The sequence below is a fragment of the Oncorhynchus tshawytscha genome, linkage group LG14, assembly GCF_018296145.1.
Source record: "Oncorhynchus tshawytscha isolate Ot180627B linkage group LG14, Otsh_v2.0, whole genome shotgun sequence".
Classification (NCBI taxonomy): Eukaryota; Metazoa; Chordata; class Actinopteri; order Salmoniformes; family Salmonidae; genus Oncorhynchus; species Oncorhynchus tshawytscha.
In genome coordinates this window covers 5375012-5445247 of record NC_056442.1, presented here as the reverse complement: position 1 = coordinate 5445247, position 70236 = coordinate 5375012, and the positions used below count along the sequence as shown (strand labels likewise).

The 70236-nt window shown below is 42.6% G+C and overlaps 5 protein-coding genes across 13 annotated transcripts in view; 2 read left to right on the top strand and 3 right to left on the bottom strand.

Moving 5' to 3' along the window:
• Window positions 1-3224, top strand: part of LOC112266417 (sentrin-specific protease 2) — a 6316-nt gene extending 3092 nt beyond the window's left edge. For 3 of the 4 annotated variants that reach the window (XM_024443859.2, XM_024443858.2, XM_024443862.2), the window contains 5 exons: window positions 30-236; window positions 1181-1260; window positions 1387-1471; window positions 1640-1735; window positions 1833-3224. In XM_024443859.2, the coding sequence (XP_024299627.1) occupies window positions 30-236; window positions 1181-1260; window positions 1387-1471; window positions 1640-1735; window positions 1833-1895 (531 nt within the window). In that variant the 3' untranslated portion in view covers window positions 1896-3224. The remainder of the gene's footprint in view (window positions 1-29; window positions 237-1180; window positions 1261-1386; window positions 1472-1639; window positions 1736-1832) is intronic. The other variant, XM_024443861.2, reaches the window with a different exon arrangement.
• A 197-nt stretch (window positions 3225-3421) lies between these two features.
• On the top strand, window positions 3422-9249 carry LOC112266415. 4 transcript variants are annotated; one of them, XM_024443857.1, is made up of 9 exons: window positions 3422-3809; window positions 3960-4808; window positions 4962-5161; window positions 5418-5703; window positions 5846-5964; window positions 6116-6163; window positions 6255-6344; window positions 6464-6905; window positions 6984-9249. In XM_024443857.1, the coding sequence occupies exons 2-9, from the start codon at window positions 3981-3983 to the stop codon at window positions 8568-8570; spliced, it is 3600 nt and encodes a 1199-aa protein (XP_024299625.1). In that variant the 5' UTR covers window positions 3422-3809; window positions 3960-3980; the 3' UTR covers window positions 8571-9249. The 4 variants fall into 4 exon arrangements, with proteins under 4 accessions (XP_024299625.1, XP_024299624.1, XP_024299623.1 ...); XM_024443856.1 differs by having other exon boundaries at window positions 6464-6957; window positions 7036-9249; XM_024443855.1 differs by having other exon boundaries at window positions 6494-9249.
• A 17879-nt stretch (window positions 9250-27128) lies between these two features.
• On the bottom strand, window positions 27129-34783 carry LOC112266414 (transformer-2 protein homolog alpha). 3 transcript variants are annotated; one of them, XM_024443851.2, is made up of 8 exons: window positions 34604-34783; window positions 29444-29589; window positions 28976-29135; window positions 28696-28884; window positions 28448-28563; window positions 28160-28345; window positions 27993-28066; window positions 27129-27882 (listed from the first exon to the last, which is right to left on the bottom strand). In XM_024443851.2, exons 1-8 carry the CDS (start codon window positions 34634-34636, stop codon window positions 27872-27874), a joined length of 915 nt encoding a protein of 304 aa, XP_024299619.2. In that variant the 5' UTR covers window positions 34637-34783; the 3' UTR covers window positions 27129-27871. The 3 variants fall into 3 exon arrangements, with proteins under 3 accessions (XP_024299619.2, XP_024299620.2, XP_042152858.1); XM_024443852.2 differs by having other exon boundaries at window positions 29444-30536; window positions 34604-34756; XM_042296924.1 differs by lacking the exon at window positions 34604-34783 and adding an exon at window positions 30226-31255.
• A 7782-nt stretch (window positions 34784-42565) lies between these two features.
• LOC112266413 (transcription factor Sp3) lies at window positions 42566-50378 on the bottom strand. Its single transcript, XM_024443850.2, has 9 exons — window positions 50199-50378; window positions 49841-49938; window positions 48112-48345; window positions 46310-46876; window positions 45885-46079; window positions 45586-45787; window positions 45282-45471; window positions 44862-45058; window positions 42566-44749 (listed from the first exon to the last, which is right to left on the bottom strand). Exons 2-9 carry the CDS (start codon window positions 49907-49909, stop codon window positions 44493-44495), a joined length of 1911 nt encoding a protein of 636 aa, XP_024299618.2. The 5' UTR covers window positions 49910-49938; window positions 50199-50378; the 3' UTR covers window positions 42566-44492.
• A 1841-nt stretch (window positions 50379-52219) lies between these two features.
• Window positions 52220-62435, bottom strand: LOC112266412 (obg-like ATPase 1). The gene is made up of 11 exons (XM_024443849.2): window positions 62144-62435; window positions 61523-61620; window positions 56340-56483; window positions 56094-56221; window positions 55679-55854; window positions 55349-55429; window positions 55140-55237; window positions 54729-54869; window positions 54538-54634; window positions 54325-54447; window positions 52220-53063 (listed from the first exon to the last, which is right to left on the bottom strand). The coding sequence occupies exons 2-11, from the start codon at window positions 61618-61620 to the stop codon at window positions 52956-52958; spliced, it is 1194 nt and encodes a 397-aa protein (XP_024299617.1). The 5' UTR covers window positions 62144-62435; the 3' UTR covers window positions 52220-52955.
• Window positions 62436-70236: the final 7801 nt, after the last annotated feature.

The window sequence follows — 70236 nt, the reverse complement described above, 5'->3', positions numbered from 1 at the left end:
AAAAAAAACTCTCCCTCTCTGTCTCTCAGGTGATTAACTTCTACCTGTCCCTAGTAATGATTCATAGCAGTAGTGTGGGGCAAGGGCTGAAGGTCTACTCCTTCAGTACTTTCTTCTTCCCCAAACTTCATGGAGGGGGGCACTCCGCCGTGAAGCGATGGACCAAAGCTGTGGACCTCTTCCAGTATGACATCATCCTGGTTCCGCTGCACCTGGGAGTCCACTGGTCACTGGCTGTAAATCACCCCAGATTGACGGGGATTCATTCACTTTAGAACAGTGGTCACCAACCGGTTAATCACGGCTGACTGGTCGATTTCCTAGTCAATCACCAAACATTTCTGCACTTGATTCGGCAGCCCTATACTGGGAAGGCTGTGTTCCCATTTTTAACCATTTCATTTGTTTGAAGGGAGATGTCCGCCTACCCGGCAGTCCCATTGAGAAAATCAAGTGCACCTATAGGCAATGTTCCCTCTAAGCTGCACGCTGAAATATCAGCATGCACAGAGAAGCACGAGATTGAACATCACTCAACTTTCTAGAGTTTACACTATCAACGTTTCCCTTTACTGTGGGAATTGTGATTGAATCAATGCAATACTAGCCACTTTCAATGCAACATACTGAAATAAAACTAACTATTCAAGTGATTTTTGTTGTAGGCAGAAAGCGTCGTAGTAGGATTCTATTGCATTGACACGCACGACTCAGCCCATACTCTACAGACTGGTGCGGCATAACCAATCAGCAATGCAGTAGGCCTATATGCAAATAGACCATTGCCGTATATGGATCTGTGCCATTCACTTTGAACTGGACTGTGTTTACAGCATGAGAGGTCATGAGTAGATGTGATTGTTTTGAAACAAAGATAATTGAAAAATCATCTGAAGAACATTGGCAGAGCAATTCAAGCATAGCCAATATAGCCTACTATAGCACAACCCTCATTGCTACATAATTGTTTTTAAATGGTTAATGTTGCATAGGCTGACGTTTTTTTAAAGTCCTGTTAAAAAATTTAAAAAATCTGAGTGGTTGATCTTGGCTTGCATTTTGAGTCAAAGTGATCATTACTCAAAGGTTGGTGACCACTGCTTTAGAAATTCCACTGGTACTTCTCTGTGGTCATTTGTAGATACCTGTGGACTTTGTTTATTTCTTTCTCCTTCTCTAGGTGATAAACTTTAACTCCAGGACCGTGAGGTCCTATGACTCTATGGGACAGAGACATGACGACATCTGCAGCCTCTTACTGTGAGTCCCCAGTCCCCTTCCAGTAATCATTTGGTTTGACAAAAGTACCTGTAATCTGATGACCATCTTTTTTGTCATTTCATTCTGTAATCCTGTAATGTATTTGGTTCGTCCAACCCTGTCCAGGCTGTACCTGAGAGAGGAGCACAAGGCCAGGAAGAACCAAGATCTGGACGCGTGCAAGTGGACAGTGGGCAGCTTGAGGGCCAGCGTAAATTACCCAGACAGAAATTCATATCTAATTATCTTTGTTGTTCTTATTTTGTCTTGAATGTATACACAGAGTGTGTCTAGGGCTGTCAGAAATAGTATCCGTTCTCTAGTGATTTACTTTTCACCAGGATCCCGTGTGTGTGTGTGTGTGTGTGTGTGTGTGTAGGAGATCCCTCAACAGAAGAATGGCAGTGATTGTGGAGTGTTTGCCTGTAAATATGCTGACTATATCGCCCAGGGGCGGCCTCTCAACTTCCGACAGGTACATACGCCATCACAGGCTATCATACTCACTCGGTGTACACTCATACAATCTCTTTTTCACTCACGCACTGATGTCTCTCACTCGCTCTTCTCAGTGTCACATGCCCCTGTTCAGGAAGCTGATGATCTGGGAGATTCTCAACCAGAGGCTTCTGTAAGACTACATAAAAAGACATTTCAGCTGCAGAACATCCATTACAACAGAAATGCTAACAAACGACATCAGGCATGACTACTACACAGGCTCCAAACTACAACATGAAGCACAAAAGCAATAAATGAAAAAGACTTAAAGGACCAAAGCTATGGACCACAGAAGGACCTCTTACCCTCTATCAGTGGGTAGAAGTGCAGTCCTGGTAGTGAAGACAGGGTGGGTGCTCTCTGAAGAATAGAGGTTACAAAGGAATGGTTTGGAATTGATTGTGTGTTCAGATACATCCTGAAGTGCCTTGGACTCCAGAGAGGGTCTCTGTCATACTTCTAGAAAACACTAAATGGGGAAGCAGCATCTACAACAGCAGGGATTTTCAAGTGTGTAACTATCTTAAACTTGGAACAAGCTTTCTGTGTGAAACCAGAGTGTTTTGTGTGTATATGTATGTATGTGTGTGTGTGTGTCTATATTAGGTACTTTTATTTTTATGACTAGTAGAAAGTGGAGTGACAACTGAGGCATATGTTATGAGTGTTATTGAATGTCTTAATTTATGGTTGAATCGTCATTGAAGGCAGACACAAGAAGGCTGCATGTGTGCGTTTATTTATGTAAATAGATATTTTTTGACAAATGTTTTGGTGTGCGTAGCTGAGTTTAGCTGCTTTCATTTTGTCTGGACTGGAAGAGAGACCGGAGTGTGAGGTGTGCCATCTCTAGCAGAGCAGGACCCCATCTTAATCCCTCACCACCACTAACAGATGGGGACAAATCATTTAAATCCTAAATGTGTAACAATAGTTTATTTATTTGATGCGGAAGGCCTTTCTTTTATGGCATGTATATAATTTAATCCAGCAGTAACAGCATCTGTGTAGATGTTTTTGCCATGAACTTTATAGCAGTTCTATTGGATTGTATGAGTTTTCATTAAAGGCATGTAGAGAAGAATTTCTAATGAGTCTGTACTGCTTTAGCTTGGGTTGGCCTCCGAAATTGCTCCCTATGACTCAAAGTGGTGCATTATATAGGGTTCCATTTCCAATAGGCCCTTGCCCTTGAATCTGTATGTGCTTTAGCTTACTCCCCTGTGGTGTTCAGTGTGATGGTAACCCTGTAGCTAACATGTATGGGACGGCAAAAGAAGTTGGCTAAAGCGCGTACAGATCTGGGACCAGGCTAGTACTGATTATGCACTGGTCATTACACTGCGTATTACATTGTGTATTTCTGCTGCTATTATTCATGCGTGCATAGAGCCATGCTGACAACCTCAGTCATATTTTTGTATGTAATAAAGATCAGAAGGAAATAAATGGATCTGCTTGTGTTATTGACTAATCACTGTCGTCATTTGTGAGTGTGAGTGGCATTTCTGTCTTAGTGTGTGGATATCCTTTGTTTATGGAAGATGTATACAAGAGCTATGTTTCATTATACTCCAAACCTACAGGTGGCAGTATTGTGACTTTTGGCGTCTAGTCAACCATTTTTTTGTAGGAGGGAGAAGCCCAGCGCATGCGTGACTGCACAAAAATTGGACCATCGAAACAGAACGACTTCTACGCAATATTACTTTCAAGAGTTATCTTACTTAAAGTAGTTTGAAATGTAATGTATTTGCCTTAATCTATCTTACAAAGGGCCGTCATTTTATGTGACCGTATTTGTGTGATCTCCAGTGCAAATTCGTTCTGTGGTAGTTTGTTTGCAATATTTGGCATGTAGCTGGCGGGAAGTGAAAATGTTATATTTATCCCTTTACGATATTTTCATCAATTAGCCAATGGAAGGTGTCTTTTTAACCAGGGCGTGCCCCGCTTAATGTTTTTGAAAATCACGGTCGATTAATGTGAGAAAAGTACTTGCACCGGGGCTTTTTCTGGATGGTAGCGTCCCACTGGAAGGATCCGCTGTGAGTCTGCTTTGTTTCTAAAACCATAAATACATTTTATCTGCCCCCCCACAGGAGAATTGTTTAACAATTGCAATGTGAGATTTATTCATATGTTATCATTATTCGATTAACAGCCATCAGCCCTTTTTTGTCCCTTTTCTTTTAAAGCTCTCTGACATTTCCACCACAATGTCTCAGTCAGAGACGTGTTGCATTTGTGGGGTGAGGTTTGTGAGGGGGCCCAAGGGTTACAACAGGAGGAAAGTCACCACGCTGACCAGCCCCAAGACCTTCCAGCTAGTCTTTGACATCACTCCTGATGACTCATCCTTCCTCTGCTGGGTCTGTCTGGGTGTGCTCAGAAGGAAAACCAAGCAGGATGGGAAGCTTTGGACTTGGTCAGATTTGCCAACAAAAGTTGGTAGACATCGAAAGCCCCGTGCCGAAATACCAAGCTCATCCACAACATTATCCAATCAAACTCCAATTATAACCAACCCATCCTCGTTATCCATAGAGGAGTGTATTGCTTCTCTAAAAAACAAACGGAGGCCAGTTCGTCAGTGGGATGGGGAGAAATGGACCACCTTGACTTCTCGTACCCCAGAATCCCATTCAACGGCCATCAGACGACCTCAAACGCCCATAGCCCCAACCACACACTCCTCTTCAACACCATCAAATCAAGTAAATTCCTCCACATTATCAAGTCAAACTTCAAATCAGATCAGTTCTCTGTTCTCCTTTGGCGAGAGGACAACAAAAAGACGTCCGAAGGCACCCCAACCTACAACACACTCCACACTCCTGTCTCCGTTCCCCGTTGACGAAGGTATAAGGCCCAAGAAGAAGAAGCTCCCTTTCTCCAAGACTAAGCAGAGCTATGGGTTTGGCCCTCATGCCAAGGCTCTGCATTACATGCACAGCCACCAGCACCTGAAGGCCTTCAGGTCCCTGATGAAGACCAAAGCTAGAGAAGCCATGATCATTTTCCTCGCCGAGGTCATCGCCCAGGAGGTAATTGTTGTTTTAACATAACATAATTCATTTAAAGAATGGATTTGTTTATAGGCTACCGGCAGTTTATGGCTCATCAGGTGTCAGTGTGTCGTTGTTGAAGATGTGTTTGGCAAAGAAATGTATGATTGATCCATTTGTCTGATTTACCAGAGTAAGGTATTGATGAAGGACCAACGTGGGCCATTGCGTCAGCCGCTGACTGAGGCGAGTGTGAGTGGATTTTCCTGGGACACGGTTCTAGCGTGGGGGGAAGAAAAGGCCCCTATGACCCTGGCCTGTCTTAGGGCCATGTTCCCCAAACCCAACACCATCAGGACACAGGTTATGATGGGAGCAAGGGAAACTAAACGGTGAGAGATCAGAGCTAATCAATTAATAATAATTGATTGTAGGCACTTTTCCAGATGATCAACGCGTTTTATGTTGTATGGGGGTCACAACAGTTTTATTTAAAAAAAATGTACATTTAAAATTCTGTTTTGTACTTGAAAACATGGTTTCCCAGGGCTGAATTATGTGACTGCTGTTCATTATTAATGACTTACTCTCTGTGTGCATGAAAGCATAAATTGGTTGTAACATGTTCTCCATTGATCTCTTTTGAAGCCCGAGGACAGAAGAGGCGGCAGGTGATATGGTCAGCCAGAGGGCGGGGCTTATCCTGGCCATCGTCCTCTACACCTCCATGCAGAAGTGCAACTTCATCCAGGCCTCTCTGGGGGTCGAGTTCTGGAAACAGGGCTGTCCTCTCAGCGTGTTGAAAGCCCTCAGTGCCCTAGGGGTGTGTCCCAGTGCTGCCTCTACCAGGAGACACGCAGAGAGGCTAACAACCGGCTTTGATCCACCTCAGCAGGACCGGACAGAGGGGGGGGTGGTGGTGGAGGAACCTGGGGTAAATTCTATTCCCTCAGCAGAAAAAATATTCTGTTTGTTTACTTTTGTATGTCTCTTGGTGTCTGTATTAAATGATTTTTGAAAATAATTTCCCCTTGGTTTGTTCTGATGTGGCTCTTATTCATTTGTGGTCCCTGCAGGACTCCTTTTGTAGATCTGAGGATGAGAGTTGGACTCTGAGTTGTTCTGAAGAGTATCCCAGTTCCTCTCCGACCCACTCTCTGAACCCGTTCTCAGACCAATCCCACTCCAGAGACGGGTAAGAACCATTTCCTGGAGAGAGGGGTTAGCAGTCCGTAGCTACTCTTTTGGTAACCACAAAGTCTGTCCATAAAACTACCTCGCACAGAAAGGTGGGATTAACTGGAGCTAATTATGAGATTCTCCTTTATTTATGTATGTGCCCTCAGGTCCTCGTCCGATCGGAGTTCCAGACCTGACTCCAGATCTCGCTTCAGGTGAGAGTCTGTGTTTTTGATGTGTTTGTGTTTGATGATGATCCCTCTCTCCTTGTGCCCCCTGACTTTTCTCCTCTCGTGTCCACTGCAGGAGCGACGACTACCAAGGCCCTACTCAGAGGCATGACTCCCGGGAGTACCAGAATCTGATCAAAGAACATGGTTACCACAAAGTCCAGAAGTAAGTTATAGAGATGTGATCCTCTACGGAGCTGTAGTAACTGAATTTTGGTTGAGGACCTGCGTATACAGGTTTTCACTTCAACCATTTGCTCTTATCTCAAGGCTATAACCTACTAGTGTCTTCCTGTCCCTCTCATGCCTTCACAGACCTACATTGAGTCGATGGACGAAGAACAGTGAGGACAAAAGGGAGGCAAAGGAAAAACCTGTTCAAAACCCCAAGAGAAGGAAGATGACAAAAAAGAAACCTGCTCAATCGCCTCCAGTAGTAAACGCAACTGGCGCGCACCGTTCAGACATGGAGACTTCTCATATAAGTAAGGTAAACATGGAAGTCGTTCAAACATCTCAAGTAGACAACACACACGTGGAACCCATTCAAACGTCTCAAGTAGACAACACACACGTGGAACCCGTTCAAACATCTCAAGTAGACAGCAGACACGTGGAACCCGTTCAAACGTCTCAAGTAGACAACACACCCATGGAACCCGTTCAATTGAGCGATACAAACAAGAAACCTGCTCCTATAAGTGAGACAAATGTACAACTTGCTCAAATGTCTGTAATGAGCGAGACAAACATGGAACAAATTAAAATGCCCAAAAGAGGCAGGCCAAGAAAGGAACTTGCTCAAATGTCTGTAATGAGCGAGACAAACATGGAACAAATTAAAATGCCCAAAAGAGGCAGGCCAAGGAAGGAACTTGCTCAAGTAAGTAAAACAAACATAGAACACATTCAAACTCCACAAATAACCGACACACACTTGGAACCTGCTCACAAGCTCAGAAGTCCAAGGAAGAAACCTGTCCAAACGCCCCAGGTAACTGACACACAAAACAAACCCATTCAAGTAAGCAATCCAGACATTAAACTTGCTGAGACAAACAAAGAATCAGTTGTACAGGCCAAGAATGGGAGGCCAAAGAAGGGATTCGTTCAAATTCCACTATTAACCGACACTTGCATGATACCCTTTCCGGTAAGCGAGGTAAACGCGGACACCACTTTAATGCCCAGTAGCGTGAGATCAAGGAAGAGACCCAGACAAGTTCCCCAAGTATCCGGCACAAACCAAGAACTAACTCAAATGCCCAGAATAACCCAAACCAACAAGGAACCCTCCGAAATGCTTCAGAAAATGGACACACGCATTGCACCTGCTGTAACATCTAAAAGAGGGCGGACAAGGAAGGGACCAATTGAAATGTCCCAAGAAACCAACTTACACACAGAAGCCGGTCTAATGCCTCAAGCTGGTGAAATGAATCAGCAACGTGTCGAAGGACGGGAAACAAATAAAGAACCCGCGGAACCCCAACAACTCACTGGAAAGGCTAAAGTAAATCAGAGCAATAAAGTACCTGCAAAGACACCTGAAGAACTAGATCAAATAGAATTAATTTCAAAGCGCAAAAGAGGCAGGCCAAGGAAAGAACTTGCTCAAGTGATCAACACAAGCAAGGAAACCCCTTCAATGCATAAAATCAGCAAAACAGGCAAAGAATCTGCTCTTACCCGGGAAATAAAAATTATTGTCAATAGGATGGAAAGCTGTAGTGCAGCTGAAATGCCCCAAATACGTGAGATGAACAATGAACCTGTTCAAGTAAGTGCGGAAAACTTTGAACCTGTTCAAAGACTGAGTGGGGGGTCAATGGAGGGACTCGTTCAAATGCCCCAATTAAGCTGCACGGACATGGAACCTGGTAAGTTAGGCAGGACCATCATGGAAACCACTTCAACGGCAGAGAGGACTGACAAAGAACCTGTTCGAAGGCCTCAAGCAAATGAAACAAAAGCAGAACTTGCTCAAACATCTCAGATAATGGAAACGATAAAGGAACACATTCAAGTAACCAACACAGACAAGGAAACCGCTTCCGTGCCCAAAAGAAGCTGCACAGACAAGGAACTTGCTAAAAGGTACAAAATGAGTGACTTTCAGACCCGGGTAATAAGAATAGTTGACACTAGGATGAGGGCAAAAGAATCGGTTTCAATGCTTCAAGTACACGACACAAACCAGGACCCTGAACCTGCTGCAACACCTGAAATAGGTGACACAAACAAACAACCCACGCGAGTGATCAGAATAGTTGTTAACAGGAGGATACCGGCAGACATATGTAGTCACACCCGGAAAAGCCTGGAGTGTCTGGCTGAGGTAGCGGCCAAATGTGCTCCATTAGATGTTAAATCTGCCGAAGAGGATGGATAGGTAGGTAGACGCATGTTACTTATCAAAATAACAAACTTCACAACATGACGTCTCAGGAAGAATTTTCTTTTTTGTGAAAGGGTATAACCCTAACTTAATGGGTGGGGAATAGTCTGCCTCGTCTTCTGTATTCGTTTTACTGTAATTGTACATACCAGGCCTTTGTCTTAGCAATTGTCTTCTCCACCTTGTTCATTTGATATGTACATAATCCCAGCAACCTTCTTGTGTTTTTTGTCATTGTGTCCACTGTGGATTTAGTGTATTTGTTAGTCTTATTCCATTTTGTATTTAGTTGTTCTGGTTGTACTTCTGTGGTTGTTGACAATGTAATATGTACAATGTAATAAAAATGTATGTGTTTTGTACAAAGGTTATTCCTGCAGTCATAGTATCCATGCTAATTTCAGGGTATTTGTTTTCATTACACTTACAAATTTAATTTGACTAAAAGCAAAGACTGAACCAAAACAGATTTGCCCACTAATCTTTAAACTAGAAAATAAATTGTTAGAAAACAACCACAGCGTTTATTTTGACTCAAGGCTTTTCCTTTCATACTGTTTTTGATGTATACATTCTTGCAATAATATTGCGTGGTAATACTTGTGATAATTGTGTGTATATTGCTGTTGTCTTATGTAAAAATGAAGCTCACAGAATAAACAGTACAATTGTATACATGGATACCAATGCTTCATAATAAAACATATTTGAAACTAGAAAAACAACCACAGTGAGATTCAACCCTCAGGCATCAACAACATTAGAACCAGTAGCCTGGTCCATATCCCTGGAGCTAGTCCAAGGTGCCATCAAGGGTAGGGACAACCTTGTTTTTTTCACATATTTAAAGCTATTCAATCGGTTAGTCATTTCAAATTTTTGTAGATTAGAAATGTGATAAGTGAAGTGTATATTGGGTAAGATTGGAAAACAACAGTTGAAATCGAGAAGGTAAATGTTGACCTTTTGGTTGCACACATCCAGATGATGCTGCGTACCATTTTGGGCAATGACACTGTAGGTGTGATCTAGGTGTAAAAGCCTTTTCTAATATTTGACTCTCCCCTTCAATAACACCTACAGCATCATCAAGCAATCAAATGTATTTATAAAGCCCCTTTTTACATCAGCCATTGTCACAAAGTGCTATACAGAAACCCAGCCTAAAACCCAAAACAGCAAGCACCATAGCTAGGAAAAACTCCCTAGAAAGGCAGGAACCTAGAAAGGAACCAGGCTCTGAGGGGTGGCCAGTCCTCTTCTGCCTGTGCTGGGTGGAGATTATCACAGCACATGGCCAAGATGTTCAAATGTTCATAGCTGAACAGTAGGGTCAAATAATGTGTTTGTAGAGGGTGCAACTGGTCAGCACCTTGGGAGTAAATGTCAGTTGGCTTTTCATAGCCGATCATTCAGAGTTTGAGACAGCAGTTGCGGTAGAGAGAGAGAGTCGAAAACAGCAGGTCCATGACGAGGTAGCACGTCCGGTGAACAGGTCAGGGTTCCATAGCCGCAGGCAGAACAGTTGAAACTGGAGCAGCAGCACGACCAGGTGGACTGGGGACAGCAAGGAGTCATCAGGCTAGGTAGTCCTGAGGAATGGTCCTAGGGTTCAGATCCACAGAGAGAAAGAATTAGAGGGAGCATACTTAAATTCGCATGGGACACTGGATAAGACAGGGGAAATACTCCAGGTATAACAGACTGACCCTAGCCCCCCGACACAAACTATTGCAGCATAATTACTGGAGGCTGAGACAGGAGAGGTCGGGAGACACTGAGGCCCCGTCCGACGATACCTCTGGACCCGGCCAATCAGGCAGGATATAACCCCACCCACTTTGCCAAGGCACAGCCCCCACACCACTTACTACCCTGAGACAAGGCTGAGTATAGCTTACAAAGATCTCCCCCACAGCACGAACCCGAGGGTGGCGTCAACCTAGACAGGAAGATCATGTCAGTGACTCAACCCATTCAAGTGACGCACACCTCTTAGGGACGGCATCGAAGAGTACCAGTAAGCCAGTGACTCAGCCCCTATAATAGGGTTAGATGCCGAGAATTCCAGTGGAGAGAGGGGAACCGGCTAGGCAGAGACAGCAAGGACGGATCGTTGCTCCAGTACCTTTCCGTTCATCTACACACCCCTGGGTCAGACTACACTCAATCATAGGATCTACTGAAGAGATGAGTCTTCAATAAAGACTTATAGGTTGAGACCGAGTCTGCGTCTCTCACGTGGATAGGCAGACCATTCCATAAAAATTGAGCTCTATAGGAGAAAGCCCTGCCTCCAGCTGTTTGTTTAGAAATTCTGTGTCTTGTGACCATAGCTTACGTGTAGGTATGTACGGCAAGACCAAATCGGAAAGATGGGTAGGAGCAAGCCCATGTAATGCTTTGTAGGTTAGCAGTAAAACCTTGAAATCAGCCCTTGCCTTAACAGGAAGCCAGTGTAGTGAGGCTAGCACTGGAGTAATATGATCACATTTTTTTGGTTCTAGTCAAGATTCTAGCAGCTGTGTTTAGCACTAACTGAAGTTTATTTAGTGCTTTATCCGGGTAGCCGGAAAGTAGAGCATTGCAATAGTCTAATCTAGAAGTGACAAAAGCATGGATTCGTTTTTCTGTATTATTTTTGGACAGAACGTTTCTGGGTTTTTGCAATGCTGTCCTTGAAACAGTCTTGATATGTTCGTCAAAAGAGAGATCAGGGTCCACGCCAAGGTCCTTCACAGTTTTATTTGAGATGATTGTACAACCATGAAGATCAATTGTCAGATCCAACAGAAGATCTCTTTGTTTCTTGGGACCTAGAACTAACATCTCTGTTTTGTCTGAGTTTAAAAGTAAAACATTTGTATCCACTTCCTTATGTCTGAAACACAGGCTTCCAAGGAGGGCAATTTTGGGGCTTCACCATGTTTCATCAAAATGTACAGCTGTGTATCGTCCACATACCAGTGAAAGTTAACATTACGTTTCTGAATGACATCACCAAGAGGTAAAATATATAGTGAAAACTATAGTGGCCCTAAAACGGAACCTTGCGGAGCACCGAAATTTACAGTTGTTTTTTCATCGGACAAACCATACACAGAGACAAACTGATATCTTCCCGACAGATAAGATCTAAACCAGGCCAGAACTAGTCTGTGTAGACCAATTTGGGTTTCCCAATCTCTCCAAAAGAATGTGGTGATCGATGGTATCAAAAGCAGCACTAAGGTCTAGGAGCACGAGGACAGATGCAGAGCCTTGGTTTGACGCCAATTAAAGGTCATTTACCACCTTCACGAGTGCAGTCTCAGTGCTATGATGGGGTCTAAAACCAGACTGAAGCGTTTCGTATACATTGTTTGTCTTCAGGAAGGCAGTGAGTTGCTGCGCAACAACTTTTTCAAAACATTTTGAGAGGAATGGGAGATTCGATATCGGCCGATAGTTGAAAAAAATACTGCCACTTTTGGTGAATTTGGTACACATCCGGTGGATAGGGAGCTGTTTATTTTGTTCAAGATAGGAGGGCCAAGCACAGGAAGCAGCTCTTTCAGTAGTTTAGTTGGAATAGGGTCCAGTATGCAGCTTGAAGGTTTAGAGGCCATGACTATTTTCATCAATGTGTCAAGAGATATAGTATTAAAAACATTCAGTGTCTCCCTTGATCCTAGGTCCTGGCAGTGTTGTGCAGACTCAGGACAACTGAGCTTTGGAGAAATACGCAGATTTAAAGAGTCCGTAATTTGCTTTCTAATGATCATGATCTTTTCGTCAAAGAAGTTCATGAATTAATTTATCACTGCTGAAGTGAAAGCCATCCGCCATCCTCTCTTGGGGAATGCTGCTTTTTAGTTAGCTTTGCGATAGTATCAAAATACATTTTGTTTTTGTTTGTTTTTATTCTCCCCAATTAAGTTGGAAAAATAGGATGATCGAGTAGCAGTGAGGGCTCTTCGGTACTGTCTTTCCAAGTTAGTCGGAAGACTTCCAGTTTTGGGGTGGCGCCATTTCCGTTCCAATTTTCTGGAAGCGTGCTTCAGGGCTCTGGTATTTTCTTTATACCAGGGAGCTAGTTTCTTATGAAAAATGTTTTTTGTTTTTAGGGGTGCGACTGCATCTAGGGCAGTGGTTCCCAAACTTTGTCACGACTTCCGCCGAAGTTGGCTCACCGTCCTACTAGCCGCTACCGATCCCTTTTTCGTTTGTCTGTTGGTTTTGTCTTACTAGTTTCACCTGTGTGTATTTTAGTTTAATTAGCTTCCCTATATATAGTAGGTTGTCCCACCCTTTTTTTGTGCGGGATTGTTTTTGTTACTCTGTTGGAGTGTGGTTTTCATGTGTGTATTCTCCGGACTGTTTTGTCCTGTGTTTGGGCTGGTCTATTCTATGCGCCCTGTGTGTTGGCGTGACCGTTTGTTTGCCGGAGAATAAATTCACGATATACTGAACCCTGCTCTCTGCGCCTGATTCCAACCCACCACTCCTAGTATCCCGTGACAAACTTTTTGTAGTCTCGTAACCCTTTAAACATTCAACCTCCAGCTGCGTACCCCCTCTAGCACCAGGGTTAGCAAACTCTCAAATGTTGTTTTTTGTAAGAGAAGAGAAGAGCTCTAACTTCCTAATCATAGCCTCAATTTTGCCCCACACTTTATATATATCAAATCAAATTGTATTAGTCACATGCACCGAATACAACAGTGAAATGCTTACTTACGAGCCCCTAACCAACAGTGCAGTTTCAAAAAATACAGATAAGAATAAGAGATAAAAGTAAGAAGTAATTAAAGAGCAGCAGTAAAAAATAAAATATATACAGGGGGGTGCCGGTACAGAGTCAATGTGCGGGGGCACCGGTTAGTTGAGGTAGTATGTACATGTAGGTAGAGTTAATTAAAGTGTCTATACATAGATGACAACAGAGAGTGGCGGTGGGGAAATACGAATAGTCTGGGTAGCCATTTGACTAGATGTTCAGGAGTCTTATGACTTTGGGGTAGAAGCTGTTTAGAAGCCTCTTGGACCTAGTCTTGGCGCTCCGGTACCGCTTGCCGTGTGGTAGCAGAGAGAACAGACTATGACTAGGGTGGCTGGAGTCCTTGGCAATTATTAGGGCCTTCCTCTGATACCGCCTGGTATAGAGGTCCTGGATGACAGGAAGCTTGGCCCCAGTGATGTACTGGGCCGTTCGCACTACCCTCTGTAGTGCCTTGTGGTCGGAGGCTGAGCAGTTGCCATACCAGTGAGTGATGCAGCCAGTCAGGATGCTTTCGATTGTGCAGCTGTAGAACCTTTTGAGGATCTGAGGACCCATGCCAAACCTTTTCAGTCTCCCGAGGGGGAATATGTTTTGTCGTGCCCGCTTCACGACTGTCATGGTGTGCTTGGACCATGTTAGTTTGTTGGTAATGTGGACACCAAGGAACTTGAAGCTCTCAACCTGCTCCACTGCAGCCCCGTTGATGAGAATGTGGGTGTGCTTGGTCCTTTTTTTCCTGTAGTCCACAATCATCTCCTTTGTCTTGATCACGTTGAGGGAGAGGTTGTTGTCCTGGCACCACCTGGCCAGGTCTCTGACCTCCTCCCTATAGGCTGTCTCATTGTTGTCGGTGATCAGGCATACCACTGTTGTGTCATCAGCAAATTTAATGATGGTGTTGGAGTCGTGCCTGGCCGTGCAGTCATGAGTGAACAGGGGGGCCCCTGTGTTGAGGATCAGCATTGCGGATGTGTTGTTACCTACCCTTACCACCTGGGGGCGGCCTGTCAGGAAGTCCAGGATCCAGTTGCAGAGGGAGGTGTTTAGTCCCAGGGTCCTTGGTGTGGAACACTGAGCTGTAGTCAATGAATAGCATTCTCCAGTAGGTGTTAATTTTGTCTAGGTGGGAAAGGGCAGTGTGGAGTGCAATAGAGACTGCATCATCTGTGGATCTGTTGGGGTTGTATGCAAATTGGAGTGGGTCTAGGGTTTCTGGGATAATGGTGTTGATGTGAGCCATGACCAGCCTGTCAAAGCACTTCATGGCTACAGACGTGAGTGCTACGGGTCGGTAGTCATTTAGGCAGGTTACCTTAGTGTTCTTGGCCACAGGCACTATGGTGGTCTGCTTAAAACATGTTGGTATTACAGACTCGGACAGGGAGAGGTTGAAAATGTCAGTGAAGACACTTGCTAGTTGGTCAGCGCATGCTCGCAGTACATGTCCTGGTAATCCGTCTGGCCCTGCGGCCTTGTGAATGTTGACCGTCTAAAGGTCTTACTCACATCGGCTGCGGAGAGCGTGATCACGCAGTCTTCCGGTACAGCTGGTGCGCTCATGCATGTTTCAGTGTTATTTGCCTCGAAGCGAGCATGGAAGTAGTTTAGCTCGTCCGGTAGGCTTGTGTCACTGGGCAGCTCTCGGCTGTGCTTCCCTTTGTAGTCTGTAATGGTTTGCAGGCCCTGCCACATCCGACGAGCGTCAGAGCTGTTGTAGAGTGACTCGATCTTAGTCCTGTATTGACGCTTTGCCTGTTTGATGGTTCGTCGGAGGGCATAGCGGGATTTCTTATAAGCTTCCGGGTTAGAGTCCTGCTCCTTGAAAGCGGCAGCTCTATCCTTTAGCTCAGTGCGGATTCTGCCTGTAATCCATGGCTTCTGGTTGGGGTATGTACATGCGGTCACTTTGGGGACAACATCATTGATGCACTTACAGCCAATGACAGATGTGGTGTACATGTTATTCTATAAAATCCTTTCTCTGTAATCAATATTACATGATTGAGCTAATCATGTAAATGTAATTAACTAGAAAGTCTGGGCACCACGAAAGAGTGTTTATAGAGCTGTTATCTTCCGAATAAACTCTGAAAGACCTAGTAATATTTTACATCAATAGCAGTCAATATCAATCGTCACCCTATTTCAGTCTCATCACGAACCCTGGCTAACAAGTTGAATCAGCAATACAAAATTGTTTTTAATTATTTATTTACTAAATACCTAACTAATCACACAGAATTACATGTACACAGAATGCAAATTATGTCATACAGAAAAAGTCCCTGGTAGACTGAGCCGACATGACGGCTGGTTACACAAAGGGAGGGGGTTGGGTTTGAGTGAAAGAGCGGGAAGACTGAGGAACAAAGCGAGAAGCTGTGCTATCGTAAATACATTATCTTATGCATTCTAAATTACCGCCCATTTGGAAAAGGAAAATGCAATAAATATTTACTCTGAGCTGCGCTTCTGTAGGTTGGTCGTAGATGCTGGCGGTGTTGGCCAACAGAGATCTTCCTGTCCTCGGAAGAATGTCTCAGGTGGTAACATGGATAGGCTGATGTAACTTTGTTGTGTGTTAGACTGGATACGTCGTCCGTCCTTTCCTAGCCCACGTTTACAGCTGCTGTTGCTAACTCAATGGCTAGGATGTCTCACTTCTTTAGTGAATAAGAGTTCAAAGTTCATACCATTCACAACCAAAGATCACGCTAAGATTGGCTTAGTTCTGTAGTTGACATGTTAGTCCTATCGTCCTCGGAACAGAAGGTTACATTTTCATCAAGGGCTTATATAGTGGAGGGAAAGAAGGGTGTGTTTCATAGTTTATAACCCATGTCTCTTCACAGGGGCGGGCCACTGATTGAGCAGAGCTCTAACCTTATGAAAACCCAATTCTCTCATTTGGAAGCTAAAATTACATTTAATCTTTTCACAAATAGTTTCATATTCAAACATTTACATTGCACAACAATTCCATGTGAATCTGATTACTAGAATGTGTAGACTTTCCCAGATACAGTTTATGTTGTCCTGTCATCAGTCATAATGTCTCAGATGACAACCGAAACTGACATCATATTCATTAAGTACCAACGCATATTTTCAACTGGTTCTATTACCGAAATATGGTTCCTTTCCCCCCACCGGTGGATGTTCCCAGACTCTTTATGTTTAACAAAGGCTATTCAAGAGTCCTTCAGTAGAGTCTAGAGAGAGAGGGGAGAAAGGTATTTATGAGGTGGTCATAAACCTTACCCACAGGCCAACATCATGACAGTCCCCCCCCATGTTGGGTTCAATCTTGCGATTAACCTGCTTGTTGCAAACCAACATAAAAAGTACTGTGGGTTGTCCTGGTTGTGGACCATCAGTAATGTGGAAGTTGGACGTGAATGAATTTGCAAAAGCAAATTGAATTAATTAATCAATGCCAATGATTAATCCTACCTGGGTAGGCTATCTGGGTATTAAACTTGAATGGTCACTGATTTGCACACGCTGGGGGGGGGGTTAGGGTTGCATTAACCTTACCCACAGGCCAACGTCATGACACTGTGCTAGCAAAAACAGTCATGTAGCTTAGCATCTTCTTCATCTGACCACTTTTTTATTGATCTAGTCACTGGTGCTTCTTGCTTTCATTTTTGCTTGTAAGCAGGAATCAGGAGGATGGAATTATGGTCAGATTGTCAAATGGTGAGCGAGGGAGAGCTTTGTATGCATCAGTTTTTAATGTCCCGTTGGTAGTTTAATCTTCCCAATAACTTGTCCCTTTTATTATCCAAAGATTGCATGTTTGCTAGCAGAATTGAGGGGAGTGGGGGTTTATTCAATCGCCTCCGACTTCTCAGAAAGCAGCCCGCCCTCCGGCCTCTTTTTTTCCGCCTCCTCTTCATGCAGATCACTGGGGTCGGGGCCTGTTCCCACGGGAGCCAAATATCTTCTGCCTCGGGCTCGTCCGCGTCGTGAAAGTAGAAAAATAATTCTGCTAGTCCGTGGTGAGTAATCACAGTCCTGATGTCTAGAAGTTATTTTCGGTCACAAGAGACGTTTGCGGCAACTTTATGTACAAAAAGAGAAAATAAATAAGTTACAAACAACGCATATAAACAAACAAAAAAACACAATATAGTTGCGGAGAGTCCTTGTAATCCTAGATTCAGATCATTCAGGTGAGAAAAAACATCACCCAGATAGGCCAGTCGTGTGAGAAACTCATCATCATGCAAGCGGTCAGACAAGTGAAAACGTTAAACTCGTCTCTCAATTTTAAAAAAAATGTGTCAATACTTTGCCCCTTGATAACCAGCGCACTTCTGTATGTTGTAAAAGCGTTACATGATCGCTGCCCATATCATTGCATAGTGCAGAAAATGCACAAGAGTTCAAGGGCCTTGCTTTAACAATGTTAACCATTTTCACTGTAGTGTCCAAAACATATTTCAAGCTGTCAGGCATTCCCTTGGCAGCAAGAGCCTCTCAGAGGATGCTGCAGTGTACCCAAGTGGCATCGGAAGCAACTGTTTGCACGTGTGTTACCACTCCACTATGTCTCCCTGTCATGACTTTCGTGCCATCAGTACAGATACCAACATGAGCAGCAGCTACGTTTGGCTACATACCGACCGTTAGTGGAATTCCCGCGAGAGAGTAAACGGTTAATATATTTGACATTGTGTTGTTATTTCGCTGTACACTAGATGGTTTAATTAAAATGTGGGCAGTGAAATGAGGCCACTCAGGTGAGAGAGAAAAAAACATCTAAATGTATAGCCCAGTTGGAAAATATAAATGGACTGGTTGAAAATGTGAATCACATTTTTATTTGACGTACCCCCGAAGGCATTGGGGGTATGCATACCCCAGTTGGGAATACCTGATCTAGGGTATTACCCAAGGATAAATTGAGTTCCTCAGTTAGGTGGTTAGGTGGAAGGAGTCTGGAAGGGCATCTAGGAATCTTTGGGTTGTCCGAGAATTTATAGCACGGCTTTTGATGATCCTTGGTTGGGGTCTGAGCAAATTATTTGTTACAATTGCAAACGTAATAAAATGGTGGTCCAATAGTCCAGGATTATGAGGAAAAACATTCAGATCCACAATATTTATTCCACAGGACAAAACTAGGTCCAGAGTATGACTGGTAGGGAGTAGGTCCGGAAACATGTTGACAAAACCCGATGATGGCTCCAAAAGCCTTTTGGAGAGGGTCCGTGGACTTTTCCATGTGAATATTAAAGTCACCAAAAATGTTAATATTATCTGCCATGACTACAAGGTCCGATAGGAACTCAGTGAGGAACGTGGTATACGGCCCAGGAGGCCTGTAAACACTAGCTATAAAAAGTAATTGAGTAGGCTGCATAGATTTCATGACTAATGCAGTCATTTTTCTAAATAAATAAATAAAATATGATAATAATAAAATAAATAAAATAAAATAGATAAAATATGGAACTATTATTAAAAAGTAAAAACCGTAAAGTTGGCAGGTAGCAAAGTAATGTTAGCAACAAACCGCACAGCAGCACATAAACAAGGCCACAAGATGTGACAGGAAATCATGTGTTTTGGTACACCAGAAGTACATTAATTTCCAATGGAACGCTGCGTTTGCCTACCAGCATTTTATGTGGTGCATATGTTGGCTTTATCGAACGTATGCATCATTGTATGCGTGGAAGCTTGACAGAAATGGTATCCATATGACACAACTGCTGACAGCTACAGGGACATGAACACAAAAAAATGCTGTTTGCGTACCATTTTGCGCAATGATCAGACCGACAGTGTCATTGGTACAGCAGAAGTACATTCATTTCAAATGGAATGCTGTGTTTGCAGCGGTGCGTTCTGTGTGGTGTGTATCCAACGTAAGCATCAAATTGTATGCATAGACTTGACAGATATATTAGCAAAAGGTGAATTGTGTACTTTTGTTGCGCACATTCAGTAAACATGCTTGACTGCAGAATTTATTAAGCAGCATTAATGGAATGTTACTGTCGTCTGATCGAGGCGGCACCTCCTGCTCTAACAGCTAGATCACACCTACAGTGTCATTGGTCCGCAGCATGATCTGGATATGTGTGCAACAAAAGTTCAACATTCACCTTCTGCTACCATTTCTGTCAAGCAGTTCGACGCATACAGTTTGATGCCAACGTTCGATAAATGCAACGTATGCCCCACACAGAACGCACTGCAAAGCAATGAGGCAAGGCAAACGCAGCGTTCCATTGGAAATGAATGTACTTCTGTTGTACCAAAATGCAATGATGCTGTCGGTGTGATCGAGGTATAAGCTCCACCCCACTGATAATTGTGCTAGAAAACAGATAGGCAAGTATTCAAGGTGTGTTTCACAGAAGAGCAGCACACAGGACAACCAACAATGCACCTTTTACAGGCATTGTTCCTGACGTTTGTGGAGATTGTGTTCAGGGTAAACACTGCCCATGTCGGGTCAAGCGTAAAACTACCTAAAAGTCTGTTCTAACGCTTCGAACACACAGACTGCATTATTGCATCACTGCTGCATAACATTTTGCGCAGCTAGGCAACTATACTGATGCAGGTATCTTTTGCAGATGGTAGCATGCGGTTGCACACATGGAGATCTTTTTCGCAGTATCCTCAAAGCCGTGTCTTTTTGACACAACTGCTGACAGCTACAGGGACATAAACACAAAAAAATGCTGCTTGGAGACAAGTGTCCACAATAGTAGGATTTCCAGGTCAGTTTAGTAGTGAGCTTGTGCTAGAAGTGGCTAGGTAGCTAGCTAGCTAACCTAGCCAATGAGGTATGTGTGTGAAAGAAATAGTTATATAAATTATGCTAGTTACTACCCCTGATAACTTTCCCAAATAATCATGTTTGAAATAGCGTGAGTGTGTATGGCAGATACATAGTCATAGAAATGGTAGATACTACTGTACCACTGATAATTTGGTCATGTGTGTGTGTGTGTGTGTGTGTACAGTAGGTGACACGTCCATGATAGCCATCTAATAACTATAGTTATGCAAGGTAATGGTTTGGCTTATCATGTTCATGTCTATGTAGAAGAAGACTGTAGGAGGAAGTGGAGTGGACTCAGGGACAGGTATCAGAGAGAGAGAGAAGGTAGTGTCATAAGTGTTGCGACAGTGAAGTAGAAAGAGAAGAAGATGTCTGGGTCAGCAGCTTCAGGTCAGCAGCCTTGGCACTTCTGCCACATTCTTTTCTGGATCCATTTATTGTGCCTAGGGCAACGAGTGGCAATTTTACAGCCAGACCCTCTACTACGTCATCCACAAGTGTTGTCCTCACCGGTGCATCAAGACCCTCAACGTCATCTACAAGTGTGACCACCGCCTCCACCAGTGCAGCGAGACCCTCTACAACGTCTACATCATCCACAAGTATGACCACCACCGGTGCAGCGAGACCCTCTACAACGTCTACATCATCCACAAGTATGACCACCACCGGTGCAGCGAGACCCTCTACAACGTCTACATCATCCACAAGTATGACCACCACCGGTGCAGCCATGGAAGATGATGAAATGGAGGAATCACCTCTGGATCTCGGACCACCTGAGATTATTATGAACCTCACGGAAGTGACCACAGAGGACCTCGTTGAACAGGATGTGGCCCGAGGAGAGAAACAATGAGGAACAACGTCACACCAGGCGTCATCTGAGGTACCAGCCCCCAGATCCACTCAACTCATTTCAGCAGAGGCTCCTCCAAGCCGTTGAGAGGGATGCAGCCCAACCTGATGTTCACAGGAAGGAGGATGAAGAGACCCTCTTTGCCATGAGCCCGGTGCCAACACTGAAAAGGCTGCCTCAGCAAAGAAAAGCAGCAGTCAAGGTTAAAATGTATCAGCTGCTTTTCGAAGCCGAGTTCAATGGTACGTTTTCTTTCTTCTCCACATCACAGGTAGTGTCATAAGTGTTGCGACAGTGAAGTAAAGTAGGTCATTTTTACAGTATACTCATGTAGGCTAATTGGTATTTCAGATCAAAGTATTAATATGAGTCAAATGTATAGCTGTTGTTTCTGGGTTAGAAAATATCCTAAAACAGTTTGCTGTCTAAATATTTGCCTGTCATATTCATCTTTTGATCTGAAATACAAATTCCATGAGTAAACAGCAAGTATTATCAACTTTACCACACTGTTCCAATATTTATGCCACTAACTACACTATACAAGCAGTATTTAGTTAACATAAATCTCACCTTTTATGGTGTTATATTATGTTAAGCTTGTATGCGTTGTTTTTCTCTTCCCTTCCAGAGATGGAGTCAATTTGGCCAACCAGCTCACAGGAAGGACAGGAAGAGGAGTTGTCTGGTTGCGGTTTTGACCTCCCACATTGTACCTTTCTTTTCACACACGTCAGTTCTGTTTAAATTGTCAATTCATAAAGTCATTTGTTTATAAAGTCTTAGGATAGCATTCATTATTAGTGTTACATAGATTTCTGAATTGACAGAATTGAAACTCATACACCGGAGAATTCAGATGCTCTTGTTGGTCTCTAACAAGACTAAAGGTGAATATATTTATTTAATTTAAAACCACTTGAAAACCAGGGTGTTGAAACTGTTTGAAGTTATGTTCCATCGACTGGTCCATGACATCCAGGGGCTATTTGTTTGTTTAGCTGTGTTATGGCTACACATGTTGTTTTTTCAGACAGACACACCTGTCCTCCACTCCTGTCTGTGTCTCAGATCTCTAGTGCCCTGCCCTCTCTCTCTTTATGGCCATGTCTGAAGTTCCCCTAATACGTCTAGGCTTTATGAGTAGTGCCTGTCTGCAGTTGTGCCAAAAATGCATGCTCTTGTTCTCTTACAGATTACAGGCTACACATTTATTTTTTGTATTTTTTTACACACACATACACACCTCTTTCAATAGTTTTATGTTTTTAACATTTTTACAACACACAAACCTGTCATGTTTTTTCCTGTACTTGAATACTTATTAAATTATAACATTTTCATAGTCAGTTTCATTTGTTTATTAATATATCATTTAGACATAATCTGCTTATTTCTTCCCTACACCTTTGCAGATCTAAGACAAGATGAAAGTAAAAACACATTCTCTTCCTACCTGTATTTTGTAAGACCAGTGAATATTGTGGTAAACTGTACTATTTATATGGAGCCTAGGTTAACTTTTCCCTTTGTTATCATACTAACTGTATGTTGTATAACCTTAATTAGTGCTCCCGCTCACCTGATGTACCATGCCAGGTGTGTATAATACTGACGTTAATGGGAGAGGGAAGGGGTTAAAGTGTGGTCTTTACTCCCAAATTTCACTTAAATATAACTTCCAAATGAAGAGAGACAATGATACACAAAGTAATCTGGGGAAAAATGCAATTTTATGGACAACAGTGGATGGTTCTTAAAAGAGCTGTTTCACTCCACGGCATACTGCCATGGGACTTCACCTGCTGGCTATGAGAAGTAGGTGGTCAGCTTCTCCCTCACCTGGAGTGCCTGTCTGGGGGCGTTGTTGGCACCTGCCCTGGTGACATCAGGTAGGTGACCATTTGGCGTGCCCATTTGCCATCCGGAGTGGCTCCTGGAATGACCTCCACAGGTAGTTGTGGAGAACACATTTGGCCTTCACGCAGGCATTGACATTTGAGGGGCTGAGACCAAGCACTCTCCGAGACATTCTCCACCGGGCTTCCAGGATCGCAAAGCATTCAACAACTAACCTTCCCTGGACAGTCGTTTGTTAAAGATCCTTACAGGCTTTGGCAATGGCAGCTGGCGTCCAGCGTAGGGCCTCATGAGGTTGGGTCTTAAAGGGAAGGCCTCTTCGCCGACGAAGACGTGGGGAACAGGTCCCAGGTCTTCAGCCCCAGGGAGTGATGCAGGTGGTGGAATATCCAGGGTGCCATCCTGAAGTGCCTGGCCAGAGGCAGAGTCTCGGAGGGTCACGCCATCACTTCCATCAACATCGACAACACGGAAACAGTAGATGGCATCTACTACAGCCAAGAGTACAACTGAATATGTACCCTTGTAGTTGTAGAACTGCGAACCTGAGCACAGTGGAGCCTGGATTACTACATGTTTCCCGTCAATATGAACCCTTGTAGTTGTAGAACTGCGAACCTGAGCACAGTGGAGCCTGGATTACTACATGTTTCCCGTCAATGGAGCCAAGACAGTTGGGGAAATTCCACCTCTCCAGGAACTCGGCAGCAATGGCCCTCCAGTCTTCCTCGGGGACAGGCATGTATTCACCAACCAGACAGTCCCAAATGGCTTGTGCCACAGAGGGGACAGTGCCTGCCACCGTGGACCGTCCAACTCGGAAGCTGAATCCCATGGTCCTGTAGGAGTCCCCTGTCGCCAAGAATCTGAAATATAATTCAAAATAATGATCAGTATTGTGTCTAACTTGCATTCCACCCATGTATTATATCTACTCATATAGCTACCTCATTACTGTTTATTATGCTCTACTAATTATATTGTAATCCTCATCAAACATAAACATGTTTAGGGTGTTTTTTACTCACCCTTTGTCTCTCCCACGACGTTATTCCTCTCTTCTACAGCATTCATCACAAATACATGCGCATGGTCAATTATGCAAATTGGGCGATGGCGTCATTTAGTAACTTTTAGGACAGCCAATAGCTACTTTCCTTACTGAGGAGTTGGCAACACTGCCTGGCTCCAACCATCTGGAGCAGGTGATCGAACTGGCTTCGGTCCAGACGAAAGTTACTTCGGAATTCCTCTCCAAACAGTCTAAGCTCTTGAATTAAACGGTGGAACTCTCCTGCCTGCTTTCGGGACTAACCATCTCTGGACCCACACAGACCTGCGCTTTCGGCGGGGCTGGTCCCGGCCCAGCAGCGTGATCAAGACCACCTTCCTCAACGTTGGTCTCTTGTTAAAAGAGCCTACTCTGCTCTCTAGACTATTTATTGCATTTCGCTACAAAACTGCATTTTGGAGGGAAATTATATTATAGACTCTCACAATTAATTTGTGGATGTCATCGAATAAATAATGCTTGGAAAGTAAATGAATAAAACATGTAAAGACATTCTAGTCAATCTTATGTTATCCCACATTTTTTTACTGGATATGTGTGCAACAAAAATTCAATCCCATTTTGCTACTTTTTGTCAAGTCTACGCATACAAATTTGATGCATACGTTCAATAAATCCAATGTATGCACCACACAGAACGCACTGCAACTGCCTTCTGCAACGCAATGCTGAAAGGCAAACGCAGAGCGTTCCATTGGAAATGAATGTACTTCTGGTGTATCAAAACGCAATGACAGTCGGTGTGTTCGAAGCGTAATGCACTGCTCTATAACGGGCATTTGATTGAAACCAGGCCTTTTAGGCAACGATTCAATCCAAATGAGCGCTGTAGAGCAGCTAGTCAAAGTTGACTTGAAGGTATTTTATGATTGAGCCGACATGTGCAGTATTTCCACTGAATTCAATATATGCAAACATTGGGGAAAATGCCTGTAATAGCTGCATTGTTGGCTGTCCAGTGTGCTGCACTATGAATTTAATCCAGGCCTTAGAACACCCTCCCCACCAGAATTTGAACCAGGGACCTACCACATGGAAAGGTCTGTCCTCCATTCACCTGTATCCTACTTCCACAGAGAGGTTTCTTGATTTTAACCATCTATACACCAATCACTAAGCTTTGCCCACTGATTGTTAGGAAGAAATCACCAACGTGATTCAAACCAGTAACCCGCTGTGTGGAAACCTGATTCTGGGTGTACACATTTTGCATCTGGGGGCAGCTCTGTTCTTGACGGAATTGGCACTCAAGTCGTATACACTAAAATGTCCCTGTCAGTACAGATGAAGGATTTCAATTTGACAGTTTGCTACAGCAGGAAAGTAAATCCTGCTGTAACAGGAAATGTGAATTAAAATTAAGACATTTTTGTAGGGGTTGATACATTTTATCAAGTCTGACATTTCAAAGTGGAAATTAAACTTCAGAAGCCTTTTTAAACCTCAAATACACCAAGTAAAAATGTGATCTTAAACTCCACTACTCCACAAATTCTGGTGGGGAGGGTGTTCTAAGGCCTGGATTAAATCGGAGTGTGGTGTCAGGAAAATAACCTCACACTCAACGTCAACAAAACTAAGGAGATGATCGTGGACTTCAGGAAACAGCAGAGGGAACACCCCCATCCACATCGATGGAACAGTAGTGGAGAGGGTAGCAAGTTTTAAGTTCCTCGGCATACACATCACAGACAAACTGAATTGGTCCACTCACACAGACAGCATCGTGAGGAAGGCGCAGCAGCGCCTCTTCAACCTCAGGAGGCTGAAGAAATTCGGCTTGTCACCAAAAGCACTCACAAACTTCTACAGATGCACAATCGAGAGCATCCTGGCGGGCTGTATCACCGCCTGGTATGGCAACTGCACCGCCCTCAACCGTAAGGCTCTCCAGAGGGTAGTGAGGTCTGCACAACGCATCACCGGGGGCAAACTACCTGCCCTCCAGGACACCTACACCACCCGATGCTACAGGAAGGCCATAAAGATCATCAAGGACATCAACCACCCGAGCCACTGCCTGTTCACCCCGCTGTCATCCAGAAGGCGAGGTCAGTACAGGTGCATCAAAGCTGGGACCGAGAGACTGAAAAACAGCTTCTATCTCAAGGCCATCAGACTGTTAAACAGCCACCACTAACATTGAGTGGCTACTGCCAACACACTGTCAATGACACTGACTCTACTCCAGCCACTTTAATCATGGGAATTGATGGGAAATTATGTAAATATATCACTAGCCACTTTAAACAATGCTACCTTATATAATGTTACTTACCCTACATTGTTCATCTCATATGCATACGTTGATACTGTACTCTATATCATCGACTGCATCCTTATGTAATACATGTATCACTAGCCACTTTAACTATGCCACTTGGTTTACATACTTATCTCATATGTATATACTGTACTCGATATCATCTACTGTATCTTGCCTATGCTGCTCTGTACCATCACTCATTCATATATCCTTATGTACATATTCTTTATCCCCTTACACTGTGTATAAGACAGTAGTTTTTTTGGAATTGTTAGTTAGATTACTTGCTCGTTATTACTGCATTGTCGGAACTAGAAGCACAAGCATTTCGCTACACTCGCATTAACATCTGCTAACCATGTGTGTGACAAATAAAATTTGATTTGATTTGATTTGCTGTTTAATTAGTTTAGACATCTTGGACCCAGTCACTGTAAGCACCTACTGAGCAAACTTTCATCCAACCAATTACATTAGAACAAAGGCAGCTCTTCCTCGAGGAAGGTGATAGTTTCACAACTGAATGCATTCAACCGAAACGTCTTCAGCATTTAACCCGACCCCTCAGAGGTGCTGGTGGCTGCCTTCACGTCATCAGCGCCCGGGGAGCAGTTGTTGTTGGGGTTACCTGCCTATGTCATATCACTTTTATAATAATGGGATGCAATGCAAACATGGTCATTGTTGAATAAGATCAACGATCTCAATACCTCCCTTTTTTCGTTTGCTGGGGTCCTGTGGACATGTGGTTCATAAATATAATACCATCATCCTTAACATTTATCTTAGCCTTTTAATTCTTTATGTTTGTAACAAGACCCTTCTCTGTTGTAAGGTTTACCAATTCCTATAGCCTCACATAATGTTCACCAGTTTGCCACACACCAAGTACAGGATACATTAAGAAAGTATTGATGGACAAAACTTGAAAAGATGCAGTTTTATTATTGCTTGGAATACTGCAGACTTAAAATCATGAAACACCCATACACACAGCATTGAACTAAGGTAGAGCTTCTAGCTCTTGGCTCTTCTCCCGAACATACAGGAGGAAGAAGTTGCCCCCTAACCACTGATAAAGGGTGAGATATTTTTTAATCAACCTAAAGGTTAAGGTTAGAATTGGGGGTAAGGTAATCAGATCCTAGAGCTGCATTTACCTTGGGCCCTCTCCCCTAGAGCCTATCGTGCACTAAATATCACTGTACTTCAACACATCTACCCAGTAAAAAGGAGCCTGGTGATACAAAATACAGATCCGATGGATTAAACAGGGTTCTCCCCAAAGAATGTAAGAGGGGTGCTGCGCCACCTTGTGGACTGGCTGCGCCAGTATGTAAAATTGAACCCTACCGAAATGTGCTCTTGATTGCAGGAAATGGGAAATACAGGTGTTCGCTGTACTCAGCAGCACCACCATTTTTAAAAAATCCTGGGGAGAACCTTGGATTAACAAATCGACAGCTTCTCTAAACACAACGGGCAAGACTGACAGAAAGAAGCTCATGTACAGAAATCCACCTACTGAATAAATGTAACTAAAATAAACAAAAAATATGACTGTTTATCAAGTTCACAATTACATCCTTTACCATTTCCCTAACTTCCCCAGATATGCACCCCACCCTTGGCCCTAACCCCACAAAAAGTATCATCTTGCTCCTTTTCTCAGTAGTGGCCTGTGGAGACAGGAGGGAGACATTTAGACATTGAGGCCCCGCCTCTGCGTCACTAGTATATTAGCCGTCAAGTTAACCATGTTAAGCGGTGCTAAGTCTGGTTGACTTACGTGGGGAGTAAGACCGCGAGCGGGAGCGAGACCGGTAGGTCCCTCGGCTGTAGTACGGGGACGGAGACCTGCGTCTGGAGAGACAACACACAATAAGCATCCACCAACCAACTGCCCCAGTCCTGCTTAGCAACCACTAACTATAAGATCCAGGCCAGGTGTCTCACCTGTAGGACCTGTAGCACTCTCGGTCGTCGTAACGATCGTAGCCACGGTCATAGCCTCTGTCGTAACCACGGTCACCGCCACGGTCGTAATCCTTCGAGCTACGGCGAGACGAGCTTGAGCTGGGGCCGCCACTTCCTCCTCCTCCTCCACCGCCTCCGCTGCTGCTGCTGCCGCCGCCGCCACCACTGGAAAACACACACGGTTAGAGGATTCACTGAATATACAACATGTGTGTGCATCACGTGGGCCATCCCAGATGCGTGAGTCTAAGAAAGACGGTCACTCACTATGTGGGCCGTCCCATATATATCCCAGGGGTAGGAGTGTGTGGTCGTTTGGTGATGGAGAAATCGACCCTGATCCTCCGTCCATCCAACTCCATTCCATTAGCTCTCTCCTTAGCCTGAAACAGAGAGGGGGGGTGGAGGAGAGGGACAAAGATGTTTAGAGAAGAGTATTCCCCTTCAACACCATGCTCACTCAAAAGTTCTGATTCTTCTCTGTTCTTCCCCTGCAACAACCCCTCCCTCCCTACCTCATTGGCGTCCTCTCGGACTTCGAAGTAGACGAAGGCGAAGCCGCGGGAGCGTCGTGACTGCTGGTCGTAGACGATGCTGACGTCAGCCAGGGGACCGTACTTGGAGAACACGTCTCTCAGGTCTCTCTCTGTGGTGTACAGGCTCAGACCAAACACACCCAGGCAGCAGTTCGGGTCCGGGTTGGCCTATAGAGGAGGATTGTGAGAAGGATAGAGGTTGTGTGTGAGGTTTGCCGAAGAGAGTCTCGTCTCCAGAGGTGTGTGTGTGTGTATGTACCCGGTTGCCAATGTGCCTGCGGCGGTTGGACATGGGGGAGTGGCTGTGGCTCCGACGGCGGCGGTATTCCCCGCTTCGGGAACGGCTACGGGAACGGCGGCGGTGGGAACGGGAGCGAGAGCGGGAATAATGCCTGCGGGAGCTTCTGTGGGAACGAGACCTGGGGAAAATAAAATAAGACATGTTAAGAACATTTAAAGCAGGGTTTCTAACTGGCGGCTGATTTTATTTGGCCACTCCAAGTAAAAATAAAAGTGTTTGTTATTCTAATTTTTTATTCAACATAAGACTGTAAAAACACCAGCAGATCAGCTCCAAGTGATTTTAATTTTGGAAATCTGTTCCAAAGTATTCCCACACATAATAGAGAGGTATACGTGATCGTTTGTTTGGACTTCTTGCGGCAAATTTGCAGTCTACAAATGATTTGTAATTATGCCAAAGCCTCCTTGGAGCTGGGGTTCTTACCTGGACTTGGAGCGGGATCGGGAGTGGGACTTAGACCTGGAGTGTCTGGAGCCATCTTTGGAGCGGGCTGGGGAATGGGCCGGGGAGCGGCTGGCAGACTTCCCAGAACCCCTTGGGCTCACACTCCTGGAAGCGGACCGCGAGTCCTGAACGGGCCAGATACACATAAAACACAGTTCAGAATCAAAACATAGAAATGGTCAGGATAGAGAGAGAGGAGGTACAGAAGGAACCTCGCTCAAACCTGCTACAGGCCCCTCTTATATTTCAGCTCCAGTAGTTTAAGAAAAAAAAATGATAACATTTCATTAACGACAGGTATTTGTTGTAACTAGATCTGCCTGTTACAGGCGACCAGAGGATATCACATAGGCTTAAAGTAGGTGTTAATCTAGTTAATCTTAACACAGTTCTATGATGAGCGGATTGTTCTCTTACACTCTAGGCAGCGTAGCAGAGTTTAACCTTGCGTGTTGAGGACTAGGTAATGTGTCTGAGATGGAGGAACAGTTGGCATGCATGCTTAAGAAGTGTTTCTCACGCCATCCCTCAGGGAGACCAACTGTTGCACATTTCTGTTTTAGTACACCTGATTCAATTTGAGAAAGAGCTTGAGATTTTGTTGAATCAGGTGTACCAGTGGTGGAAGAGAACAAACAGGTGTAATGACTGGGCGTCCTTGAGGGATGGCTTGGGAAACACTGCTTTGGAAAACAGAAGGAGAGGGAGAGAGAAATAGGATTGTAGTAATAACATAGCAGGCTATAGGGAATTAACCATACCCCCGAACACTTCTCATAACTTCATCACTTCTTTAACTTCATAACTTCAAAACAACCATCTCTTTTCTTCTTTCTTCCGTTTCACACCATTTCTGACTTCATTTGTCTCTCCTCTTCCCCCACTTCCTTCCTCCCATTTGATTTCTGCCATTACATCACTCTACCAGTGGACAGAGTGGCCGCTCGCTTCTGCCAGCTTCATTTTACATTAGCATGCATCAACACCATCAGCTTCATCAAATATGCCCTTTAACAACTTCAAACTTCATATCTGAAACTTCTTCCGCCATTTTGCTTCTTCCCAACTCAACCTTAACGAAAAACAGACAAGGATGATAAAAAAGGGTTGGTTTTTTAAATTTTTATAAGAGCTACAGAGGTCAAAATGTGCAAAAACCAGGCTCTTTACACTCAAATCAGACTAAATAAGTTGGCTCACCTGAAAAGCATTAAATCAAAGCAATGTTAAGGAAATATGTATATTGATTTCTCTGAAATGCACAACATCATAATATGATGAATGAAGACTAGAAAAATTATCAAATTATGGTATTCTTTAATCCTTGTCCGAGGGTCACAAGGAGTGCAGGCTTTTGTTCCAGCCCAGTACTAGCACATCTGGTTTATCAAGCCCTTGGACAAAGATTTAAGAACTGCTATAATAAATCTGAGTAAGGGTTTAAAGTAAATTAGCTACTTCTTTCAATGCCCCACTCAGTATAACATTTGTTTATGTGTGATTTAAAACAAAAATGGCTTTTGCAGGACCATTACAGTGCAACTAAATAACTTTAGAAAGAGACAGTACTCTCACATGGGTGGTGCCATGTGGAGGAGCTTGATACATTGTAACTGACTAATAAATAGCTACAGAGGTTATGCCGGATAATGTGATATAACCAAAGATTGTTGTTGTCCATTACTGGGCAATAGAGAAAGGCCCCCTGTTGTCTGTAGCTTGTGAGGTGTGGAAACACTTGCTTTTATGAATTTTGTCTTGCTGCTTTTTGTTCTATGTTGCTCTGTCTGTATGCCATGTCTTCCTTGTCCTCTGTTGCTCTGTCTGTATGCTATGTCTTGCTTGTCCTCTGTTGCTCTGTGTGTGCTCACTGCTCAATGATTGTCAATATTGTAATTGTTTTTAAATAACCTACCCAGGGACTGCGGTTGAAAATTAGCCGGCTGGCTAAAACCGGCATTTTTACTGAAACGTTGATTAATGTGCACTGTCCCTGTAAAAAATTAAATAAACTCAAACAAACCGCCGCCATAGGTTTTTCAACGAACCTGTTCTTGGTGATACTTTTTTTACTGAATCGAGAACAAAGAAAGTACCTTTAAAATGTCAATTTCAAATTGCCGGCAGCTCTACAAAAACCAGCGAAAACTCTAAAGATAATAAATCCATGTTCTGTACCGCGCAAGATGGTTCCTAGCCGGCTTAGCTGCCGCACATCTAGGCTTTCCCAGCATCTTTTCATAAACTAGTAGTTTCTATGCAACACGGCCATGTGTAAAAGTAGATGACAGCGCATTATATGGTGCGACCAAAACAAAGAACTACACACATGCTGGAAGCATATCTCACTCCATACAAAACATGGATTTATAATTTTTCTGAACGCGTGTTTTTTGTAGAACCACCTGCAACTGACATTTCTAAGATACTTTCTTCGTTCTCGATTCGGCGGAAAAAGTATTGCCAAGAACAGGTTAGTTGAAAAATCTATGGTGGTGGTTTGTATGCACACGCTTCAACAGGGCAGAAGTCTGTGTGTTGTTGAGATTCTGGATGGCCATTGGTCAGATTGCTAGCAACAATAAAAAGATGCTGCCATGTGGGGAATCGTAGGTTGTTATTGCTACCATGTCATGTTTTGACTCATGTCACACCTACGCTAATATGGCTAAAATTCCCTAGCTAACCAACAACTGTAACGATGCATGAGAGATAAGTGCTCATTGTGCAAATATATTTCTGTTTTCAATAAACAGTGGAGACGAAATATAGTTCAGATGTTGTCAATCTATAGGTTGGTTTATACTTTGTCTATCAACATGTCTTTAGACAATTTGAATACGACAAGTGTTGCTAATCAAAACAACACTTAATTTATACCCCGTGGACATAGCAGCGGGAAGATATTGTATATTTCAAAAAAATATATACAATTTGCCCTTGCTATAGGGGTCCGCTAATACAGTATTAGTAAAGGCCCAGTGCACTACTTCTGTGGAAAAAACCTGTCATATATATATATATATATATATATAAGACAGATGAATAAAGTTCAACTTTGACCCCGCGGCTGCCATTGTCATGGTTACCTGACAGACAGTGCACAAGTTCTTAAATTCTCCAGTAGAATGACCTGCTTTTATTTCGTCACACTCAGAACCGTAAGCTATTTTGTGTAATTTTCTCACCATTCATTTGTAAATAATTGTCTTGTTTATTTTCCTGTAATAATGTAGGGTGTTCACTCACTGCTCTAGAATGAAGTGAAATACAGAAATTTAAGTGCTACTAAAGTAATGTCTAAATGTAGTGTTCTGTCATTATGAATCACATTCAACTAATCAGATTGTTCTCTACAATATTAGAACATTAATATGCTTGTACTTAATAATTAAGTGTTGATTAAATAAGAACATTAGTTTGTTGCGACAGTTGCTAGTTTAAACTGCCCAGCTCTTGGTTGTATCTCTTCCATTTTTCAGTGTTGGAGGTAACATTTAGAGGTGTCTCCACGGTTTGGACCAATCAAAGTAAACTTGATAGCTTGTCATTTTCAACACCAGATCAGTGGCTTTGTATTCCTCTAACCCCGGGTCAATCAACATTGAGAGGGGCCGTTTCTATTGCGATTAAAGGGAAATACTCAGAAATAACTATGAAAACTGTAACAGATTGTCTTCAGGGAAGGTAAATATTGAAATTCAGTCTTAGCGTTGTAAATTAATAAATATATAGACCCAATTTAGTTTTGTATTCCGTAGATTTCCTTGAGAAAAAACCCATGTTATCACACAGGAACCTGCAGCGACTAGCTAGCTTGTCAGTTGACGTTTGAAAGCAGCGCAGTGAACAGCGTTCTATTGAGCAGCGACCACTTTTTGACCATGGCCATAATGACATTCTATTCACGCTAATCATTCTAAATTCTGAGTAAATAGTCTAACTTGTGAATGATATGGTAGAAACAGAGTTTGGACTATTGATGCAATTCTCTATTGAATGCATCTATTTTTTATTAAACACAGAATAAGAACTTTATGGATGTACACCCTAAGTAATGAATAAAAATGAGCTTTATTTAAGACATTGTCAGTTATGATATAGTCGTTATTTGAACTGGCTAGCCAGCTAGCTAGCAACTAACAAAAACATGGTTTAGAAAGTTACTTTTATTTGCCTGGTTTGCCAGATTGAAATATACTGTATTACATTTTTAAACAGATGAGTTTATTGGTGTTAAAATACAGCAGTTATGCTATTTTTGGACCAGCAGGCAGCTGTTGTGTGGCAGCCTGTCATTTTTGTGTTTGTTGTCATGAAGCCTGTCATGTTTGCGTTTATACTTTTTCATAACAACAAGTTATGTCAGACAACAAATCGGATGTTCATGATGTCACTGCAACAACTGTCTACAAGCATGTCGGTAGACCAACTGTAAACCAGCCTTAAAATTAAGCCAACCCCCTCTATTTCGCCCGAGTCAGTTTTGTCGCAAAACAACCAACCCGTCTATTGGTGTCTATGGAAGACACCCAGTTAAGTCGACCGGCACCTGACTTTTTTTCCCCCCTTATGGTAAACGGCACGAGTGAACCATCTTCATTTAGCCACCATTTTTGGTTATGTCACATTATCTGGCGTACAATCTGTAATTAGCTAAGTGACTGCAGCAGTAAGTGAGGACGAAGTTAAAACATTCTAGCCGTAAACCACTTCGCTAATTAGTTACTAATCTATAGTTAATTATATATTGCATTCACCTGCAATGATGAGTAAATGTACATTGGTAACTGTTTCTCGCCAGCAGTCTCAGTAGACTCGTTAATTCAAAATGTAACGTTACTTGATGTGAATTAGCTAACGTTAAAACAGCTGCAAACCACCTGGCCTGATTGGGCTAACATATGCTAGCGTTAAGTTGCAAAATACACCGAAAAGACACCAATGTTAACATAAGAGTAACTGGACATTAAATTACAAAATATAAACGGTACAAAATCCATACAGTCGATGCAAATCAATGCTATTAACTACATCATGGTTGTGCTAACTAACGTTAGCCGCCTAGTTAGGCTAGGGCAAAATGGCGTCGTTGAGTCTGCTCATTTTAGGGCAAGAATCGTCGTTGATTATACGCACCCGCTCGCCAAAATCCTTTTCGTTGTCGCTCATTTCTTGTCGATAGAAACTTAAACGATATATATTTAACTGGTTTATTATAGTTAACTAACAATGTTATCAAGTGAAGCGAAACACTGCTACTCGCTTCCGTTTCTTTAGCGCCGCATTCATTGACGCATGAGCAAGTCAAAAGCGGATGTGACGCTTGAACAACCACAGTGAGTAGACGGGAAAGTCTAAACCTTATTTTTTTTTAAATTCTTGTTGCCAAATACTTTATACACAAACAAAAATTCCAAAATTCTATACCAAAATTACCAATTTTTCTGATTGAATTGAATTATCTTATTAAAACACTAACCCTAGTGAATAACGACAAGAATAACATCTTCATGAATCATAATAAGATATTTTCAGAGTGAATATAATTGCACTTAAATTGTTTCTTTTTTGTGTTTTATTTTTATTTTTTGTATGTTTGAGCATTGTTAATACCTGTGTTTGGTTTGCTAGACATGTTTGATGTAGCAATGTAAGTTGATTTTTGTATTATGAATAAAATAAATGTATAGAAAAAAATGTTTTAAAGAACGTCTAAACCAGAAAACAGACAATATAAATACATCAGACATGTAAAAAAACAAAAAACAGATGAGGACATTTTTAACACGTAGGTCAACACATTGCACATAAACATGTTGCTGTTGGATAAAAAATGTTATCTGTAATGATGCAGGTTATTTACTGTGCATCATGTTACGGAGTTCTAATGTGGGATCTTTAATGGTATTTATTGATCTGCTTTGAACAGGTCAATAAAAGGAATAGCCTAATGAGCAAATAAAAATAAATACATTTTAAAAAAGGAAAGTCGAAACCAGATAGGAAGAGTAGCCTAATTTTTCGGAAAACCGGTCCACCTCCAACAGGTGGCGGTTTTTTCGTTGTTTCGCCCACTATTCAAGTTTTTGTATGGAGGTCAATGAATGGTTCATTTGCTACCTGAGGTCTATTTGATCGAATAGACGTTTGGAATGCTTACGAGTGTACCGATATAAGTAGGCCACGTGACAGCCCAGCAACTCTGAGAAAAAACACGTTTTATCGGAGATGGATATGCATATTCTTGTTATAAGGCTAGTAGTGTATCCCGCCATTGAATACTCGAGATTGACGTCAACAACCCTCATCAAATACTAAAAAACAGATTACAATAATGAGATGTCTCCACCAATCCAAAGAAAGGCGGGAGCTAGACAGCCCACCGTGCCTCTGTGGACAACGACATTGTTAGGGTAGAGAGACGTATATCCATAATCTTTAGGGATGTCCCAAGGATCCAGGATAGCACTAAACGTATTGATCCAGAGATAAACTATACAAAATAAATAATTCAACTACAAAAATATTTACAATGTTTTTATACAAAATGTTAGTTTTTCCAGCTGGATTAACATTATTGACCCTTCATTAAACGACAGGGGCAATGCTCAGGATGTAATAATGTAAAGTTCACTCCTGATAATCAAAATGTTCAGGTTTTCTGCATGTTCAGCTTTAGTGCAAGCACTTTGACCAGTCCCAAGTCGTTGCATTTACCAGGGAGTGAAACTAAGAAAATACGTTTGACTACATTTAAAACTGATACCAACGTACCGAAACTGACCATGGTCTTAACCAGTAGAGGACAACCTCTGTTTGAGATACTTTTTAAATAGAAAACAAATGTAGACATACAGTATCTATGTACAACTCTTGGTTCTGAAAACTAACTTTGTTTTATGAAACATTCTTCGCCGACATAACTTTACAAAAGAAAAGTATTTGTGTACTGTGCACTGGTGTGTGTAAATAAGCGAGCGAGAACCCATAGGATGTCATAGAATCTGGTAGGTCAGAATGTCCGCTGCGTCCCATGTTTCAGTTACCTCCATGTCCACTTCCCTTATTGGGGGCATTTGAGAGACTTCTTTGTTTGTGGCTGGTATTTGAGGAAAATCTTTGTTTGTGTCTGTATTTTGGCAGCTTTGTTTATCCTCCTCTTCTTGGGCTGTAACTACAGTGTGATTTATTTGCCTGTTGTGTTTTGCACTTCTGAGATGATTCATTGTTTGTTATTTTTTGGGATGTTTGAGCAAGTTTCTTTATTGTCTTTCCTTTTGGAGGCTTTGGTTCTTCAGCGGATGTTTTCCAATGGGCCAGCAAAGTCCTGAGGAGACATGGGGGAACAGTGAGACATGGGCAGATGTTTTTCCTGGTCAAGTCATGTGGTCAAGGAAAGGCTCTGGGCACTACTAATCAGCAGGAACAACTCTGGGCCCTGCACATGAGGAGGAGAGCCCGACCTCAACCCAATTGAGATGGTTTGGGATGAGTTGGACCGCAGAGTGAAGGAAAAGCGGCCAACAAGTACTCAGAATATGTGGGAACGCCCGCAAGACAGTTGGAAAAGCATTCCTCATGAAGCTGGTTGAGAGAATGCTAAGAGTGTGCAAAACTGTCATCAAGGCAAAGGCTGGCAACTTTCAATAATCTAAAATCTAAAATATATTTAGATTTGTTTAAGATTTTTTTTGGTTACAACATGATTCTATTTGTGTTATTTCATAGTTTTTTTTATATCTATTTTACAATGTAAAAAATAGTTAAAATAAAGAAAATCCCTTGAATGGGTAGGTGTGTCCAAACTTTTGACTGGTACTGTCTTAGGGATGTTTCTGCTGAATGGAGAGGTCCCGGGGGTGGGGTCTGTGTCTGGCTGAGGGGGTTGTGGACTGGAGGTCTCAGGGCCAGAGGTTGGGGTCTGGCTGAGGGGGTTGTGGACTGGAGGTATCAGGGGTTGGAGTCTGGTCTGTGTCTGGCTGAGGGGGTTGTGAACTGGAGGTCTCAGGGGTTGGAGTCTGGTCTGTGTCTGGCTGAGGGGGTTGTGAACTGGCGGTCTCAGGGGTTGGAGTCTGTTCTGTGTTTGATGGTTCAGTGGTGGAGGAAACTTCTCTTCTCCTTCCTCTGTCTGATTCCATTCTGTTCTCCGCACCCTGGAACACACACATCATCGACACTCAACATTTAGTGTGTGTGTGTGTGTGTGTGTGTACGTACCCTGTTGCCGATGTGCCTGTGGCGGTTGGACATGGGGGAATGGCTGTGGCTCCGATGCAAACGGTATTCTGCTGCAGTTCTGGCAACATGGAACTAGTCACCCCCAGGCTGTAGTGGTTTCTAAAAGTGCTTTCAGGACAGCGCTGTCTCCAAAATTCCCATCCCAGAAAGGACAAAGTTACAGTGGGGCAAAAAAGTATTTAGTCAGCCACCAATTATGCAAGTTCTCCTACTTAAAAAGATGAGAGAGGCCTGTAATTTTCATCATAGGTACACTTCAACTATGACAAACAAAATGAGAAAAAAAAATCCAGAAAATCACATTGTAGGATTTTCTATGAATTTATTTGCAAATTATGGTGGAAAATAAGTATTTGGTCAATAACAAAAGTTTATCTCAATACTTTGTTATATACCCTTTGTTGGCAAGGACAGAGGTCAAATGTTTTCTGTAAGTCTTCACAAGGTTTTCACACAATGTTGCTGGTATTTTGGCCCATTCCTCCATGCAGATCTCCTCTAGAGCAGTGATGTTTTGGGGCTGTTGCTGGGCAACACGGACTTTCAACTCCCTCCAAAGATTTTCTATGGGGTTGAGATCTGGAGACTGGCTAGGCCACTCCAGGACCTTGAAATGCTTCTTACAGAGCCACTCCTTCGTTGCCCGGGCGGTGTGTTTGGGATCATTGTCATGCTGAAAGACCCAGCCACGTTTCTTCTTCAATGCCCTTGCTGATGGAAGGAGGTTTTCACTCAAAATCTCACGATACATGGCCCCATTCATTCTTTCCTTTACACGGATCAGTCGTCCTGATCCCTTTGCAGAAAAACAGCCCAAAAGCATGATGTTTCCACCCCCATGCTTCACAGTAGGTATGGTGTTCTTTGGATGCAACTCAGCATTCTTTGTCCTCCAAACACGACGAGTTGAGTTTTGACCAAAAAGTTATATTTTGGTTTCATCTGACCATATGACATTCTCCCAATCTTCTTCTGGATCATCCAAATGCTCTCTAGCAAACTTCAGATGGGCCTGGACATGTACTGGCTTAAGCAGGGGGACACATCTGGCACTGAAGGATTTGAGTCCCTGGCGGCGTAGTGTGTTACTGATGGTAGGCTTTGTTACTTTGGTCCCAGCTCTCTGCAGGTCATTCACTAGGTCCCCCCGTGTGGTTCTGGGATTTTTGCTCACCGTTCTTGTGATCATTTTGACCCCATGGGGTGAGATCTTGCGTGGAGCCCCAGATCGAGGGAGATTATCAGTGGTCTTGTATGTCTTCCATTTCCTAATAATTGCTCCCACAGTTGATTTCTTCAAACCAAGCTGCTTACCTATTGCAGATTCAGTCTTCCCAGCCTGGTGCAGGTCTACAATTTTGTTTCTGGTGTCCTTTGACAGCTTTTTGGTCTTGGCCATAGTGGAGTTTGGAGTGTGACTGTTTGAGGTTGTGGACAGGTGTCTTTTATACTGATAACAAGTTCAAACAGGTGCCATTAATACAGGTAACGAGTGGAGGACAGAGGAGCCTCTTAAAGAAGAAGTTACAGGTCTGTGAGAGACAGAAATCTTGCTTGTTTGTAGGTGACCAAATACTTATTTGCCACCATCATTTGCAAATAAATTCATTAAAAATCCTACAATGTGATTTTCTGGATTTTTTAAATAATTTTGTCTGTCATAGTTGAAGTGTACCTATGATGAAAGTTACAGGCCTCTCTCATCTTTTTAAGTGGGAGAACTTGCACAAATGGTGACTGACTAAATACTTTTTTGCCCCACTGTATATACTGAAACCCTCAGTGCAATTGTGTTGTGAGTTTCCAAGTGAAACTAGCTAGGATAGTTACTGTATGTACTGTAAAGTAGAGTAATATAAACTATCATGCACCAACCCAGCTACACACTGTGTGAAAAACAGCAGTGTAATATAGCTGTAATGTGAGTTTCAAGGGGAGACTAGGATAGTTACTGTCTTAACTGTAACTACAACAGAAAACGAGTAACCTCAGCTACACACTGTGCAAGACTGTAGTGTAATAGTTGAAAAGTGAGTTTCCAAGGGAAACTAGGATAGTCACTGGAAACTAGCATAGTTACCGTATGTAGCCTACTGTAAGTAGTGCAACATAAAAACTATAGTAAACACAGCTACACAGTAGTGTAATAGAGCTGTCAGTTTCAAATTAAAATATATATTTTTGCTCTGTATTATTAAGCCAACGGGAGTTAACTGTCTGACGGTGAAGGGCATTCTACCTCACACACGTGTACAGCTTATTTCTTGCTTTATACGTGTGGGTCGAATGTATGTAACTCACGCCTTATCTCGTTATAAACGTGTGAGTTCAAGTTGGCAGGTTTTAAGGGAATGTGCTTTGTCATCATGCATGGTCACCTCTCGTTAAATTGGCTACTTTGCATAGCTCGTTCACCGTTGAACATACAAGAGTTTAGGCAAGATGGCTGCGCCCTGTGAGATGAAACCACAGATAGAACAATGAGATTTCAATTTCATTGGATGTACATGTAAAAATGTTTAGCATCCGCTTGATATGGTAGTGAGAGGAAGCTCACTGGTGTGCAGTGGGAGAACATGGATGTTGGAAAACATTCTGCAAAATTTCTCATCGATGAAACATTTGATCTCAATACAGTTTTCTGTCCCCCAAACTAGAATATGTTATGAACAGAGTGGACTAAGATTTGAACACTTTACCCTTTGCAAAAGTTTCTAAAAATCGCGTTGTTTAGGAGTGCCAAGGAGAAATTAGTTATTAAAACAAGGAAGAACCCCAAACGAGATGGCACAAACCAAACCGAATGGGGTGACAGCAGAGCACCCTGTTGAAGAGGCTAGTTAGTTGCTTCAAACTATTGGAAAGCTGCGGGACTGCGTGCATACACTCAGAGACTTTAAAAAGCGAATCCGCTCTGGATTGAGCCGATAAAAGGACGAGGTGGAAGTGGTGCGGCGTCAGCTACGGAATATATCCTGCCGCGTGGAAAGATACCATTATTGGAGAGATCCTGTATAGTGCTACATAACACACTATGGGGACACCTATAGGCCTACATCTGGCAACCGAGCACGAGTTATCAGTGTAGCCTATTATCGTCTGGACATGGCGTTGAAATATATCCACGACCACAATAAAAACATCCAGGCTTCCATCATAAATAAATTCAACTAAAAATATAGAAATAAATTATAATTACAGGGAGCAGTTTGGAGAAACTAATCATATGTGAATCGACCACTGGAACAAAGCACATGTTTGGATAATGATGACAAAACCAACGGTCTTAGTAATACCCGTCCGAATAGGGCTATAGCATGGTAAATAATAGGCGTGAGGCTCCCGAGTGGCGCAGCGGTCTAAGGCACTGCATCTCAGTGCTACAGACACCCTGGTTCGTATCCAGGCTGTATCACAACCGGCCGTGATTGGCAGCCCCATAAAGCTGCGCACAATTGGCCCAGCGTCGTCCGGGTTTGGTCGTAATTGTAAATAATAATTTGCTCTTAATAACTAACTTGCCTAGTTAAATAAAAGTTCAAATTTAAAAAATGTTAAAACATCTGTAGAGTGCGCCGCATCATCCCATTGTGATCCGTCAAGTCTGAACACAGCACACATCTCCTATTTTCAAACAAAAGAAGCCTTTTATAGTGGGCAGCATCATACTCATGTCAGTCCTCTAGAGCGGAAATGTAGTCTTCCTAGTATTTTTTTTTTTTGTAGGACTCTAATAATGAAGCGGTATGTACGTATCTGACGGTAGGCTGTCATTGTAAATAAGAATTTGTTATTAACTGACTTGCCTATTTAAATAAAGGTTAAATAAAAATAAATACAAACTGTTTCAGTGTTTTGAGAGCCCGATAGTGCAGATCTAGCACCCATGTACTATCGTCTACCTAGGCCATCGAAATGCGAACTGATCGATTTTCAGCCCAGTCTTGAAATCAATTATTCGATTTTAACCAACTCGGGTAAAAAAAAAAAAATTAAACTACACTACTACTAGGTAGCAACTTGGAAAAATTTTAACAAATAAATAAAATAAAATAGTCAAGAGTTTATGATAACTAAACCCCTTCCATCTGTTGTTCAGTCACAGACAGAACAATGAGACACCGGATGTATAAAAGTGAAGCCCAAATGCCAGCAGTGGGAGATTTTGACCGAGATTCTGCTAATCATGTAATTGATCTCCATACAGTTTTCTGTTTCCAAAACTATGATCTCTAACAGAGTGGAGTTTTTGTAGACTTTGCCTTTTGCCTGTTTAGAACAAAGGCAAATTGAGTTATTGCACACGCGCACTTCAGAGTAGGTGTTCTCTAACTGAAATATGCAAATATATGCGACAACATTTAGCACACTAGCTCGTGCTTGGCTCTGCCCCCCTTCATGCTTGTTCTGTCCACTATGATTAATTTGCTACCATTGGAAACGACAGGCTCTGGTCTATCTTGGGTTAGTTATAAAAATATGGTGGTTTAGTCATATACATGGCTAGGATACTTACTCTTACTATTGCAATGAAGTGAGTCTGATGTTTCAGTTTTCTAAATTTACGGTCTTTGCCTCTTATTTAAATTTCCTATCAATAACATAATGCAACGAACAGCTAAAGACACAAGAACATAATTATTACAACAAACCTGCAGTTTCTTCTTCGTAAAAACCATTGTTAAAAACAAACCGTTCTTCTTCGTGGATGTCAATTGACGTAATCCTGCCACACATGGCTTTGCTGCCACCTATTGTTTTCAGAAGTACTGCAACCAAAGATTGCTGTAACCAGAGGAAAGATCTTTGCTGTTATCATACAATAACTAGTCTGACACAAACAGGCACGCACGCACAGTCTGTCATTGGAAGGATTCAGACTTTAATTATGATCCATTTGAAAAAAGGTTTTACAAAAAGTAACATTCAAATTTGACACTTTCTTAAAAAAAAAAAAATTAAAATAAGCTTTTGATACAACAAAATTATTTATCTAAAGAAAATGGCTTCTATAAACAATGTGAATAGAAGATAATATACAGGTAAGTGGACGCTAAGACATGCACATACAAGGAAAGATTACAATAACATTTAGAAATAATAATGGCATGATTGTTTCCTTTACAATGAGTAGCAACTAGCAAGAGAGTGGGAACATTATAGAATTAGAATGAATAGAATTGAATATTGAGATTCAGATTCTACGCTTCACCCAGATGTGTGCATTGGATTGGTAGAAAAAAGTCTGGAGGAAGTTTCCACCCTAATCCATTCCCAATAAGTTCCATTTAAATCCATGAGGGTGAGTGAAGGAGTACACACTTCGGGAGAAGGGTAGAAAATTGGATTCCACTAAATGTCTTGCAATGGGTGCGTGCTCCGGCAGCCATATTTGATGTACCATTTGAAATGTTAAATATACTGGTCAGTGAACCTCAGCTGTTCCAGAAATGCAAAAATGGCAAGTTCAAAATGTTGCCACCATTTTGGGTGGGCGATTGAGAAATCGAGTTGATTTTCAGACCTGTGTCCTTTAACTCATTTTAATTCCATGGATAAAAACCGATATGAGACGCTTCCTTCTGACAAGTCCCAGACTAAGCTAGTCATAGAAACAGAATATAAAATGTGACTATACAACACAAATGTGAAAAAAAACAACAGTTAAAAAACAAGTCAACTGAAGACACATTTGATTTGAGCAAGCACTGCAAGTGTGCTCGTGTTGGCTAGACTGACGACTCAAACATTCTGCTGTGGGTCAAAGTTTCCTTCAGGCAGATCTAGGATCAGCTTACCCTCTCCAAATCCTAACCTCAAACATTAAGGGGGTAAACGCTAAACTGACCCTAGATCAGCATGTAAGGCCAATTTATCACCAAATCCATCCAACCACTAATAACGCTTCACCTGAAACTACAGGGCATGTCACAAGCTTTAATAGCATGAGGTCACATCACTTTCATGGGGTACAGGGCTGGAAAAAAATCTACATGGAAATAAAATATATATATAATAAAATAAAGTGTCCACACAGACATAACTTCATTGGTTAGCAAAGTTTCAATCAATCCAAACATTAATTGATCAGAACATTGTTAACAAATAAAAGGTATGTGTTGGAGAATCAATGTGCAAGCCCAACTCTACCACTACATTAAAGGTCTAACATTATGCAGATATTGGTTGTTATAAACTCCGTCAGTGTTTTATTATTTAAAGAAAGTGTTATATCATGGCTATGACAGCGTTCACAAGGTCTTAAAAGGGTGTTATGCTTGTCGTTTCAGGTGAAGAGTTAATGAAGCCACATGTAGTCTCTCAATACACAAAACACCCACTCTAGAGAAAGCGATTGATGATTCAATATAGTCAATTAATCAATCAATCGCTCTAGAGAGAGGGCTACTACACTTTTCCTATTCCTTGCACCCTAACACAATTACATGATCTGCAAAAGCTTAAAAAACACATGCATCTCCAGCATTTTATACAACAGTATGATACAAAATAAGGCATTTCGTAGTGAGTATTCATGTTTACGAGAGTGTGTGCATCTTTGTTTGTGTGTACATAGAGACAACATTGAATGTCATTTGTTTGCCTGCCTATAAAAAGACTGCAAATAAAAAACATAGTCATGATAACTCTTACTTAAAATATATATATATTTGTCATATATATTTACGTATATATATATATATATATATATATTCATATATAAAAAAAAAAATGGGAGAAAAGCCCACACGGTCCCTGTTTATTGGCCAGTCTATAAGCCACGCCCTCATTCCATGACCTCACCGGGCGCCACGGTGACCAGCTGCAGTGGGATCTCCTGATTGCCTAGGAGGTCATGGGCACCAGCAGCTGATTGAAGGATGAGGGTGGTTCCGTCTGCGGTGATGATGGTGTCGCTGGGGGGCGGAGACAATGAGGAGGAAGCCACACCTTTTTTATTCTGGTGAGTCTTTATATGTTTGGCCAGATGGTCGCTACGCATGAATCTCTTTGAACACTGTGCGCACACAAACTTCTTCTCTCCTGGACAGAGAAATGAAAGGGAGAAAAAGAGGTAGAGAGTGATTAAAAAACAAGTGTGGTGAGCGTTAAGCTGGTGTTATATAGTGAAGATGGTGTTCGTGTGTATTCCTACCCGTGTGTGTCCGTCTGTGTCTCTGTAGCTCGTCACTCCTGGTAAACCGCTTGCCACAGAACATCCAGTTGCAGACGAAGGGCCGTTCTCCGCTGTGCCATCTGAGGTGAGCCCTGAGGTGAGAAGTCTTACCGTACACCTTCCCACAGCCCACGATGTGACAGATATGCTGCTTCTTCTTACCAAGACTCGACCCTCTGGGAGGAAGGGGTGACAAGAGAGAGGGTTGGGGTCAACACAAAGTCAACTTCTTGCAGTCATTTGAATTTCAATTGTCTTGGTAGAAACGGACCCTACTGAGTATGGAATGTGGTTTGACCACATTAACCCACTGAGCTAAAAGCTAGGATCCACCCTTATATATATATATATATATATATATATGTGTTAATATGCTGTGTGTGTGTCTTTCCAACCCACCTCCCTCCAGCCTCTTTACAGTTGGGACAGGTGCAGGCGACTCTCCTCAACCTCTTGCCCTCCCCGGTGGACATGTCCATGTCTTCGTCATCCATCTGGACACGCAGATTGTTGATGTCACTGGGGTTGAGGGTGGAGTCACCACTCAGCTGCCACTCTTCAGAGTCTGGCTCCTCCTTTATCTGGATGTCTGTGGGGAGAGATAGTTGTGTGTGTGTGTGAGAGAGAGAGAGACAAAGTAAGAAAGAAATAGAAAGATGGAGAGTTTGTATGTATGCGTGTGTATACATATGCATGTTCCTACCTGCAGGACTGCCGGCCTCCTCTCCCTGTGTGTATTGTATCCCTGGCTGTCCTATAGAGTTGACTGTAACAGTCTGGAGGTTAGGCAGGGTGATGGATCCTCCCTGACCCATAGAGAGGCCCTGGACTGGGGCCAGAGTCAGCTGCTGGCCCCCCTGGGCCTGGGGGAGCTGGAGGCCCTGCAGAGATTGGACCCCTTGGACCTGAGAGGGAGTGCGTTAGAAAGAGTTACACACATGCATGATCCCACACACCTACATACGGTAGTGAAACAGATAAACACACACCCGCACAACCTACCTGGAAGGTCTGCCACTGTATCTGTCCCGAAGCAGTGACTGTCTGGGCCTGGATGAGGAAGGTTCCAGGGTTGACGAGCTGAACACTCTGGAGCGTCTGCCCAGACTGGGATAGATCCTGTCCCTGGGCCCCCTGGTTGTCCCCCGACAGCTGTAGGATGGGCTGGGAGAGGGACGAGGCATGCGAGGTGGACACCTGGATGAAACAGACTTAATTCAGTCATGGTATTTTTTTTCAGCCATGCTCTTAGAACAGTGTCCCGAGGACCTACAGCAACGTACATAGTAATATGATATGACCTGCTGAAGACAAGTTAAACAAGACTAGTAACTTTTTTCCTGTATGATGGCTCACTGTAATATGACTGTTATATGTGGTATAGGGCACTGGGAATAAAGCTTAGGGAATTATGTCAAATGACTGACCTGTATTTGCTGCAGGTGGTTGTGTGAGTTGTAGTTCTCTGAGGATGGGTCTGAAACCCCGGCAGACACGGCAGTAGCTTGAGTCAGAACCCCCGTCCCGTCGATAGTCTCGGGCAGCTGGGATGATGAGGTTGTTGGCACATAGAGGTCTGTGTTACCGTTAGCTTCACTAACGAGGGTCGCTAGCTGTTTGGCTGCACCTTCCTGCCCCTCCAGTGTTTGGGAGCCCATGATCAGCTGACCGTCGGTCGTCGTTGCTATGGGAACCGTCTGAGCGCCGGCAAGCCCTAGTGATTCGAGGTCTATGCTGTTGATAGGGAGGAAAGTTATGTTACCCCCCGACAGCCCCATGGGAACCGCGCCGCTATAGGTCGTGCCCCCGCCCAATGACACGCCCTGAATCTGCTGCATATGCCCGGCCTGCGTTAGGAGGTCAGAGGTTGTCGTCGTGGCGATACTGATTCCGATATTGCCGTGGCTACCGTCCTGGATGAGCTGGATTTGGCCCGAGCCATCGTCCAATCCCTGCGCAGAGAAGCCTGCCAGAGTTCCATCTGAGTTGTGGATCTGAGGGATGACATGGAAGAGAGAGTTCGGCATTTGTGTGTAGAGAATATTGCGTGTAAGGGCTAACATGATAATCGACCTGGTACTGGACATTCTGCTAACAGAGGTGCGTGAGTGCAAGTGCATGTGTGTGTATGTATGTGTATACACACACTACATGGCCAAAGGTATGTGGACACCTGCTCGTCAAACATCTCATTCTAAAATCATGGGCATTAATATGGAGTGGATTCCCCCTTTCTGCTACAACAGCCTCCACTCTTCTGGAAAGGCTTTCTACTAGATTTTGTAACTTTGCTGCAGTTTCAGCCATAAGAGCATTAGTGAGTTCGGGCACTGATGTTAGGCGATTAGGCCTGGCTCGCAGTCGGGGGCGGGTTGAGGTCAGGGCTCTGTGCAGACCAGTCAAGTTCTTCCACATCAATCTCGACAAACTATTTCTGTATGGACCTCGCTTTGTGCACGGGGGCTTTGTCATGCTTGGGAAAGGGCCTTCCCCAAACTTGCCACAAAGCTGGAAGCACAGAATTGTCTAGAATGTCATCATATGCTGCAGCATTGATTTCCCTTCACTGGAACTAAGGGGCCTAGTCCGAACCATGAAAAACAGTCCCAGACCATTATTCTTCCTCCAAACGTTACAGTTGGCACTATGTATTTTGGCAGGTATCACTCTCCTGGCATCAGTCAAACCCTGATTAGTCCGTCGGACTGCCAGATGGTGAAGCGTGATTCATCACTCCAGAGAACCCATTTCCAATGCTCCGAGGACCAACAGTGGCGAGCTTTACACCACTCCAGCAGACGCTTGGCATTGCGCATGGTGATCTTAGGCATGTGTGCGGCTGCTCGGACATGGAAACCCATTTCATGAAGCTCCCGACGAACAGATCTTGTGCCGACGTTGCTTCCAAAGGTAGTTAGGAACTCGGTAGTGAGTGTTGCAACCGAGGATAGACGACTTTTACAGTTGACTGGGACAACTCTAGCAGGGCAGAAATTTGACAAACTGACTTGTTGGAAAGATGGCATCCTATGACGGTGCCACGTTAAAAGTCACTGAGCTCTTCAGTACGGGCCAATGTTTGTCTATGGAGATTGCATGGCTGTGTGCTCGATTTTATACACCTGTCAGCGACGGGTGTGGCTGAAATAGCCGAATTCGCTCATTTGAAGGCATGTCCACATACTTTTGGCCCTGTAGTGTATATGCATGTGTGTGTACAGTACACTACCTGGTATTGTATGCTGGACACTCCATTGGCTGAGCCGTCGTTTCCAGATGCTGTGACGTAGATGGGCTGACTGTCCATGTTCCCGATAGGGAGAACATACTGGCCGTTAGAGGTCATCATGCCAGAGTTAGGAATGTGGACGACTCCCTGCTGCGCATCCTTCCCGGTCGAGACCGGGGTTAACAACTCCCAACGGTCTGAACCTGTTAGCTGGATGGCGGTCATGTCTGTGGTCTGACAGAGAGAAGACACACATTTGTAAATTGTTACTCAGATTCACTGTTGCGGAATGCAAAAAAGTTTGTCTAGTTACAGACGGCATTGGCCATAAGTCTTACGCTGTTGCATTGTAGTTCACAAAGAATATGAAGCAAAAATATTGATTTGGAAATGACATTTCTGTACTATCTGAGACGAGAGCTAGGGGTACAGAGACAGATACCAGGGTGCAGGCTCCACGCTGTGAATAGGGCAAAATGACATGCAGTATGGTTTGATATCACAATACAGTGTCAGCAGACAAGACAATTATTGTGTATATTGTTAAAAACAGATATCTAATCCTATATTATAGGTATCTGCAACATTGGACTAGTAATAATACAGTAGTATCAAGACATTTCCCTTTGGCAAAAATGAGAAATCAACAATGAACCTAAATATTTCTGAATCTGCTATACAGGCTATGGCGTAGCTAAGTGGTTTGATAAAAAAGGATCCAAACTTCCTCAAGCATGTAACGCATCTACCCAATTCAGCGCCTATTGACGAGTACATTATATTCTGACAGGAGAGTTTTCGTAAGAGCCCCGACGATAGTCTAAACATTAACACGCATCGCTTGCTGTACGTTTTTTCATATCAGGAATACTTTTAAAATGTTTTTAAACAAATGGTTAAATTACTACACAACTTTTATAGGATTTGTGTTCCCACACGGCCATATCTCCATGTTACATCGCTTATTTACCAAGACAGAAGAGACATAGGCGGCCACGAACACGTGTGTATGCAAGACTGGAGATTAAGTGTAGTTCATCAACTGGAGACACACAGCTTGTCGATCTGTGCAAAACTGCTACAGTAAGTATATTTTTTATTTTCAAATACAATTTCCCGCTGATATGAAAGATAAGGCGGATATTAGCATATGTTTTGAAAACCACTTTGAACGCAATGATTGGCGTTTCTAAATGTTATAACACAGCTTCGGAATTGTAATTCACATGCAGCCAAATGTGGGCGAAAGTAACAGCTTAACAGTCTACACAGGGAAAATAGTTTTCGAGAGCTAGTCACCACAACTAGACAAAAAACATCTAAGAGTCCCTTCTTTCATCCAACGAATAGAGCTAGAGTGGCTAGACAAAATACGTAATCGCTACAACATGGGCGTGGGGGAGATATTTTGTAGTCCGGTGCACAGATTCCCACGTTCTCTGTTCGGTTTCCCCACTCACCCCTCCTTTCCCCACTGTACCCCTTTAGCCCCAGGTAGACGAGCTAAATATCAGCGACCTGACCAAGTGACGGGCTGTGTCCTACCCACTATGGGCGGGTTCTAGAGGGGTAAAGTGGGTGGCCGTTATAGCGGGGAACACAGCGGCGGAAGTATACTAGCTTTACACCCCCTGCAACATTTAAAACGTGTGAACTTCTAGCTAGCTAAAAACACCACACAGTAGTAGCTCGGAGGAGTCGAAATACAAGATAGAAAATGTTGGGGTACCTGGTTTTCCGTGGCTCCGCCGTGCTGTAGGAATTCGCTTTGACTGCCTTCCACGTCCGCGGTAGCCATTTCCTCTTGTTTCAAACGTTGCTCTGGCGCTAGCATGGAGAGATAGGAAAATTGAGCAAAACACTACATTTCTCACAGCTTGCCGCTCATAAAATGCTGCAAAGAGACAACAAACTTCCGTTGATGAAGAATAAACTGCAAACCCTAACTTTGCGACAATGTTTCAAGGCGGATTTCGACACAGATTGAATGTTTACTTTTGTTAACTAGCTAACTACCTAGCATAGGTCTCCTGCAAAAGATTAAAAGCCGTAGCTAGCCTGCTATCGGTTGTAACGTACAAACTCACCGGTTGGTTGTATGCTTCGATGGGTTAAATGTTATGTACCAGTCATATCGTGAATTGTAATAATCGAAAGATTATCTGATCAACTAAACTCCGAACATTATTATATTTTATCAAAGGCGGGCTTGTGTTGATCGGTGAATTCGGGTCGATTTTTTTCTATTTTGATTGACAGTGAGGGAAACACAAAAAGGGGGGGCGCTAACAAGAACGTAACAGGAAGTCCCGCCGTTCTTCTCAAAATTGATTGGTTAGCTTTGGGGTTTGGTGAGACTTCTATGGCCAAGCGATATGTCCGTCATTTTTATGGGATATCGGCTTCCTGTTTGTTTTTAAAGAACCTCAAATATCTGGGAATCTATGGTTGAAATTAAAGAGCAGGAAGTGTTGGGAAAATGGCCAAAATGTAATTGCAACACCGTTTAAGTTCCAATATTTTTCGTATTAATGTATCCGGATATTCACCTTGTTACTCTACTAGGTTAGCTGGCTAACATTGCAACTAAGCTCCGTTATCTTTAAGTCCAGTGATCGTGAACATCTTGGCTACAATGTTCTGTGAGGCTGCCAGCCAGATGTTGCTCATTGCCTCTGCTTTTTGTAAGGAACTGCTTCAGTTATGCTGAAAATGTTCAAGAATATGTGCTGGAAAATAGTCATTGCAACAAGGAATATTTTTTGCATGAACCAAGACTCGTATGCACAGAACCTGTCACTGTGCATATAATCTATTTTGCAGTATCAACATGTCCCCCCCCTAGCCTGTTACAAGCATTTTTTTTTTTTCACCAGGTAGGCTAGTTGAGAACAAGTTCTCATTTGCAACTGCGACCTGGCCAAGATAAAGCGTAGCAATTCGACACATACAACAGTTACACATGGAATAAACAAAACTGTCAATAATACAGTAGAACAAAAGAAAGTCTATATACAGTGAGTGCAAATGAGGTAAGATAAGGAAATAAATAGGCCATGGTGGCGAAGTAATTACAATATAGCAATTAAACACTGGAATGGTAGATCGGCAGAAGATGAATGTGCAGGTAGATACTGGGGTGCAAAGGAGCAAAATAAATACCAGTATGGGGATGAGGTAGGTAGATGGGCTGTTTACAGATAGGCTAAGTACAGGTGCAGTGATCTGTAAACTGCTCTGACAGTTGGTGCTTAAAGCTAGTGAGGGAGATGTGAGTCTCCAGCTTCAGAGATTTTTGCAATTCGATCTAGTCATGGGCAGCAGAGAACTGGAAGGAAAGACGACCAAAAGAGGAATTGGCTTTGGGGGTGACCAGTGAGATATACCTGCTGGAGCGCATGCTACGAGTGGGTGCTGCTATGGTTACCAGTGAGCTGAGATAAAGCGGGGCTTTACCTAGCAGACTTGTAGATAACCTGTAGCCAGTGGGTTTGGCGACGAGTTTGAAGTGAGGGCCAACCAACGACAGCGTACAGGTCGCAATGGTGGGTAGTGTATGGGGCTTTGGTGACAAAACGGATGGCACTGCGGTAGACTGCATCCAGTTTGTTGAGTGGAGTGTTGGAGGCTATTTTATAGATGACATCACCGAAGTCGAGGATCGGTAGGATGGTCAAGCATCCCCATCCACTTCAAAATACAACACGGCACATACACCCTGGTTGAACACGCACCTGAACACCCATCAATTAAGACATTTGAACATAAACTGAATCTGTAGTCTTTAGTGTATTGTTGATCTATATTGTGGTTGCAGTGCATGCGTTTCCATGAAAATGCTTGTGTCAGGCCTGGGCCCAGTTGCACAAAACATCTTATAATTTCCCCTTACCTAAGGGAATTGGAGTGTTGCATAAGAGTCCCTCAAACGTTTTCCTTAGGTAAGGGCATACTTAAAGGGGTTTTATGGTAGTTTGAAGGCATGTACTGTATGGCAGAAAGTGTCTGGTTACCATGGAGACCTGATTCACTGACAAAGTCTGAGATTGCATTTTTTGGGAGGGAGATCACAAACTAGAACTTCTACATTCAAGACAGGAAAAACAAATTGATTCAGAAGATAAAACATTTATTTTAGTAACTTGTTTCTGTTAATTTCTAGCATGTCAAGCTAACTTACAGAGTAGGTAGCTAGTTAGCCAGCTTTGTAGCCATGGATTGTGCACCTTCCATTGTTTAGCTAAGTAGCTAGCTAGTTGATGTTTTCCTTTCAGGAACCAGAACAAATTAAAGCAATATTCACCTCCAAATATGAACGTGGCCAGGGGTGTCAGAAGACTGATTTATATCTTCCTCTTATTCACAATATTGCAGCAATGTCTTGTGTGAGGTGGGCAAAGATATACATTTCATATAGTGTATGGGTAGGTGCGATAATCAGGGTCCCATGCCAACAAAAAAAAGGCACCAGGGCAGATTTTGTATGGTGGGGCAAATACGGAAGTCACGGTGGTTTCTGGTCAGGCACGGTCAGAGATGCCTACTTTACTTAAAATAATAATGGTCCCTCCTTGTTCCAATCAGTCCTGACTAGGGCCAGGAGTTTTTCCTGACCAAATAAACTGACCAGGAAACACTTCAGGACCTAGTACTGACCTCAATGGTTGCAGTGTGCACTCAATTTTCATCCTACCATACATAGAATTAATCAATCATTCTAATTCTATCCTCACATTCATAATAGCAGGAAGAGGGGAGAAAATCAGCAGACACTGCAGCCCTTGAGGACAAAATCAGACGGGACACAAGAACCCTGTGTTAATGTACTGGTCGCGTTGGTCCCATCACTTCTTCGCTGCCTTGGGTGCATTGGGTGTGTTGAATTTGAAAAATATAATGTCTCCGTCCTCCACAATGTAGTTCCTGCCCAGCTGCCTGTACTTCCCAGCAGCCTACGGGACAAATCAAACCAGAAAATCTATGACATTATACAAAGTAATTTAGCAAGTTTCAAGTTAATATCACATGCACAAGTACAGTGAAATGCCTTTCTTGCAAACTCTAAACCCAACAATGCAGTGATCAATATCAATGTAGTACAAAAAAAATAACAAGGTAGAACAAACACACACAAATAAAAATAAGAACACAAGAAAGTAAGGAGCTATATACAGGTAAGTTCCAATACCATATTTACAATATGCAGGGATACTGGAGCGATAGAGGTAGATATGTATATGGGTAAGGTGACTAGGCATCAGGATGTATGATAGAGTAGCAGCAGCATACATTACGATTGTATGTGAGTGTGTGTAGAGTCAGTATAAATGTTGTGTGTGTTGGAGTGTCAGTATGCATAGGAAAAAATACAAGGGTCAACTCAGAGTCTGTGTAGCCATTTTGTTAGCAGTCTTATGGCTTGGGGATAGAAGCTGTTCATGAATGTGCATGTGTGTGTGGACCATTAAGTCCTTAGTAATTTGGAACGTGAAGCTCTCAACCCGCTACACTGCAGCCCTGTCGATGTGGATGGGGGCGTGCTTGCGCTCAAGTCAGAATACCATTTGTTGTTGGAGGCACACCCCTCCCCCTCTCAATTTCCATGATTCTACTGTCCTATCTACTCGGTGAATGGAGAATTCATTGAGTTGGATAGCCATGGGGTGGTATCTTGTCCAAAAACAATGTTTTAGAAAAGTAGAGAATATTGCAGTTTACAAGAGACTCGTTGGTAGCAAATCCGCAGTCAAAATGTCATTCAAGTGACTGTACATTGGCCAACAGAATGGAGGGAAATGGTGGCCAGTTTTCCCTTCGCCTTAATCACCAGGATTCCCCTCTGTAAAGCCAATGTTTCCCCTTGGGTACCAGGAAAATTGGAGCGGAATTACAGAAAGAGCCCACGGCAGATGAGTCAAAGTTGAAGCCGGATTTGGGATAAGTAACTGCTGAAATGGTGTTATTGTTGGTTATAAGAAATGACAATGGATACACTGAAAATAAAGGAAAAATAAACAGCAATAGTCCCAAAATAGCAAAGTTGGGTCAGAGCTCGCAAAACAGAGGTCATCCAATACAGCGCCATCTTTATCAGATGGTCTTATCCAGATAAGATCAGACTAAAAACGTTTTTGACAAGTACTTATGGCATGCCATCTACACCCATGACACAGTAAATCTTTCTCTCAGCCTCACACAAGTACACACACACACCTTGACAGCATTCTCAGTGCCCTCTTCTTTGAAGTCCTGGAACTTCATGACCTCTGCCATGATGAAACCTTTCTCAAAGTCAGTGTGGATCTTCCCTGCCGCCTGGGGCGCCTTGCTGCCTTTCTGTAGGACAGAGAGGAGTAATACATAACGATTTGATAGTCACACCCGCACCTCATTGTGGGAGAGAGATAACCAAACTGTGTCTCTTACCCTGACAGTCCACGCTCTAACCTCGTCTGGTCCCGCTGTGAAGAAATATTCCAACTGCAGAGCTGCATAGCCCGTCTTAATGATCTTAGTCAGTACACTGCAATACACACACACACACACAGTTAATAAGGTAACGGTTTGCAAGAACATAAAATGTGTTCATTGTGTGTTTGATCTGTCCGTGTGTGTACCTCTGAGTCTTCGCCTCCTCACAGTATTTGTCCTTCTCCTCGTCGGTCATGTCCTGTAGTTTGGCCTCAAGACCTCCACTCACTGGTATGACCATAGCTCCTGGGTCATGGGCATCGACCCACTCCTTAATCTTAATCAGCCTGGGAGAGAATGTATATTTAAGAGAAGACAATCCTATGTATATAGATAGAGAAAAAAAAAACTATATTAGAAAAACAAAGTTGATTTTTGATTTGATTTTTTGCACAAAATGCCACAATCATAAAATAAACCCCTACTGCAAGCACAGTGCAGACCCTCAACAAGTAGCATTTCAGCTCCTCAGATAATGGTTGCCAGGCATCACAACCCAAATCACATAAGATTCAGAAAGACAGGAAATAAGGAATTAAGAAAGAGAACCAACTGACCACTTGTTCTTTTTCCTGATGTAGTCCTTCTCTGAGAGGTTGACCAGGTAGATCATGGGCTTGGACGTGAGGAACAGGTATTTGTTCAGCACATCAATCTGCATACACAGACAACACACTGGGTTATGTGCGTGTTCTGGTATACAGGCCCCTGCAACTAATGGTACTCTGCTCCCTCTCTTTTGTGAGCACACACACATAGTCCTTACCTCCTTCTCATTCCAGTCATTGTAGAAGCGGACATGTTTCTTCTCCTCCGAAATCCAGTTCTTTACCTTCAACATGATGTCCTGAGTGAGGGATGAGGGAAGAAGGGAACGAGAGAAGGGAATGAAAGGAAAGAACATGAGTAAATGCTGAATTCTGATTTTATCTGTGGCTCCTTCTCCCTAGGCACGCCTGTGGGTCTCAAACAATCTATGAGAGGACATGGAAAAGTGTTTCAAGCGCTTGAATCAAGCACGCACACACAGCTTCAGACCTCAGTCTCAGACCCAATAGGCCACTCATCAACCACCACACACACACACTCTACTCACGTATTCAGGTTTGAGTTTCTTGTCTCCTCCTCTGACAGCGGTCTTCTCCAACTTATCTATGATTGGTCCAAGAGACTCCTCATCCTTCAGCCGTAGCTCCTCATGGATTATCTCAATGTCCCTCACTGGGTCCACATTACCCTCCACATGGATGATGTCCTCATCCTCAAACGCACCTACACACATTTATGTCCAGGTTACGCAATGGTGCTGGACGTCACAAAGCTGCTAAAATAGGAATTGAGTATATTGTTCATGCACATCTGAACTGTGCTAGCATCGAGTAGGTGTGAGTGCCCCATTGATTAGAATGGAAGCTCCACACGCTTACGGTTTTAATGCGGATTTGACATTACAAATGTACACCAGGATTACAGTGTATGTGTGTGAGTTTCTGTGAGTGTGTTAAACTCACGTGTCATGTGGAAGATGCCATCGCAGGCACTAATGTGAGACAGGAAGGCGTTGCCCAGTCCTTGTCCAGCGTGAGCTCCTTTCACCAGCCCAGCTATGTCCACCACATTCAGAAACGCTGGGACTTTACTGTCCAATGAGAAAGAGATGGAGAAGTTACACACACAAACTTGGATGTACAGAGTGTTTACTCATACATCCATTTCCAAGGCTTGTGGAAGGTGCAGAAGTAGTTGTAACATTCTACCTGAGGGGCTTGTGGAAGGTGCAGAGGTAGTCATAGCGTTCGTCAGGGATGGGTACTCTGCTCTCGTTGGGGTCGATGGTGCAGAAGGGGAAATTCTCTGCTGCGGCCTGGCTCTTGGTCAGCACATTGAAGAATGTTGACTTCCTGTAGACAAAAATGACAAGACAAAGATGGTCACTATTCTACAGCCCAAGACATCTGCATGGTAAGGTCTTCTGAACAACCAAAGTAGATACTGTTGTCTGATTCGCACTGTACTGACACGCAGCCAGCACAGTACAGGTTGTGTCGGCCCTAGGGTTGCAAAAGGTCAGAAACTTTCCGGTAAATTTACAAAAATATTCCATGGAAAGTTAAGCCTGAGAATTTTGGAAATTTTGTTTAAATTAATTTTAAAAAAGTTTGCTTAAACATTGAACCTTTTTTTGTGGGATACACAAGGCAATTATAGGTTTTGAGGCTTATTTTGGTTAAACTATCCCCAATTCAATGGAATTTCAACTCTCTGCCTGCACAGTGCATTCTTCCATCACATGTACAGCTGATCTCAAGATCTTGCACACTAATGAGATGCTATTGAGACCACACTACTACACTGTCTGAGCCAAGGACTACAAGCTTTCTGGTAAGTTTTGATTACAATACTGGGTGGGGTGAATATATTTTATTTGACATACATGTTTTTTTTGTTAACAAGTAAATTGTAGCATACGGCAACGTGTATTTAAATCATTTCTAACTATTTCTGCTAGTTAGTTTTTGCTACCATGTGGGTTTTAGCTTGCTTGAGCCTGCTAACTGAGGAGTGTAAATTCACCGGTTACCATACATGTTTAATTTTAAAATATTTATCTTACAATGGAGTTGCTTAATCAAACTGTTTAAGTATTTATCTGTACATGGAACTGTATTTATTTTTTAAACTATTTTTTTTCTAATCTTTACAGGAAAATGCCACGGGCAGTATCTGATGTGTGAAGACATTTCACTGCAGCTAATGTAGAAGAAAAAGCTGTGTACATTTGCAAATACTGTGCTAAATCATGTGAAGAATGCAACAAAGATGCCAAGTGCATAAAGTTCCCTCAGCGCTCACAACAAGCAACCTCTGACAAAAGTCCCTCTACTTCTATTCAAGGTGAAAATGATGAATCAGACACTTTATCGATAGCAAGAGCTCATGGTCCTCCTGGAATCAGAAGTGTTTTTGACTCAATGGAGGAACGTAGTCAGAGAAATGCTGATGAATGTCTTGCTCGAGCTGTGTATGCAACTGGTTCACCTCTGATACTCACATGCAATGTGTATTGGAAGATATTTCTGAATGTTCTTTGCCCAGCATACACCCCTCCAACCAGACATGCTTGATCTACTCATTTTCTAGATGCAGAGTTCAAGTGAAAGTCAAGCAAATCATAGAGAAAGCAGACTGTATTGCAATCATCTCTGATGTGTGGTCAAATGTTTGTGGGCAAGGAATAATTAACAACATCTCCACCCCTCAACCAGTATTCTACAAGAGTACAGACACAAGGGACAAGACACACCGGTCTCTACATTTGCAGATGAGCTGAAGGCAGTCATCAACGACCTTGGACCACAGAAGGTATTTGCACTGGTGACAGACAATGCTACGAACATGAAGGCTGCTTGGTCTAAAGTAGAGAAGTCCTACCCTCACATCACACCCTTTGGCTGTGCTGCTTATGCATTGAATCTGCTCCTTAAGAACATCGTGGCACTGAAAACAATGGATACACTCTACAAGAGAGCCAAGGAAATGGTTAGGTATGTGAAGGGTCATCAAGTTATAGCAGCAATCTACCTCACCAAGCAAAGTGAGAAGAATAAGAGCACCACATTGAAGCTGCCCAGCAACACCCGTTGAGGTGGTGTCATCATCATGTTTGACAGTCTCCAAGAGGGGAAGGAGTCTCTCCAAGAAATGTCAATATCACAGTCTGCAGATATGGACAGCCCCATCAAGAGGATCCTCCTGGATGATGTATTTTGGGAGAGAGTGGTAAGCAGCCTGAAACCTACAGCAGTAACCATTGCACAGATTGAGGGAGACAATGCCATCCTGTCTGATGTTCAGACTCTGCATGCAGATGTAAGAGAATAAATCTGTACTGCCCTGCCCACTTCACTGTTGCTCCAAGCAGAGGAAACTGCAGTTCTGAAATATATCAAAAAGTGTGAAGACTTCTGCCAAGTATGCTGGCAAGAGCATCCTGTCTGGTGCAGAGATAAATGAGGCCTATGGTGTCATCACTACCGTGCCTTGCCACCTTGGTCTGGATGAGAGCAAGGTTCTTGGCAGTCTGGCAAAGTACATTTCCAGGCTTTGGGATGAAGATGCAATATGGCAGTCGTGCGAACATATCTCATCAGCCACCTGGTGGAAGGGACTTTGTGGATCTGAGGCTCTTTCCCCTGTTGCCTCCATCATCATCCTCCTCCTCAATCCCACCAACATCAGCCGCCTCAGAGTGCAACTGGTCCTTGTTTGGGAACACACATTAAAGCACGCAACAGGCTGACCAATACAAGGGTTGAAAAATTGGTGGCCATCCAGGAAAATTTGAAGCTTTTTGAGCCTGACAACGAGCCTTCCTCAACGAGGTTGGAAAGTGACAGTGAAGATGAGGCCTCAGAGTAATGTTCAAGAGGTGGACATTGAGGAGGTCAAGGGAGAAGACATGGAAGCCTGAGAGGAAGACAACCAAAGCTTTAGTTTCTAGACTATCATTTTACAGATGCATGTTGAAAATGTTTTCGGGAGATGCGATGGATCATTGGGGATCATTCAATATTCTCTTCCTTTTGTTGTTCAGCGAAATCGCCCCATGTGAAGAGTCAACTCATTTAATTAAAGTTCAATTCGTAACTAAATTGTTTTTATTTCTATTGGAAGGATTTAATAATTTGCAATTAAGTTTTGTTTTTTTAAACATTTGACCTTTATTTAACCATGTAGGCCTGTTGAGAACAAGTTCTCATTTACAACTGCGCCCTGGCCAAGATAAAGCAAAGCAGTGCGACAAAAACCAAACAAACAAACACAGTTAATAACACAATAGAAAAATCTATTTACAGTGTGTGCAAATATAGAGTAGGGCAATAAATAGGACATGAAGGCAACATAATTCAAATTTAGCATTAACACTGGAGTGATAGATGTGTAGATGATGTTGTGCAGTAGACCCCCTTCAGCCCCCAGCTGTGCCCTGGATACCATATGTGAATTGATCGCCCACTATCTATCTTCAGAGATGCTTAACACCCCGGCCGTAAGCTAGATGCCCTCAATCTCACAAATTATCATGGAACCTACCAGGTACAAACCTAAATCCGTAATCCGGCACCCTCTCAGATATCACCCTGATCAACTTGACCTCAAGTCTTCAACCAGGATCTCAGTGATCACTGCCTCCTTGCCTGCGTGGGTAATGGATCCCCGGTCAAATGACCACCCCTCATCACTGTCAAACCCTCCCAAAAACACTTCAGCGAGCAGGCCTTTCTAACTAAAAACAGATATAGCCATTGTTTCACCCCAGACCAGCACGAAAACATCCTGAGGCTTTCTGCATTAGCATCGAATATATGCATTTTTTCAGGTAAGTCAGGAACCAATATACTCAGAAATGATCCGATTATCGTAGATTTATCGGTGGTGACAGTGTTTCCTAGCCTCAGTGCAGTTGACAGCTGTGAAGAGGCACTCTTATTCTCCATGGACTTTAGTGTCCCTAAACTTTTGGAATTAGTGCTACAGGATGCAAATGTCTGTCTGAAAAAGCTAACCTTAGCTTTCCTAACGGACTGTGTATAGTGGTTCCTGACTTCCCTGAAAAGTTGCATATCACTAGTTGATGCTAATGCAGAACGCCACAGGATGTTTTTGTGCTGGTCAAGGGCAGTCAATTTAAGATGGTGAGGAAAGCACTTTTAAAGAGCAACCAGGCATCCTCTATTGACAGGATGAGGTCAATATCCTTCCAGGACACCCGTGCCAAGTCGATTAGAAAGGCCTGCTCGCAGAAGTGTTTTAGGGAGCGTTTGACAGTGATGAGAGGTGGTTGTTTGACCGTGGACCCATTACGGACGCAGGCAATGAGGCTGAGATCCTGGTTGAAGACAGCAGAGGTGTTTTTAGAGGGCAAGTTGGTCAGGATGATATCTATTAGGGTGCCCATGGTTACAGATTTAGGGTTGTACCTGGTAGGTTCCTTGATAATTTGTGTGAGACTGAGGCCATCTAACTTAGATTGTAGGATGGCCGGGGTGTTAAGCATATCCCAGTTTAGGTCACCTAACTGTACGAACTCTGAAGATAGATAGGGGGCAATCAATTCACATTTGGTGTCCAGGGCACAGCAACTATTTTTTTAAGTAGAAGGTCGAATTGTTTGGGCACAGACCTGGATAGTATGACAAAACTCTGCAGGCTAACTCCGCCCCTTTTGGCAGTTCTATCTTGTCGGGAAATGTTGTAGCTGGGGACAGAAATTTCAGGATTTTTGGTAGTCTTCCTAAGCCAGGATTCAGACACGGCTAGCACATCAGGGTTGGCGGATTGTGCTAAAGCAGTGAATAAAACAAACTTAGGGAGGAGGCTTCTGATGTTAACATGCATGAAACCAAGGCTTCTACGGTTACACAAGTCAACAAATGAGAGCGCCTGGGGAATGGGATTGGTGCTGGGAGCTGCAGGGCCTGGATTAACCTCTACATCACCAGAGTAACAGAGGAGGATAAGGGTACGGCTAAAGGCTATAAGAACTGGTCGTCTAGTGCGTTCGGAATAGAGAGTAAAAGGAGCAGATTTCTGGGAGTGGAAAAATAGATTCAAGGCATAATGTACAGACAAAGGTATGGTAGGATGTGAGTACAGTGGAGGTTAACCTAGGCATTGAGTGACGGTCTACTTATGAGAAGGTCAAATATTTATGTTTCTGTCTCCATATGATAAATATATCCAATGCAAAAAGCATCTACATTTAAATGGTATTAATATTAATTTGCATATATTCCCACGTAAAGTTTCCTCCTTCCTCCTCTGAATATTCCCCAAAATATGCAACCCTGGTTGGCGCTATAGTGTGAATCAAGCTAATGATTCTCCAAACCCTACTTTACAACTATGGGCAACTACTAAATTGTAGTCATGTCCATACCCAACATTCGGCAATCCCACAATCCCAATCTTCAAAGAAGTCCCGAAACGTCCAATCAGTGGTGGTTGTTTTGGTCCTTCTCCCTTCTTTGGAGGCATCTACAACAGCAACAAAACATTTAGCAACAGAACAATCAAGGCTGTAACAGAACAATCAAGGCTGTATTGTTGCGTCTGGAATACTGCTGGCAAAGAATACAGACAGCAATCTATACCCTGCGATTACTTGTCACATAGATACCTAGCTAATAGTAATTTATCTTGGATAGCTTCCCTGTTTCATATCGCTGGCTCAACACCTAGCTAGATAGCTACTCAAATTGACACAAACGACAACCTAATTTGAAAAGACAGACGTGCCAGTTGGCGCAGCTAACCAACTGTATAGCTAGCTGACAGCTAACTAGCAAACAGGCTAAAACACATGTGGAGAAGCTAGCTAGCTAGTACGGAATGGTCCGGAGTCCCATTCATTCTGCTTGTCAGCATGCTAATTTACCAGGCCAACTAGCTAGCTATGTCAAGTAACGTTGTTGTTTATTAAAATACAACGGACCATTTTCGCAAGGTCGAATATATAACCAAACAACCATGTATTTAACGAGCTATATGTTCATATTACCTTGATTTCGGTCTCTTTTCGGGCAGCTATCTACGAAAATAGATTCGTTCGGAATTTGTTCACACTGCTCAAAGCTAGCGAAACTAGAAAGGGGTCGTCACTAGTTACCACAGCCACAAAGTCTTAATTTAATTTTCAAACTAACCTCATGCATAAACTTAAATTAAAACCCAAAATATATTTTTTGTTTTCACAATTTTTTATGATATGTCCAATTTTTACTTTGTGCCTGTGCTATATAGTGGAAACCCTATAAAAGAGACAGCATATCGGAAGTGTTTTGTGTCTCCGCATTCTCAATGATCGAAACCTTATAACACGTAAAGCGAAAAACGGAGAGAAACGTCGACACGTTTGCAGTGTGACGTATTGATTCAACATCGATCAGCCCACGCGGTGGCGGTAATGCAAAATAATATTAGATGCCACCCGCCGTTAAACCCCAACGAAGAAGATCAGCCCGCGAGGTTTCCTTCATTGACACCTAAACGAGACCAGATATACCTAACCTGTTACACTTGCTTTGGCAACGTAAACATGTTTCCAATGCCAATAAAGCCCTTCGAATTGAGTCGATCCCTTTGAGGAGATGGGGAAATGGGAGTGAATGGCGCTAGCTCAGAAACCCAATATTGGGTGATGTAGCATGACAACGTGAACGTGATTGGTCAATAGTCTGCTGGGTGGGGCGTTACACGTTCCCTCATGCATTGACCAATGTCTTTCCTATCTCTTCCTTTCTCAAATATAATTTTCAATTAAATTCTAATGGCTTTATTGGCATGGGAAACATATGTTCACATTGCCTAAGCAAGTGAACTAGATAAACAAAAGTGAAATAAACAATACAAAATTAACAGTAAAAAATTATTCACAAAAGTTTAAAAGGAATATAGACATTTCAAATGTCATATTATGGCTATGTACAGTGTTGTAACGATGTGCAAATAGTTACATTACAAAAGGGAAAATGAATCAACATATCTCTGACAAGGCTTTCTGAAGGTTTCGGCGCCTAAAACGGTTAATTCATCGGAGCTTCATTATCTGTTCACAATTAACATTAGGGACATCTGCTGGTCAACGATAAATAGCAGCGTGTGATCATCAGATTGACATTTTCGATCTCCAATGTTTTATCAAAACTCTGTTGCGCAGTGGTAATTTCTGGACTTTAGTCGCCTAGAAACACTTGGAAAACCAGGTTCGCATTTTACATCATGCTTCCTTTTTTTTCTTCAGGTTTACTATACTGAACAAAAATATAAATACAACATGCAACAATTTCAAATATTTTACTGAGTTACAGTTCAATATAAGAAAATCAGTCAATTGAAATAAATGAACTGTGCCCTAATCTATGGATTTCACGACTGGGTATACAGATATGCATCTGTTGGTCACAGATACCTTTTTAAAAAAGGCAGGGGTGGGGGATCAGAAACCAGTCTGGTGTGACCTCATGTAGTCTGACACATTTCCTTTTGCATAGATTTGATCAGGCTGTTGATTGTGGCCTGTGGAATGTTGTCCCACTCCTCTTCAATTTCTGTGCGAAGTTGCTGGATATAGGCGGAAACTTGCACATGCTGTTGTACACGTAGATCCAGAGCATCCCAAACGTGCACAATGGGTGACATGTCTGCTGAGTGTGCAGGCCATGGAAGAACTGGGACATTTTCAGCTTCCAGGAATTGTGTACAGATAGATCCTTGGGACATGGGGCTGTGTATTATCATGCTGAAACATGAGGTGATGGTGATGAAGGGCATGACAATGGGACTCATCAGGATATCTCTGTGCATTCAAATTGCCATTGATAAAATTAAATTGTGTTTGTTGTCCATAGCTTATGCCTGCTCATACCATAACCCCACCGCCACCATGGGGCACTCTATTCACAACATTGACATCAGAAAACCGCTCACCCACACAACACCATACATATGGTCTACGGGTGTGAGGCCTGTTGGAGGTTCTGCCAAATTCTCTAAAACAACATTGGAGGCAGCTTATGGTAGAGAAATTAATTTAATATTATCTGGCAACAGCTCTGGTGGACATTCATGCAGTCAGCATGCCAATTACACGTTCCCTAAAAACTTGAGACATCTGTGGCATTGTGTTGTGTGACAAAACTGCACATTTTAGAGTGGCCTTTTATTGCCCCCATCACAAGGTGCACCTGTGTAATGATCATGCTGTTTAATCAGTTTATTGATATGTCAGGTGGATGGATTACCTTGGCAAAGGAGAAATGCTCACTAACAGGGATGTAAACAAATTTGTGAAGAAAATGAGAGAAACCTTTTTTTTCATATGGAACATTTCTTGGATCTTTTGTTTCATCTCATGGAGCCATGGGACCAACACTTCACATGTTGCGTTTATATTTTTGTTCAGTATAATTAAAATGTGTAAAACAGACATTCCCATTCTAAACAGTGTTGGTTTGGGTGTACAACAAGTATTCTCTTTTCACAACACCTGTTATCCTTGTATGTGCATTCTGAGATGAAGACCCCACAAAAAATGTCTCAATGATTTTCTTTGAACTTGGAGACCTAATTATATTGAGCCTGAGAAATCTCCCCCCTCAACCCCTAAGCTGTGCCCCTTTTATAGCCATGGTTAAGGGTAAGGGTAGCCTAGGTCCCTTCTGGTAATTATAATTCAAAGGTCTCTGCAATATCTGTACATACCTTTTACATTGTTGAAAAGCAACAATGAGTCAACATCAAAAGCACCCAACCGCAGCACTCTTGCAATCGCAGTGAAACTGTTTGCCTGATTGCATGGCCGCCTTCCAGATGTTCTTTGGGACCATAACATTTGAGCCTGAGTGAATTTAAAATCTTCAAAACATTAAAAATGCAACCAGATGCTGTAAAAGTCCAGAAAGTACTGTAAATACATCCTCTGTATTTAAAATATTCATACTAGCTAATACAATGCCTTGTAATTAAACCTTCTCAGTATTTTATCTTAACCTCAGATGAGATAGAAGTTAACATCCACGCACTGTTTAAATAAAAAAAATAAACACAAAGGAAGCTTGTTTTAAACTTTAAACGGCTAAATTAGCCAGTACAGCTGAATCAGTATCTGAGAAGTCGACCGAATATGACCTGTCTCCTAGCCAAGGCCCAGGAAGCTCCGATTCAAAATCACATTAGGGATGGATTGAAATGTACATAATTGGTACCTGGAGGAAAATGGGAAGGGCTTTTTCAATTTCAGTCAAGGGGACGATTTAGTATATATATATTTTTTTTTAAATCTAGTCCAGGGGATGGTCATGTAATTTGTAATGGATGACATTTTCCTATTTCTCAGTGTTTTGGAATGAGTTGCTTATTAGGGTATGTATTGATGGTGTAGATAAAACAAGGCTGCATTACACACTGAAATTAATATTCCAACCCTGAGCCCCAGCCTGCTCAGCTCTTGCTGATCGAAAACGTTTGTGTGTGCTGCCTAGACAATAGCTGTGTAGGCCTATGGTGGCAGTTCAGGTGGAGAGTCAGAGGCCTCTTCCCGAAAATAAACATATGTTCTGTTCAGTTTGAGAAGGAGAGAGCGAAGATCAGGAGTACCGGAGGTTGATAGCATGATATGACTATAATTTATTTTATTAAAAACTTTGTTTCTTGCTCATCTTGTATTTCAGAGTTATTGACCTCACAATAAGACAGATTTTAGTAACTTGCATTGTGGTGCTGAAATTTGAAGCAGCAGCCGCCGCACAACCAATTGGAAATGGACAGCTCATGGTGCTGAAAGTAGCCAAATTCAAGTGGGCATAATTAATTTAAGCCACGAAAGAAGAGTAGCCAGCAGTCAAAGTTGAAATTTTTCTGCGTAGATAGGTCTACTCTGTCCGGGGTGGGAAGGTAGTCTTCATTTTTTAAAGTACGATCCTCAGATTCCTAATGACGTCTCAGATTGAATTATTTGCATACAGGGACAGTTCAATTGCAAACAACACATACTGATTTGGCATTGGACAAATATGATACGATGACTACATATGTCTATCTTTCTGTCCATTCTTACCTTGTAATTTGTGTAATTTGTGTGGTATTAAAAAAGGATTCTGCTAATATGTAAAAGGAAGTACAATTGCATGAAATGTTTATAAAAGGCTATTTTTTATTCGGCCCAGCAAATACGATAGATTAATTCCACCCCTACTCTTGTCCACGTTAGTCTGAAAACTCACAACCTTCAGTATTCCTGCGTTGCCATATAATGCTTACAGGATGAAGAACAGTTTCTAAAACTGCATATCTAACTAAGGCTCTGGTCTGTCCAGGAAGTGAGGGTAAACGGTAGAAATGTTCTCTGCTATCCACTTCGTTTTTCATTATTATTTGGGGTATAGGGTAGGGTCAGGGAGGGTTTAGGTCAAATATATTTTTCCGAAGGGAGAGCCAGCCATTTTCCATGTAACTCTTATTATAAATAATGTTCACTCCCTTAGACAGCTCTGAAAACGTTATCAAAATACATTTGTTACTGACAAAATATGGATTTGCTCAGCGAAACTCTTAATTTATTCCCGTTACGGTCATAACTATGAGTTTACACAAATATTAGCGTGTTATCCTTTATTGCAGAGCTTTGACTGAGGGAAAATCACCTTTCCAGTCACTCTATTACGTGTATTGAAGTGGGATGGTGCCCCCAATACAATTCTGAATTCAAATACATCCACAGTGCGATTTCAACAGACTTCTACTTGTTTTTGTCAAGATGACCTAATAATTGTATTTTTTTCAATTTATACAACATTCCAAGATTGTTTTGTGGGTATCACGGAGTCGGCTGATACACCATTTCATGGGTACACAATTCATAGGTCAGGCTGTACAGTGTGATATGCATGCACAATAGACTGACTGGGATGGTGATTTCCCACAGTCAGAGTCCTGTAATAAGAGGTAGGATGCTAATATTTGTGTAAACTATACATAGTTGTGTTCAGTGGGTGTCACTGAGTTGGCTGATACCCCATTTCATGGGTGCACATTACATACAGTGCCTTGCGAAAGTATTCGGCCCCCTTGAACTTTGCGACCTTTTGCCACATTTCAGGCTTCAAACAAAGATATAAAACTGTATTTTTTTTTGTGAAGAATCAACAACAAGTGGGACACAATCATGAAGTGGAACGACATTTATTGGATATTTCAAACTTTTTTAACAAATCAAAAACTGAAAAATTGGGCGTGCAAAATTATTCAGCCCCTTTACTTTCAGTGCAGCAAACTCTCTCCAGAAGTTCAGTGAGGATCTCTGAATGATCCAATGTTGACCTAAATGACTAATGATGATAAATACAATTCACCTGTGTGTAATCAAGTCTCCGTATAAATGCACCTGCACTGTGATAGTCTCAGAGGTCCGTTAAAAGCGCAGAGAGCATCATGAAGAACAAGGAACACACCAGGCAGGTCCGAGATACTGTTGTGAAGAAGTTTAAAGCCGGATTTGGATACAAAAAGATTTCCCAAGCTTTAAACATCCCAAGGAGCACTGTGCAAGCGATAATATTGAAATGGAAGGAGTATCAGACCACTGCAAATCTACCAAGACCTGGCCGTCCCTCTAAACCTTCAGCTCATACAAGGAGAAGACTGATCAGAGATGCAGCCAAGAGGCCCATGATCACTCTGGATGAACTGCAGAGATCTACAGCTGAGGTGGGAGACTCTGTCCATAGGACAACAATCAGTCGTATATTGCACAAATCTGGCCTTTATGGAAGAGTGGCAAGAAGAAAGCCATTTCTTAAAGATATCCATAAAAAGTGTCATTTAAAGTTTGCCACAAGCCAACTGGGAGACACACCAAACATGTGGAAGAAGGTGCTCTGGTCAGATTAAACCAAAATTGAACTTTTTGGCAACAATGCAAAACGTTATGTTTGGCGTAAAAGCAACACAGCTCGTCACCCTGCACATCATCCCCACTGGGTGGTGGCAGCATCATGGTTTGGGCCTGCTTTTCTTCAGCAGGGACAGGGAAGATGGTTAAAATTGATGGGAAGATGGATGGAGCCAAATACAGGACCATTCTGGAAGAAAACCTGATGGAGTCTGCAAAGACCTGAGACTGGGACGGAGATTTGTCTTCCAACAAGACAATGATCCAAAATAAACTCTACAATGGAATGGTTCAAAAATAAACATATCCAGGTGTTAGAATGGCCAAGTCAAAGTCCAGACCTGAATCCAATCGAGAATCTGTGGAAAGAACTGAAAACTGCTGTTCACAAATGCTCTCCATCCAACCTCACTGAGCTCGAGCTGTTTTGCAAGGAGGAATGGGAAAAAATGTCAGTCTCTCGATGTGCAAAACTGATAGAGACATACCCCAAGCGACTTACAGCTGTAATCGCAGCAAAAGGTGGCGCTACAAAGTATTAACTTAAGGGGGCTGAATAATTTTGCACGCCCAATTTTTCAGTTTTTGATTTGTTAAAAAAGTTTGAAATATCCAATAAATGTCGTTCCACTTCATGATTGTGTCCCACTTGTTGTTGATTCTTCACAAAATAATACAGTTTTATATCTTTATGTTTGAAGCCTGAAATGTGGCAAAAGGTCGCAAAGTTCAAGGGGGCCGAATACTTTCGCAAGGCACTGTACCTTAAGATGCACAGTGCATATATGTATGCCCCCAAAGCAATTCTGAATTCAAATACATTGAATAATTTCACCTCATTCAAATTAACCAATTAAATGTGCATTGAGCATTTATATAACATTTCAACCTGGTTTAGTATTATGTAGTCCAATTGTGAAATGTTTTCAAAATGTTTATCAGTTTGCATCGGTTTCAATGAGGGACTGATATTTTGAAAGCGAACCGCAGATGACACTATTGTTGCTCACGCTAATGTTGTTGACGACACAGACGTGGAGAGGAAGAGCTAACCAGACAGCGGATACACACGTGCAGCAGCAATGCTCTTGTGAGATAGGCTTTTTTCCCCCACTTTGAAATCTAACCAAAAGCTTAAATTACTACCAGCAAAAACTATTTTGTATAGATTAGCATAGCAGACTTCGGTGGTTTGCAGCCTCTGGTTTTACCCGAACCCCTTCTGTTGTCATTCAAAACACGTCAGAGAAAATGGCGGAACTTGAAAAAGACACAGGACTACCCCAACCAATGCAGGAGAACCGAGATGAAGAGTAGTCGGGCAATTCCATGGTAACAGAATGACGCGGAGACTTCTATTTTTCACTTTAAAAGTATACCAAACAATAACCATCGATTGCAAAGTTAAACCAACCACACAGCTCTATGGACAAGGCCTACTTTAAACAATTTCCACAAAAAAATATACAAAAGCACATTTACTCGAAGAACAGTGCAGATGTAAATGTTGGTAACAAAATGGTAAAATCTCCGTGTTTTTTCCCCCAAAAACTGAAATATCTACTCCAAAGTCAGATTCAAACATGTCTGCAGAAAGAATACGTGTCAGCAATGATATAACACATCGAGTTTGAAAAAAATCTATTTTGGTATTTGAACAACAGTAAGTGAAATGGATTAACACCCAGGAACATAATGATATCATTGGCTCCCTTTCTCTGATCTGTACTATACAGAAATGCTGAATAGACACAAAGGTAGACAAATGTAATATCCTCCTTTGCATGTTTGGGTATTATTCTACAGACTGGTTATTATTTTAATGCGCTCGCAAACAAAACCACATTTGGTTGGTCGGGACCAAATCAATCAATTGTATTTTATAAAGTGCTTTTAAAAAATCTGTACCAATCATAGACATCTATGTTTCACACGTTTGGGCATCAAAAGTATAGCACAGAAGAGTAAAATACAGTACATTTTAAATGTACTCTACTCTAGTGCACGCTACTGTACTTAATTATTGTAGAGTACCATACTGTGCTGTCCTATACTTTACTTTTATTTACTGTACTGTGCTGTCCAAACTTGTGAAACAGAGTCTGATTGGTTCAGATTTGGACTGACCAAATTGAACTACTTTTCAAATGTCCATGGACGTCCAGTGTTGGTTGGTGCTCAGTGGGTGAGAGGGCTGGTTACAG

What these genes read in the sequence shown, in the direction of transcription:
- LOC112266413 (XM_024443850.2), bottom strand. Translation starts at nt 49,909, where the DNA reads ATGGCTACCGCGGACGTGGAAGGCAGTCAAAGCGAATTCCTACAGCAC. An exon ending in GCGGAGCCACGGAAAACCAG is followed by an intron (nt 48,346 to 49,840) that starts GTACCCCAACAT and finishes TCTCTCTGTCAG; the next exon opens with ACCACAGACATGACCGCCAT. An exon ending in GGAGGCCGGCAGTCCTGCAG is followed by an intron (nt 45,472 to 45,585) that starts GTAGGAACATGC and finishes CTCTCCCCACAG; the next exon opens with ACATCCAGATAAAGGAGGAG.
- LOC112266414 (XM_024443851.2), bottom strand. Translation starts at nt 34,636, where the DNA reads ATGAGCGACAACGAAAAGGATTTTGGCGAGCGG. An exon ending in TATATGGGACGGCCCACATA is followed by an intron (nt 28,346 to 28,447) that starts GTGAGTGACCGT and finishes TGTGTTTTCCAG; the next exon opens with TGGTGGCGGCGGCGGCAGCA. An exon ending in GAGTGCTACAGGTCCTACAG is followed by an intron (nt 28,067 to 28,159) that starts GTGAGACACCTG and finishes TTGTCTCTCCAG; the next exon opens with ACGCAGGTCTCCGTCCCCGT.
- LOC112266415 (XM_024443853.1), top strand. Translation starts at nt 3,981, where the DNA reads ATGTCTCAGTCAGAGACGTGTTGCATTTGTGGGGTGAGGTTTGTGAGG. An exon ending in CAATCCCACTCCAGAGACGG is followed by an intron (nt 5,965 to 6,115) that starts GTAAGAACCATT and finishes ATGTGCCCTCAG; the next exon opens with GTCCTCGTCCGATCGGAGTT. An exon ending in GACTCCAGATCTCGCTTCAG is followed by an intron (nt 6,164 to 6,254) that starts GTGAGAGTCTGT and finishes TGTCCACTGCAG; the next exon opens with GAGCGACGACTACCAAGGCC.
- LOC112266412 (XM_024443849.2), bottom strand. Translation starts at nt 61,620, where the DNA reads ATGCCTCCAAAGAAGGGAGAAGGACCAAAACAACCACCACTGATTGGA. An exon ending in GTGGGATTGCCGAATGTTGG is followed by an intron (nt 56,484 to 61,522) that starts GTATGGACATGA and finishes TTTTGTCTACAG; the next exon opens with GAAGTCAACATTCTTCAATG. An exon ending in ATCAGGAAAAAGAACAAGTG is followed by an intron (nt 54,870 to 55,139) that starts GTCAGTTGGTTC and finishes ATTCTCTCCCAG; the next exon opens with GCTGATTAAGATTAAGGAGT.